The following is a 60,948-nucleotide window of genomic DNA, read 5'->3' on the forward strand; positions in this document are numbered from 1 at the left end:
ATTTGTATTTCATTTAATGTGATAGCAAATAAAGTTGTATCAGAGGGGAGAAGCATCTTCAGGAGACTTTTCTGGTGCTGCAGATGGCTTTTTGCAAATATTGTACTGGTGAAATCTCTGAAGGATGGAGTAAATAAGTGAGGGCCACAACCTCAATTTACAGCACACAAAATCAGAAATGGAAAGGGTTTTTGGGAAGACACTGATTTTGTGAGTCTTGCTGTGTGTCTGTGTCTCTGCCCTTGAAAATGAGTGTGTAAATCCCTGAGGATGTGCAGTGGTGCTTCCCTGTTGCAGTGAGGCAGAAAAATCATAAAGAAAACTGCATAAAATCAGGCCTGCTCTCCTAAAATCAGTGGCTGGCCTTGTCAAGCTGGCACTGTGCAGGTTCCCATGTGAAAAAATCTTGGTGTGAGCAGTTCATTAACATAACAATCTATTCCTGGGTAAAAAACAACTTTCACCTGTATAAACTGATTTTACACCATAGATAGAAAAATGAAAACTATCTCTCACAAACAACTTTTCTGCATGTACACTCTGAGAGTTTGAGTGACCAGTCAATTCAGAATAACAATTTGTTACTGACCAACAAAGTAATTGGCCAGAAAGCTCCTGACCAATTGGAGTCCCACACCAGGTCTGTAAAACTGGATAGAAAAGTTTTGTGAATAAAGAAGGGGCTTTTTCCACCATTGAAGAAAATGGAATCTGTGTGATTTATTCCCATATTGCCCTTCCTTTTCCCAGGGGTCAGAGGGTGGGGCTGATGGATTTTGGGGTTTCTCTGCAGTCACAGTGCAGGATTTTCACTTTTCAGCTTTCCAGGGGGCAATGCTGCACGTGTCCCTGACGAGGCCATGGTGACAGAGTGTGTCCAAGTGTGTCCACAGGGCTCAGGTGTTTCCATGGGTAACCCAGGGATCTCCTTCCAGCCTATGGAATATTTACATCACCTGTGATGTGTGTGGATCAATGTGTCCACAGGGCTCAGGTGTTTCCATGGGCAACCCAGTGATCTCTTTCCTGGAATATTTACATCACCTGTGATGTGTGTGGATCAGTGTGCCCATGTGCTCTGGTTAGGAGTGATTTATGGGATAGGAACTGGAGGCTGATCCAGTGAAATAATCTTGTTTTACATATTAATTGCTGTACTATTTGATGTTTCCTTCAAAGTAGAAGCCTTTATCAGCAGTTTAAGTTGAGTTTGGATGGATTAACAAAGATTAGAATGGAAGCTGGAAGGAAATATGAAGTGTAATACATTGTATAATGTTCATTCAGGACGAGAAAACACTTAAAAGATTAAGTAGCTGAATAACAATTAATTATATGATCTTTTTTAAATTAATAGAACTGTACTTTTTATCTTCAAAATACTCAATAAGCCAATGTCTGCATTACAGATGGGTTGTAGGAAGAGCTGCTGGATTTGAAATTTCAGCAGGAATTGCTGAAGTTCTCTGGAAGTGGCGTTCAGAGCGTGCCATTATTTGTGTGCCCCAGAGGAAGGAAGAAGGCTCAGTGCTGTGATTCTCTGGTGGAAGTGTTTGTTATGTTCTGCTCTGCTTCCCTCTCTTTGCCTGTGAATTCATCACCTGCAATTGAGGTGTAATTTATTCCGTGGTTGCTGTTTTCTCGTGGATGCCGAGGAGATGTGCGGGAGCAGGAAAATCCACTTGATGCCACCTGGCTGGGTCAGCTGTGCCACTCAACAGGGACAATGTGGGCAGTAACTTCCTTTCTTCTAAATGCAGGACTTGCTCTGTGTACAGACTTCTTCCCTTGACTACTGCTGTGCTCTCCTTAATGAAATATTTATTTGAAACCCCTTTCCCATTTGATTTTTTTGCTTGCATCCTAATGAGACGTGACAGGGGGATAGCAGACTGCTAAAGCATGGAGACCTGTAAATAAAGGAACTGTTCCATCTTATTAAAATTTTGAGGGGGAAAAACACCCAGAGAGACCTGTTTCATATGCTATTAGATTATTTCCTCACAGTCACAGGTATTTTGATGACACTGGTTCAGATTTAGTGGCTTTTTAATGTATCAAACTTAATTTTCTCGCTGCAGCTCTGTCAGTCATGAACTAAAGTTTTCTCCTTTGCTTTTTAATTATTCCATGGATTAATATCTTGAAATGGGCTCATTTCTATGCCTCAAATTAAGCTAGCTCTGTTTCAGCTTTTTTCTCAATTACTCCTTTAATTAAGACCCATTAACCCATGGCAGAGAATAAAATAAGAAAGTAGAAACAAAAATTAAAAAGCGGGGGAGAGAAACCCCTATTTGGCTTCCTTAATCATAAATTGCTTAAAATTCTTTCTGGAACAACCACTAGAAGGGAATTTATTAAGGAACTTGACAGCCTCTATGTAGTTTTGAGAAGAACATAAAGTTTTCAGACAATAGTCCCATCAGGGATCCCAGTTGTAAACAGTCTGGATGTACCCACTTAATTACATGAAAACCTGGCATGGTGCTCTGGGGAAGAATTAAAAACTGCTAAACCTGCATCCCACACTGGAAGTGGGATATTTCATCAAGTCAAAAGCTTCATTGCACCCTCTAGCCAGGCAAGTGAAATCCAGGCTGTTAAATATTTTATTGGGGCTGGAGTTCTCTCCAGCCATGTATCAGGGCATGGTAACGGCAGCAGGAGAATTTCTCTCACCCAGGGATGGGGGGACACTGCTGGACTCTGATTTTCCTGGGCACTTTGGGTGCTTTCCATGGGAAGTGGCCTCAAGGAGAGCCACGCTGGAGCTCTGAAGTGGCCCTGGCTGAAATGTGTGAAGACAGTCTGGGTGCTGCACAGGAAAGAACAACTGATAAATGTGCGTCATTTTTTATTCTTTTTAAGCTGCCAGGCACCATTAACTGCACTAATGTGGTCTGGGTGCTGCACAGGTAAATGTGCGTCATTTTTTATTCTTTTTAAGCTGCCAGGCACCATTAACTGCACTAATGTAAAAAAATGAGGGCATTGTAGTAACTCACTGGCATACAGACTGGTTTTGCTCAAGCCCAAGGACACAGCTTTAAAAAAAAAAAAAAATTGAGGAAAAAACTTGGGTTTTGCTTCAAAGCAAACTCACATAACTGAAAAATATAGGGTTCCTCCTATAGTGCTTGTGAAACCAGCTGTATTATTTATTTTTTAAAATTGTTTTGACCACTTTTAGCACTCTTTCAGTGCTTTGGCAAGCAAGCTTGGACACCATGTAAGTTTGTGCTGCATTTCAGGTCAACACAGCTCTTTATTGGCTATAAATAATTTGTGAGGTATTCAGTGGTTTATGATGCCTGCACTCAAGAGCCACCATAAAAGCTGTTATGCACACAGGATGTCAAAAATACATTTTTCATACTTTTGGGATCTCCTAGGCCTTTGCTCTTGCTTGAGATTTTAAAACACTTTCAAGTAGAATCTGAAGCTTCACAAGATTTCCTTGCTGTTATTCCCAAGGAAAAGGTCAGGTTAAAGGACTTTTAAATAAAAGCTGTATTAATTTAGGGACTGAGGAGATCTTGCTCAGTCACTGTGGTAGTTTTACGACCTTTAGGTGCAGCTGTTGTGAAGGCTGATGATTGAAGCCCTTCACCTTACAGATGTTTCCATGCTGTCCCTCAGTAAACTCTCCCAGCTGTGTTCAGAGTGCCCTGCCATGGATAAACCATCCCTGAGGTTTGAGAGCAGACACCAAAACAGAGCCAAACAGTGGGAATGAAGCGTGGCTATGAGAGGATTCTTTAGTGAAAGGACAATTCCTTGGTTTCCAGAACTGGAATCTCTGGCAGTCCTGCGTGCTGAGATGTTGTTGGAATTTGAAATACCTTCCCTCAAAATACATTGAATGCCAACTGAATTCCTTCAAAATACAATTCCCTTTGTAATACATTCCTTCAAAAATCCCCAGAAGATGTGATCAAACTCTTTGGTTCATAATCCATACTCCACACGTGCAGGGAATTTGGGGTTGGTTTTCAGGTATTTATTGCAGCTTTCTTTGTTAGAAACAAACAATATCTGAGCAGAAGATGATCACCTTGAAGTCATGAAAATTCCTGCAGACACCTGTGTGGGAATGGGCATTATTCAGTACCTTGGATGGGTTCTGTAATCCCTTGGAACAGTTTTCCTCTGCCCATGCAAATGACTGATATTTAATGATTTCACTGCTGTGGGTCACTGTGATTCTCCCACGTTCATTTACGCAGAGGAAATCAGCTCCTGATAAGCAGATTTGTATCTTTTGTAAGCAACCACGGCCTTGGCTGAATTGGGGGTTTCCTGCAAAAAGTGTCATTTTGATCTATGAATCTTCTCTGTAATGAGAGCAGAGAATAAAGGCACCACAAGAAGGAAACTAATGAAAACAAAATCCAGCTGTAATGAGAGCAGTAGGAAGAACAGGCTTTAGATAATTCTGCCTTCAAAAAGCTGACAGTTTAATTAAAATTCTTATTGGGAACGCTAGGTAATATAGCTTTGCATTTAATAGGAATATTTTGCAAAACAAGTGTGTGACTGTGTTTCAAAACATAAATTAATTGGTTGCTGGCTAGAAAAATGAGATGAGTGGGTGTTTGAGCCATCCTCCTGCACCATTTGGTGTCCTGCCGTGCTACAGGTGCTCCCTTTGCACCGCCAGTTTTGCAGAATTGAGCTATTTCAATGTTTTCTTACTTCTAATGAAGTCTAGGGCCTTATGTCATGAAAGGAAAGAAATAAAATATGAAAGAAAGGTAATTATTTTTTTCATTGCTTTTGACACAAATCATAGGTGTACATACTGTCTTAAATTGTAATCAAATTGGGGTGCATTCCAGGCAGGATTCATTTGGAATGAAAAACCTTTTTGAAAGGGAATGTTGATATTTTGCCTTGAAACCCCATGGACAGTAGAGTCCGAGCTTATCTTTGCAAAGTCCATGCAAAGCCTGGTGTCTGTCCTGCTTATCTCTTGCATGTCGTGGTGCTTCAGAATTCCTGCCAATCTTTATTTTCCACCACCACGAGTGGGTGAGAATTAATCCAGCTTTACAGCCAGGCTGAAAGAACAGAGGCAAAGTGATTTGCTCAAGGTCATTCAGAAGATTATTGGCAGAGCCAGGATTAAAACTTACTTTTTAAATCCTAAAAGATGAGCGTTTTTAAGAGGTCTGAAGTGTGGATGTGGGGGTATCTCTCATGAATTGCTGCAAAATTGAAACATTTTCTCTTGAGCTCCTCTTGTCCACAGCAAACCACGTGGGCACACAAGAGAAGAAATGGCATTTTTCATTCTCTTTTGGCTTTCCTCTTTAAATTGTGGTGCTTCAAATCAGCTGTTAGGGCCAAACTCTTCAAAGCTTCTTTTCTTACAGCCCCCTTGGAATTCATGTTTGCGTAAAAGGGGAAGGCAAAACCACGAGCCTGCCTCATAATTCATAGTTCTGCATGCTTTATTTTTAACCTTCCTATAAATTGCTGCTGGGAGAAGATTAAAGCGGATGTGGAAATCTGAGGGCTTTAAGAAATGGCTGTCTGGAAGTCTGCTTTGATAATTTCAGTTGGTTCTCTGCCAAATACCATTTGATTCTGCTGGTATCAATCAAATAGCATTTGATTGAGCTGCTCCCAGGAAAAAAAATCTAAGTAGTCCTAAAAATAAAAATAAAAAAAATCCACCCCCTGCAAAGGATGTGTGTCATTAGTGAGATGATTATTGGTGTTGAGCTGCAGGGGTTAAACCCCAGTGGTTCTCTGGGTGCTTCCTGCAGGGGTTGGTTTTTATTTGTCCAGCGAAAAACGGTGAAGATCAGGAAGCTAAACGAGGGGAAAGTGTTGATTAGCACTTGGTTCTGTTGGTTTGCCCCTGTTTTTCTGTGCAGGAACAAGAGTCTGTATTCTGTTTCAGAGTTCAAGCAAAACTCTTGATAAAAAAGAACATAAAAGCTAAAAAGAGATGATCTTTAAACAGCTGAGCCTGCCAAATGTCTGTGGAGTATCTGTGAGAGTATTAACAGAACAATAGTGCTTGGGCTGCTTTGTTTTAAAATTTTATTGCACTTATTTCATGCTAAAACCACATTTAAGGTTCCAACTTTAAAATGTTTTGTAATGAATCCTTATAGGTCCTTTTAAAAGCCCCAAACCAGGCTCCTTCTCACCCTCCAGTGTTCATTCCTGTCAACTCCATGAAGCATTTTTGCCCTTCCTTGCACAAAGAGCTCTGGAGCCCAGTTCCTTCATCATCATGCTGAAAGTTCCAATTTTCTGTTGTGTTACCAAGGGAATTGTTTGGTTTTCTGCTCTGCTGTGCCACAGATTTTCCCTTCTTAGGAAAACCAGAAGCAGCATAGATATTTCCAAGTATCACCAAGAAATCAAACGAGCAGTTGATAGCTCTTGTTGCTCAGGAATACCAGTGCTGTCAAAATTTTGAGAATATGTGGCTGTTTCCAGGAGTAGAAACTTGGTAGCATAAAGTGCCTTGAGATTGTTATTGCATGTTGGAGCAGAGTACAGCCCTGACACAAAAACATCTATTTATTCATGGCATCTGTAAATCACTGTCACCCTCAGGCTCTGCAGTAGCTCATGGAAAGTCCAGGATGAATAAATATTTCTGTGCAAGTGAAGAAAGAGCTGTATGAAATATCTGTTGGCTAATTCCTGGGATGGAATACTTAGGACTTTTGATAAAGAGAACTCCAGAAAGAGCTATTCATCATCAAACTGATCTTTTGGTTACAATTTTGTGTCTGTAGAAACTCTGCTAGTTTGCAAAAATAATAACATCAGCAACACTTGATTATGTCAATAACTTCCTGGGGATTCCACAACAATTTAATTAAAGGGGAGGTGATTTGAAGATTTGGAAAGAAAATACAGGAGTGCAGAGTGAGCTGGATCTGTAAATTTTTTGAACAATCAGCTTTTCCAAGTTGCTGAACTTGAGCAAACTGCACATCTGGCATCACATCTCTTTGTACAAGCGCTTGTCTGGTTCCTGATAAGTTATTAAAACCAAGCCTGAGGCTTGACCCTTGTCCAGCTGGGCTGGGATGGGGACAGAGCTGTGCCTCTGGAATTCTGGGTGGGACATTCTGGCTGAGTACTCGCAGACCATCACAGGCTGGAAGGAGTTCCAGAAATCACACAAATACGAACAGCATCTGTGACATTTAACCGTGGTAATGGGGATGGATGTGTTGACCCTGTAAGTCAAGTCCCAGTGAAAATCCCTCTGGATCAGACCTGACTTGCACCCTGCATGGCAGAACTTTGGAACTCTGCAGCTTGGATGAACCGAGCTTTAACGTTTCAGCCCCTCATGGTCTGCACAAATGGTTTCTTAGCAGAGGGTTTCTTTCCTGACAGGTCTGGAAACAAAACCAAATCGAGGAGCCAACAGTGAAGCTTAAACCTCAACAAGTCTTTAAGTGTGTTAGGTGTCTGGTTCCTACTTGGGACAGAAACACTCCTTAGGCTTAGGAAAATTTTGGACAAAATGTAAGAAAATGAGCTCAGTAAAACATGGAACTGCACTGAGAGCTGTATTTATTGGCCAGTGTGCTTGTGTCATATTTATTTAATTTATAGAACCCTAGAATCCCAGACTGGTTTGGGATGGAAGGGACATTAAAATTCATCCATTTCCACCCCCTGTCATGGCAGGGACACCTCCCACTGTCCCATGTTGCTCCAAGCCCCATCCAGCCTGGCCTTGGACACTGCCAGGGATGGTGAGTCCTAAAATTCCCTGGGCTTAAATATTTTCTCAAAGCCTTCATTTCCCCATCTCTGTAAGAGAAACACAACTTTTCTGTCCTTGTAACTCTGTGACATACATTAAAAAACTTTTCCTGGGTTCTTCCAAACTGTGATGGAGAATTTGACAAAAGAGAAAAGAAGAAAAGGTGAGAAAAAAAGGATTACTAAAAAGAAAAAACGTCCTTAAATCAGAGATCTGTCAATAGCATCATGCAAACTAAATTTAACAGCTAATTTACTGGTGACAGAAATATAATCCATATAATTTATGCATCTAATATAATCTGTCATTTGTGTTTAAGGAGGAGAGCAAGGCAGCATCTAATAAAATGTAGAAGAAAAATGAGTTTGTGAGGTGAGTGACAGAAATGTTCATTACCTCTGTTCTTTCCTGTGGTGTTCCTCTCTTTTAAAGCAGGAATCTTAAGAATTTGATCCTTATGAAGTAGAAAATTACTACTTGAAAGGACATTTTTTTTCTTCCCCTTTCTTGTCAAAACCTAAAATTGTTCCAGTTCAAAACCAATCAAAGAAGAAACAGAAGATTCTGACTTCATCCCTGTCAAAAGAGAGCAAAGAGGCCAAGGGCTCCTTCAGAGATGAAAGACCTGTGGAAGTTAATTTGAAATCTCCATCACTTATTCAGGCTGTGCATTAGGTGCACACAGGTGAGTGAGAGAGGTTTGGATGTCCTGCAGCCTGTGCTGGGTGAGAGGAACCCCAAAAGCTCTGAAAGAACCCTGAATATGTGATTCCATGACATTCTCCTAAAATGAGTTCATGTTGGGGCTGCATCTGGAATCACAAAGCAGCAGTGGAGAAACAGTGGGGTCTTGTATTTGAGGGGTTCCCAGATGAAGGAAGGAATGATGGATCTGACTCCATGTTCTTAGAAGGCTAATTTATTATTTTATGATCTATATCATATTAAAGAATACTAAACTATACTAAAGAATACAGAAAGGATACAGACAGAAGGCTAAAAGAGAATAATGAAAACTCATGACTCTCTCCAGAGTCTGACACAGCTTGGCCCTGATTGGCCAAAGAGCCAAAATAATTACATGAAACCAATGAAACAATCTCCAAACACATTCCACATGAGCACAACACAGGAGAAGCAAATGAGGTAAGAATTGTTTTCCTTTTTCTCTGAGGCTTCTCAGCTTCCCAGGAGAGAAATCCTGGCAAAGGGATTTTTCCAGAAAATATGACTGCCACAGTGGGGTATTGAAAAGCACTCCTAGGAAAAGCTGAGAGATTCTGGATGGATTTTCCCATTGCTTTTGAACGTGGCATGGGATGATTAATGATGTAAAAATCAGAAATGCAGCACCCCATGGCTGCAGCAGCACAAACTGAAGGGTTTTCACCCCAAGCCCAGGGCAGGTCAGAGATTTTGCTAATCAGAGATTACATCTGAGATTTTTCATTGGCTGCAGGGAAGTCAGAGGGCTGTGAAAATGCTGCTGGGCTCTCATGGGCCTGGCCAGTTCCCTGCTGCACTCTGCGAGATTTGTCATTGGCTGCAGAGCAGGGAAGTCAGAGGGCTGTGAAAATACTGCTGGGCTCTCATGGGCCTGGCCAGTTCCCTGCTGCACTCTGCTTTGGGGTTTTTGCTCTCTGTAGGTCCAGCAGCCCCACAAAGCTGCTTCCTCTGCGTCCTGTGCAATCTGAACCCTGTTAATGCCATGTCTGAGGGAAGGCACCACTCCTCCAGCTCAGAGCATCTTAAAACAGGATGAAATAAGAAGCTTCTCTGCACAATTGCATGAAAGCAACTTTCTGAAAAATATAAATCTGGTGTAAAATCCTTCTGGCTGTGATAGACATTAATTCCTGTAACAATGTTTGCTATTTATTGCATGTTGGCATTTGGGAGCTGAGAGAGATACTGCAGTACATTGCAGACAATGTGATATTTATGTGATGTGATAAACACATTTATCCATAGGCATTTCTCTATTAGATTAAGACAAACTGTTGATTTATAAAAGGAAAAATGTTGTGTTTGCAGAACAGACAATGGAGGAGACAACCTCTGACTTTTTGTTTATTTCTGTTGTAATCTTATGATATTATTCCTTTAAAGCAGAAGGCCAGCTCCCTTGCTAATTGTATTTGTGATATTTTGCAATAGCATGGAACAAATCCTGCATAATTTCTATAGGTTACTCTTCTAGAGACATGAAAACTCAGAACTTGTGTGGCAGTTTTTAAAACCAATACTTCTGGTTAAGTACTTTTAAAAAATTTAAATGCCTCAAACACTGAAATATTTAAGCTTGAACAAACACCAACTTTAATCAGGTTTATTTGAAATAAAAGGATGAAGCTGGAGATGCAGTGTTTCAGCAAAATTATGGCTGGATATTTCCCTTCAAGCAGTTTTATTTCAGATGTTACTTTGGGGAAAGAACTTATTGCTGTAGATTTGCACAATCCTGTTTTGCTACCCCCACAATCTGGTTTTCTGTAGGGCCATTTAAAATAAATTCCACTAAAATCATCACTTTTGAGTTGCTTTCCTGCCTATCTCATTGGCCATTTGTTATTATTAAATGGGTATTTTTTTATCCAACACGGTTTTTAGCATCCTCAGTGAGGTTTGGGGTTATTCAGTTACAAAAGCAGCAATTTTGGAGCTGGGAATCCAAACAGGGGCCTGGAGGAGCAGAAGAAAAAAGTAACAAGTGCAGTGCAATTATCAGTACCTGAAACCTTTCCAAGAACATTTTGTCACAAAATAAAAACGCAGTTATGCCAGAATAGAAACTTTCCACGAGTCCATACCCACTTTAGGAAACTGTAGTTATAGATAATTAATAATTAATGGTTCATTAACAGAAGAGATCTCCTGGAGGGAGGAATGGTGGTGGGAGAGATAAAGAAAAACTGCTCAATTAACAGAGATAACTGCCCCACCTCTAACAGATGGAAATAGAATATACACATCCCCATTTCCAGCCTAAGACAAGGGATGAGCAGGGAAGGGCTCTGGCTGGAAACTGGAGGGAGGGAAAGAGCCAGGGAAGCAGTGGTAAGTACATATTAGAATTTACATTCTGGGTGAACACTAAAGCACCCAAACGAGCAGAATCCAGCTTCACATTCTGCAGCACTCAAGGTAAATATATGCAAACTGCCACTTACAGCATTCACTTGTCTTTTGTTGACAATATAATCTCTTCTTTAATTGACAATCACAGTTACACTTAAAAACCCCGTTTGAGCTCACTTACCTCTCTGCAAATTTATCACTGTGATAAAAGCTATCAAAACAATAGCAACAGTTATGTAGGCCTCATATCTAATTATTTCCACAGATTTAAATTGCTTTCTCTAACTGAAAGTAGCAGGTTTATGCCTTTTTTCTTCCCCAAACAGCCCCAAATGTCCCCATAACAGTAGATTTCTACCACTTTGCTTTGTAAGCAGAATCAAAACATGGTAACACAGAATCCTGAAAGTTTCATTACAAAGTGAGATGTCTCGTTTTTCTAATGCTCTTTCTTTCCACATATTTATAGTTTCCTGCAAGGAAATGTAAGGAGGACATTCACATGCACTTTCCTTACTCTGGATTCATATGTGGTTTCATATTTTTCACTGTGGTTTCTTATTTTCTATCTAGGAAAACAGAAACAGAAGCATCAATACCTTGAAGAAGCAGAATTATTAGAGAGAGAATTTATAGCCCTGCATGGGTTTGCAGATGTCACTTTTCAGATCTGCTTTTAACTGACAATTTGAACTATAGGCTTAAATACGTAGTAGAGAACACTGAGTTTTTATTTATTAAGGGAGCAAGGCTCAAGAATCATCTTGACTCAACATTAAAGCTGATGTTCTTTAGACATTAAAGGATGGGCAAGTGGAATGGTTGCACTCAAACATAAATTATTATTAAATAATTAAATTATTAAATAATTATTAAATATAAATTATTATTAAAATAGAAATGATTACTAGTTTTTCCATGCGAGTATCGACCCAAATTCATGATGAATATAAATATAAATTATTATTAAAATAGAAATGATTACTAGTTTTAAAAAATTATGTATTTGTGGCTATAATTTTTATGAGTAAGGCACGTGAGCCTCTTCTCCCAGGTAACAAGAGACTGGAGGAGAGGAAACACCCTCAGGTTGTGCTAGGGAGGTTTGGTTTAGCTAACAGGAGAGATATTTTCATGGAAAGGATTGTCAAGCACTGGAATGGGCTGTGTGGGGATGTGGTGGAGTCAGCAGAGCTGGAAATGTCCAAAAACGTGTGGGGTGGCTCTTGGGGGCAGGGTTTAGTGGTGACCCTGCTGATGCTGCTGTTGGTGCTTGGGTTTGATGATCCTCTCCTGCCTCAGCAGCCCAGTGATTCTCTGGCTGTTATTTCAATTTTTTTGCATTATAATAAATTCTGTCCATGGCAGGTCAGACTGGACAGTGCTGAGGGACCAGGTAACTGCACCTTGAAAATATTTTTTGCCTTTCAACTAATTTCACAGTCTGGATCAGAGATTTCTTAATCACTGTCCACATTCAATTTACAATTAAATGTTTCACTTCCTGTATCAGCCCTGAGCTGCTGGGTCAAGGCTGAAAAGGCAATAGCAGTTACAAAAGTGAAAGCAGCTTTAATGGCCAATGGGTACGAGCAAATTTTTTGTGACTCACATAAAAATCAAAAAGATTGAGGCAATAGAATCCTTTTACATCTGAATTTGCAGTTGCAAGATCAGTGCTTAGCACATAGTGGGAGATGAGAGTCTTTCCATGTAATGGTGTTTCATTAGCTTGCCTATTTATTCAAATTATGCTTTTACTGTTATAGAACTGTTCTGTTTATGTTTACATTTTATAGTCCCATGTTTACTTAAGAGAATAACTTGAAACCATTCCACAGATGCAGCAGCACTGAAAACCTGCCACAATCCAGTGAGAAAGTGCTTCGTTAGTAAATGTCATTTAATCAAAACCATTCCGACTGTTAGGGAGAAAAACCCCACACACTTTTATGGAAATTGCATCAAATAAAGGATGTGCTGCTGTTTCTGGGCTGGGGTGCAGTTGGAGAGTCAGTGCTGGTGTTTTCAGTGGCCTTGATGGGTGGTTCAGTGTCTGCAAGTGGCTGCTGAGGCCCCTGAAAGGATGTTGTAGGGAATATTAATGTTATTATAAAAAATAATTTATAATATAATGACTATTAATTATAATAATATAACATATTATTATAAATTATATATCATTATATATAATATATAATAGTATCTAATATTATTCTCTGTTGTACATTATATATTATACATTGCTTTTCTCTGTGAAGAGAAATGTAGCTACAAGGAATGATTCCCAGTTTGTGGGAGCAGTGTGTCCAGGGTCATTCCAGGGCAAGCTGCTGTAATTCCATAAATTGTCTCCTTGGCTCAGTTCCTGCTGCTCAAAGGGGTTTTTCTCCAATCTCTGAGAGGTTTATGCAATGTTTTCTCTTTAAGGACCATGAGGGCTTTACCTGCTTCAGAGCAAGATGAGTAAAGATCATCATGCTTAATAAAATAATTATGAATTTAGTCATTTGTCTCTCAAGTCTGCCATGTTCTCATCCATAAGGAGGGGGAAATGTTAATTGATATTTCTCATTAATTGACAACATTTGTAGATAAATCCCAAAGTATGAATTTTGGCCAAATCCAGACATTTCTGTGTGATTGGTAACTGAGTTCAACAGGTCTTCATTTTACATTTTGGCTTATTGAGTCTTTTCAAAGAAAACTGAAAGTTAAAAAGCTCATTTTAAAAATCTACTTAAATTAAATACCATTCTTTCAGCTTCAGGGTTCATAAATGTTTTCAGTCAAACCAGTATCTATTAGAAAATATTTAAACAGACATTACAAAAGTAAGTATAGAAAGAATTAATTTGCAGCATTTTATCATAAAGGCATTTGCAAATTGCTTCCTACACCACTCGACTATTTATAGTTATTTGTTCTTTTTCCACTGGAGCAGACTAAAATTCTCCTTTGCAGCTTCTTCTTGCAGATATCTCCTGGAATGAATTGTGTTCCCCACGCAGCCCCCACGATCGATGCAAATATGCTTTGATTTCTTCACCAAACAATTACCCCTCAACAGCAGAGTTCATTGCCAGGTTAGTGCTTCTCCTGCTGCTGATTCAGAACTGGAGGGCTCATTTGTAACCACTTTCTTCTGGCATTATCATTCAGCAGCTGAGTGATGTGATGCCCCACTATCAGTTTATTTCCAAACACGGTGAAATGTTTGACTCCATCACCTGAACACAAGAATACTTTTCCCCAGTTCCTCATGAATGCAGCACTTCTTCTTTTGATGTGATTTGGGTTGTGAGGTCTCTTACAAGGAGTGGAAAGCTTTGCCACTTTTTGAGGAACTTGACTTAAATTCAGAAATGCTGGTGAGGATGTTATGAAAAATCAAATAGCACCAAGGTGTTTTTTGAGTTAAACTCTGAAGTGTCATTGCAAAAGGTGAATTTTGAGAAGAATGAACTGATTCAGCTAAAATACCCCTTCTCTGTATTTAAGACACATAATCACAGAATAAACGAGTGTTTGAAAAGACCTCCAAGGTCATCAAATCCAACATGTTCTTTGGAGGATATGCAAATAAATAAACAAAAAGCAAAACAGGGAAGTGTGCACAGTGAAAACAAGGGCTTGCTCATCAGCCTCTACATGTCTTCCACCAAGGATGAAAATATCTGTGTCATAGTGCAAGTGGCTGCTATTTTCTGTTTTATCAAATAAACTTCTGAGAGAGTTTTGAAAAGAAATATGCACAGTGTTTGGGGAGATAAAGTGCAGCTCACTGAACTTGGAGCACTTCAGAGACACCATTCAATGCCTAGCAAGGGGAATAAGAAAACTGTTTTCTTATCTCAGAGGAGGATCTTGGCTTTTTAAAGTGAAAAGTTGCCTTTTCCCCAAGTGAGGACTGACTTCTATCAGCCTCCAGCCTCACTGAGGCACAGTGAGCAGCTTTGGGGCTGCTCTCATCACAGATTTACTCCTCACATATTTCCCTTTGTTTCAAGATGTTTCTTCCATGCCATTTACAATTAATGTCTGGGCTGATCCCCAGACTAATGAATTACTTTAAATATAAAATATTTAGACAACATCCTGTAGACAACATCCCACCTGTATTTATTTGTTTTGGATTTCTTCCCTGGAGCAAGTTATCATTCAGTGGCTATTCCATCCCAAGTTATTTTCCCAGACAGGAACCAAGGTAGAGGCTTTCCCCTTGATATCCTTTATTTATTGTTTCACAGCTGAAAAGGGACAGGTTCTGCCACATTTTTTGAATGAAATAGAGATTGTTGCATTAAATCAATATCAAATCTGATAGTCAGCAGTCAGAGGAGTTCTTGGAAATTCAGTATGACAAAGGTTTGACTTAGCAATTTCTTGGGTTTTTTCGCCCCAGAATTATAATGGCAAAGACAAAATAAAGTTTTTGATCCTGGATCAGTTGCACATCAGTCACTTTTCCAAGCTGTTTGCTCACAGCACCTTTCCTGCCTCTCCTGACAGCAGCTGAAGGGCTCAGCTGCTGATTCCCTGTTCTGACCCAGGCACAGGGAGCCCTTTGTGCTGAACCCCTTTGTATTTATTTGGCAAAACTCGGAAATGTGACATACTAGATCACCCCTACAGACTCGTAGAGGCTGGGAAGTGCCCATTTACTCACTTTTATCTGCCCCTAAACCTCTCTGTGGTGGGCAGGGATAGGAGCTAACCTGCCCTGAGAAGACTCAAACTTGGCCAAGGCTCAGAGCTGGGCACAAATAAATAAATCAATGTCTGCACTCCACATCCGTGCTGGCTCAAGGCAGAACAGTCCAGCCTAAACATCCTCCCGGAGGGAGTTTGATCCTGGATGAGTCCAGGATAAAAACCTCCCTCCCTCACTGCTTGAGGAGCCAAAAAAATGAGTTTGTGAGAGGCAGCCCAGCTCCCGAGCCAGTGGCAGAGTCAGGCTGTGGCAGCTCTGCTGAAAGCACAGAAATCCTTCCCGAGGAAAACCCTCCCTGCTAATAGGGTGACCTGGGTCTGCAGCGTTTTTCTTTCCTCTTTGCGTGATTAGAAAGTTCAGAGGTAATTTCACAAGCTTGCTCAAGGTGGCTCAATGTCTGCTCACCCGCGGGGATTTAGTGTAATAATCAGATTAAACAAGTCCTGGGTTGAAAAATGATCAAGCATTTCCTGCATTTGGCTCCCCAGGGCTTTCCAGGGCTTTTACAATTTAAAATACCCTCACCATTTTATTTAGGAAAAGTAGAAACAACCTACAGATCTGTGCTGTTGTCCTAATAATTGCTTTATATTTTAAGTAGGCATTTTTCTGTAGTTAACCTTCTGCTATGCACATTAAAATTAAAGTGAAGTTCAGAGGAAAACTTTTGTAGTGATGGTGTCATCTCAGTTCTTTGAGCATTAATTTGCTGCATTACCTGGAGGAGCAGTGCTTATTTACAGGGTTTGCCTCTTGTGGGACACTTTTCTGAGGAGTATTGAATAATTTTCCTGGTAAAAGCAACAGCTGCAAAAAAAATCACCTCAGTGCCAATCACAGACGTGTTGTTGTTAATCTGTGGAGCATTAATTAATTCATTCATTAACTCTGAATTATTTCAGTTTTCATGCAACGATGTTGTTTGGTGATCTGAGCATAATCCTGGAAGCTGTGGTTTTCTGCAATACTGGAAATATCACTGTCAACAGCATTTTGGAAATCTGGTTTTCTGTGTTATTGCAGTGCTTTATAAATATTCTGTCTCCTGTGAAATGAAGGTCCTTCCTCAATACTCACTGTACTGACAACAAAATACTTGGGGCTTTTAGAAATGAAAGGTTTCTCACGTTTTTTGACTTGGTGTTGCATGAAAACCTTTAAAAGCTGAATTTGACAGAGGGACAGTAGAGTTGTAGTGAGCCAGAAAGGATTGGGATGGTTTGGGGCAGGGATCAGACACTGCTGAAATCAGAGACAAAACCTGCCCTGGCCTTGTGCTCCGCTTCAACATTCATAAAACCCAGGAGAAATAATTATGTCATGTGTTGTAAGAATAATTCCCTTTGCTATTAAAGTTGGCCTGGGTGATGGTTCAATGTGACAAACGTCTCCGAAGTGTTTCTGCTTATCTAAGGTGTAAATCAAAGAGCACTCAGGGTGGAATTTGGCTTTTCCTGTCCTGAGGATTTGTCTTTCTGGGAGTCAGGATCTCATCCCATCCCTGCAGAGGTAATAAGGAGGGAAAAGTCTTTTTTTTTAGTCCCCAGGGATGTACTTGTGTGGCTGATGGCTCTGTGGAGAGTTTACCTGCTCTGCTCTGGATTCTGTAACGAGTTTGGGAGCACTAATTACTTCAGACAGGGTTTTATTGTGTGGCAGGGTCAGGTTTAGCAATTTATGTCATTGATATTGTCCAACAGATCCTGCTGAAACAATTAATGATGGTGTATTAAAAAAGAAAATAAATTAATTCCTTCATTCTGCCAAGGAAGGTGTTTTCTGCTCCAGAGTAGGAACTGACCAAAGAGCTGTGAGTGGGATCAGTGGCAGGAAAATTCATTATCTGAAAGGTTCTTGGAACCTTTAGGAGGTTCCTCAGGAAGTAACCCCTCAGGAGTAACCCCTGTTTTTAAAGATGTGGCAGATACATCCTCTCAGACAGATGGAGAAATAAATTAATTCATGGGATTTAATCAAAAATGTAAGAGGTCAGTCAAAACAAGTTCTGGACCATACTTGACTTTTGGTATATGAAATATAAATTGACATTGGTTTGGGGGATGTGGTACAGAACAGTTCCCAATTTGCTGACTTTTCCCACCTTTAATAATCTTTGAGCACTTTTGGAGCAGGTATTTTGCATGAACTTAGCAACTGATTCAAAGTTAAACAAGAGGTGGTGCAGGTAGAGAGAAAAAAATTAAAATTTTATTAGGTTCAGCTGCATCAATCCTGATATATTTCCCACTTCATCTTTCTTTCAACTGGAATTAAAAAATGCAGCTGTTCTTGACTAATTTTATTATTTTATAACTCGCTTCAAAAATTTATATAAACTTCAGATGCTCAGCATTTTTTGCATATGTTGACCCAAGACTGGTCAATTTAAATTGCAACAAGGTCAGACCTACTCCCCATAATTCTCATCATGAAATGCCTCATAAAATCTGAAAAGCCATGCATGGGAAGTGCAGAGGGAACAGGATCTTCTTCAGCTGTTGGAAAAGCAATAAAAGTGTAGCAGTATTTTTCTGTGAAGGGGCAATAATGAAACCTTTCCAGCCAATAGTCTGACTTGATTTTAAAGATTTTAAAGAACATTTAAGTTGCTTTATAGTAAAGGCATTTTCTGCCTGTATTATAAACATAACACAGAATAAGGACCCAGCCTGGATAAATAATGTGGGGATAAATCTGATATTTCTGTACAATAATCTCTGCCAGGCTTGGATTTCCACAGCTCAGGGCCTGTGACAGGGAAGAAGGATTGGGATTGAAAGCAAAAATATATTGTGGGTAAACAAATGCTGCCCAAAGTGGGGTTTGCAGGATAACAGCAGCTTTGGTTTCATCAACACCTTTGCACTTGAGTGGCTTCGCAGGCAGTGCTGGAATCATCTTGAACTGATTTTCTGGATTTTTTTTTTCAACTTGATTTTCTGCCTGCAGTTAAAACTGTGGTCTAAAAATGAACATGAAAACTTTTTAATTTTTTTTGTGAAAATTGTTCTGAAATTTTATTAAGTATCATGGCAAGAGAGTTTTGTTGTGAGTTTTATTAATGCATTACCTGTGTCCAAATGACTAAATGCCATCTCCGCTGACAGCCTGCATGAATTTGGGTCTTCCTGAATTGGTGCTGGTTTAATTGAGATCATTTGGGACCTCCATTGCTCCCCAAGGATAAAGCAGACAAAGCTCTAAGAATATTTGTTGCTCTATGATGCCCTGCAGTTGCCACAGCACAAAACAAACCCACACCAACCCACAAAATATGAATAATTTCACACCTGTTCCAGGGCTGGCTGTGTAGCTCTTACTTTTGTGCTTGTCTGTAGGTTGGAATTGCATTTTCTTTTATGTGAAGCATGGGGAGGTACCAATAACTTATTTATATTTGCATAGATCTTGGTCTGACAAAGCACATAAGTCCCATATTGATCAGCAGGATTTAAGAGTGTGTTGTCCCTCCTGCTGAGAATTTTTACTGCTCAGTGGCAGCGGGGACAACTCTCTTTTGTAAGCTGTTAAATAGGAACGTTTGTGTGAGGAAATTTCTCTCCTATTTCTCCAACACTCAGAATTATTTACATTTCATAGTTCCATGGGTTGCTCCTGTGTAAGGGAAATGGGATTATTTTGCTTTGCTCAAAGGTTGAACAGATTATGGTCGAGTTTTGGAGTCTTGGACAAAGCCTGAAACTCAAGTGGGAAGGGTAGAAATCACACATTAGAGTGGCGTGTTGTAAAATGGGTTTAAAAATGGATCCATTTTAAGGAAAAAAAAAAAAAAAAAAAAAAGGATGAAAGGTGAATAGACATAATGGCATTACTGTAAAAGCAGTCAGAGTGTGGCTGAGCGAGGGAAGCCAGGGCAAAAATTCCACAGTTTCAGCAGAAAGTACTCCCTAATTTAACATACTGATTATTACAAAGATATACACACACAGCTGTAGGATTTAGAAATACCAAATGCTGCTGATATCTCCTAGATATCACCCATCTTCCAAGCAGAAAATTGGGGCAGCAAACTGCCTTGTCTTGAACAATTATAGAGCTTTCTGAGGGTGCTGAAATGAAAGCAATCACAGGCTGTGATGCCTCCTGGCACTCCCTCCTGGCTGAGTTGTACCTCTTTGTGCTGCCTGCTTTCATTTTAAGCTAAAAAGGTGTCAGTAATAGCAGAAAAAATAATAATAGCAGGAAAGTAGCATGCTGTAACCTCTTAAATCTGTGTGCAACTCCCTGCTCCCATCCAAAGGACATTATTCACAGTGGGACCTGTCTAAGGATATTATTCACATTATTCCCAGTGGGATTTCAGCTCCTGGTGCTGTTTGGGGTTTTTAAGGGAGGTTTCTCAGCTGCTGCTCTCCTCTGGACTGGGCTGGAATGCCCCTTGGAGACCTCCTGGACCAGTATTGCCCTGGATGGTTCTAAAGAGGATGAGAACAAAAATTCACACACCTCACTCCTCTCCCACCTCTGCCCAGCCAGCTTTACATTTTCCCTTTAAATTTAGCATCGGTCTTGCACCACTCACTTCCCATTTTTCAAGCTGTTGTGAAATTTGCAGCCTTTCAATAATCTTTGTATTAATTTCCTCACGCTGAAAATAAGTAATTACTCACATTTTTCAAAGTGTGATCCAAATTAAGAGGCTACACTGCATCTTCCCTTGCTGGTTATTTCAGGAGAGCTAATCTACAGCATGGGTGACCTTTTCCAAATTTGGACCCATCTGGCATTTTCAAATGGAATTGAGTATTGATCCCCACACTGTTAATTTATTGTTTAATTAAGAAATCATCGTGCTGTGATGTGGTTTGATGGCACATCCTTTTCCACATCAGCCAATTAACGTGGAGAGCCATCACAAAACTATCACTTTTTATTATTTTCTTTTAATGGAGCTTCCCAGAAATGGAGGTCTCCTCTCGTGGACTAATGGTTCGGAATGCATTTCAGCATTAATGACCTGCAAGAGTTGCTGTGGGAAGTAAATTCTCAGTTTTTTATTGTTTGGGGAGGACCAAGGTGCTGCTTCCTGCCCCTGATGGAGTCTCTGGAGCTCCTCTGTGCAGTCCAGGCCACCAACACCTCTGTGAAATAAATAAAGAAGTGTTGTCAAGGACCAGTCAGAGCTGGGTTTGCTGTGCTGCCTTTGCTTATCAGGGAGGAAAAACAACATTTCTGCCACGAGGCAGCACCATCAGGACTTCAAGGGTCAAGTTCCCTTCCTGTGGGTGAAAAAGATTTACAACAGGCTTGTGATGTTGCTACACCAAAGTATTTCTATTTTGTGCATCTGAAAGTGTGCCTAAGCAAACTTGAGTTTCATGTGTTTTCTGCAGAATATTTGTGTCTCAAAAGGCGCCTCTCACAAGAGTTTATTGTGTTTTTAGGATTTTTGAGTTTTAGATGTTTGAACCGAGGTCTTACTGAAGTGTTGTCTTCTGCCTCCTCAGCCCCCTGCTTAATGTTCCATCCCCAATCTCCTGTGAATGAACACTGAAACTGAAATTCCTGGTTGGGATACATGAGCCAAGCACTTCTCTTACAGGCAGGTCTTTGGGGTATATTAGAGTTATCTAAAATATTCTTGCTTGAGCAGGCACACCCAGGTGTGTTCAAGGAGCAAATCTGATCATGGAAACTTAAATTATAAACTAACAGCTTTAAAGCAAACATTTATTTTTAAAAGGCTGCAAAAGCAATGCAGGGAGAGGAGTGGGAGGGATTTTTTTTTCTCTTCCTCCTCTTTAAAATTTTGCCCAAAAGAATCAACATTTTTCCTGTGTAACTTTTTAATTTCACAGTTATGAAATCAACAGCTCTTCTGTAGATTGCATTTCTTTTTCATTAGTTTTGAGGCAAAAATGAATAATATTTATATATTTATCAAATAATTTCTGACCACAATGAAAAGTTATCCATAATATTTTGATTTATTTAAAGTAGATATATTTTTAATTACCAAATAATTTAGTAGAAATAATATGAGCACATTTAGCACCAAAGCATCCAGAAATAAATCACAGTGGTGTTAAATTTAATTTGACCTAAACTTCAAACAGAAGTCATGATCAGGTAATAACTTCAGCTTAGTTATTCAAGTCATCTCTGCAATTCCAAGTCCACTCTGAAATAAATAACCTGTCAAAACAACACATTGTTAGCAGCTCAGCCTTCAAGGAGTTACATGACCAGCAGCTCCCAAATCCTGCCACTTTTGAAATGAGGAACAAACTACATCAGTTCAAGGAGCATTATGAGAAAACCTGGCATCACCCTGGTGAAGAAATGAAACCTTGGTGGGTTTTGGGGTTTTTTTTTTGCAGGTAAAGGTTTGTGCAAAATTAAAACTCTTTGAATTCAACCAATGAGAATCCAATGAAAGCAAATTATCTTGGATCTTCTGAGAAGAGCCTGCAGTTTGGTGTTATTTAATATCTAACTGTAATTTGGAATAAAAGAGAAGGGAATCTGAAATAATCCCTCTCAATTGTATTTTTCAGAGAGTTTCATCTATTGGAAGAAAGAAAACAACAGACTTTTACTTCTGAATGTGATAATGTTCTTTCCTCAGAATGCAAGTCCCTCAGTGATGCAGAACTGTGACAAAAGTGCACAGGGAAAGGATTGAAAACCTGCTGGGAAACCAAAATTATGATCTAAAGCCCACTGAAATGGAAAAATGGGATTCTTCCCATTGACATCACTGGCTTTTAGATCAGGCCCTTGATTTATTACCAGCAAAAAGATCTTAAAATTTCAGATGCAGTGTCAAAAGCAGGTTTCCTTTTAATACCCCATAAAGCACGGAGGGTTAGAAAGCTGCAGAATGACCAGGTAAAGTAGAAAAGCAAATGCTTTTTTAGCAGGTCACAGGAAGGTCACTTGTTCTACAGTTAAGAAATAAGCCCTCAATTGAGAGTGACAGCAAGACTCCTGCTCCTGCAGCCCAGGGAAGGTGCTGGCTGTCAGGGCAAACTGCTTTCCAAAGGGCTTTCACCACTCCCAGGGCTGTGACATAAATTTAAGCAAGGGGAGAAGCTGGACAGGTGAGAAGGACTGAGAAGAGCTTGGTTTTAGGGAGCAGAAGTCCTTAGCAGCAGTGCTGGATGTGCCTGGGGTGCCCAGGGTGGGTTGGACAGGATTTTTGGCAGGTGCTGGGGGGAGGCTGCAAGTTCCCTGCTTGCCCTGGAGAGAACAGCAGGGAAGAGTCCCCAGGTGGGGACAGCTCCTGGCACACGAGTTTCCTGCTCCCTGGGAGCACTCTGAGCTGGATTAATTGGAATTTCTGGTGTTGGAATTGCCCGGTGGAGGCTCAGAGGTGCTGCTGAGTGTTTTCCCCCTCTCCACCTGCACATCCCTGTCCCCCTGAGCAGCGCCACTGTTGGAACCCAGGACATCCCTCTGGGTGCCCTGGATGGCTCAAGCCCCTGGCAGGAAGCCAAAGAACATTTGGGATTTCGATTTTAACCCATGGAGCAAATTACCAACCTTGCATGAAGAGTTACAAGTCACAAAAGTTTAAGTAGAATGATAATGAATTTAGCCAAGGGTGAAAAGTGGAATTTTGGGGATTTTTGGTATAGGGATCCAGGAGGCAAAATGGAGGGACTTGGGTGTTGTTCTGTCCTTCTGCTTCCTAGCCTCCATCTTCTGTGTGATGTTGGCACTTTTGGTTTGGTTTAGGGTAGAAGCAGACAGTCTAACATAGGTGATAGGTATTGGAAAATAAAGGTAAATAAAGTACACGTAGTTTTTAGTATAAAATGTTGACACCAGCCCAGGGGCGGGCAGTGTGCCTCGGACAGACCTGCTAGACAGAACTCTGTGGGTCAGGAAAAGAATGTTTTAGATAAGAGAAAATAAACAACCTTGTGAACCAGAGCCAAGGAATTCTGACTCCTTCAACCATTGGGCTGGGAAAAAAGAGACTCTCGGGGTCATCCAGACAGCAGGAAACCCAAGACACCACTGCTGAGGGAGTTCTGTTCCTCTGCTCACGTGGGCAAACCCAGCAACAGCACAAGCACCATCCCACTATTCTAGCCCTGAATCCTCCAGTTTATTGCTGTCTGTGCTCCTGCTCTGGCAGGAGATGAGCCTGAGCCTCCAGTCCTGCCTGGTTTACTTCCCACTGCACATGACATCATTAAAGTGGGCATCTAAATAAAGCAGATCAGATTAATTCAGCATAAAGAGCCCCACAACCATGCCAGGTACTGAAATATTAGTGTAAATATTGCTGGGTTTTCAGCACATGGACCTGAGTGTGATATTCACGTTCTCTGAAAAAATCCCTTCGCCCAGGATTTTTTCTGGGAAGCTGAGAAACCTCAGAGAAAAGAAAAACAATTCTTATCTCATTTGCTTCTCCTGTGTTGTGCTCATGTGGAATGTGTTTGGGGATTGTTTACCCACAGGTGATTGTTCCATTGGATTCTGCCGGGAGTTGTTTTCACTCTTTGGCCAACCAATGCCAAGCTGTGTCAGACTCTGGAGAGAGTCATGAGATTTCATTATTATCTTTTTTAGCATTCTGTAAGTGTCCTTTCTGTATGCTTTAGTATAGTTTAGTATTCTTTAATATAATATAATATTATAAAGTAATAAATTAGCCTTCTGAGGACATGGAGTCAGCTGCATCACTCCTGCCTTGGTTGGGGCTTCCCAGCAAACACAATACCTGAGTGATGCAGATGTACCACAGTGTGCATTCAGAAAGCACTGAGATCACAAAAACTCACTTTTCATAACCATCTGACTGTGATTAATTGTAATAATACAACTTATTAATTAAACTTGGGAAGCAGCATAATGGGAACTAGCATTCTCAATTCACTTGAATGAGTTTCAGCATTTATTCTGCAGCTCTTTTAATGAGATGCTGAAATCATCTGCGTATCAATCTATTCGTTACCAAATGAGACAAATGCAACAATCCTAAGTATTCATGAAAATATCTTCATTAGAAAAATCATATCATTAACCTGGAGTGTTCTCTAAATGAAGCACCTCAAATGTTACATATTTTCTTTCATAATTGCAATTTGAGAATATTAGTTTCTCATTCTCCCTGATTATATTTAAAGTAAAACCAGCATTCAGCATGATTTGAAATCTTTTGCACAAAAGAATAATCTTCAGGGAAATTCAAGCAATGGGGGGTGTTGTTCCCTGTTGGTTTTGCTTTATTTGCTGTTAATGTCCATTATCAAAGAGTGCATTTCAGCAAGAACTGATGTGGTTGTGGGTCCCATCTTTGTGCTGGTGCCCACGTGAAAGGTTTTTCAGTGAATGACACTTCACTGCCTTCCCCCCATCTCCAAACACTTCAGGCAAAATGTACAAATCATCTCCAGGATGAAATTTGCCAAGAAATGTCACACACTGACTCAAAGTCTGGGTCAGCTTGCTTTGTTTTTGAGGAAAAACCCTTTGTTCTAGCTGAAAACTTTGAATGTTTCCCACTGAAGGGGAGCTGCAACTTTACCTAAAATTTTGCACAGCACATCCTTGCCCCTCTCTTCCTTTCCAGCCAGCAGTGACACCACACAAAGTGCCTGCAGAGCTCTTGGTGTGGAGCATTTCTGGGGCTGGAAGGAGCAATCCTCACCAGCTGGGATATCCATGGGTTTTCTGGTGACAAAGAATTTCCCAGAAATGCTAAAACTGCTGCATGGTCTGGTTTCCTCCTCCCTGCAGCCCGTTCTGTCTCTCTGGGCTGTGTGCACTTCCCCTCCTGCTCTTGTTTTCCCTCTGACATGGCACAGGATCCCCAGGGCTCTCTCATGATGTGACCCTGAGTTTTCAAACACATCAGAGCCCATGCAAGGGTTTGGGTTGGCTTAAATATCACCCTTTTTTTTTTTCTTTTTTTTTTTTTTCCTTAAGGAAAGGAAGGGATCAAGTGGCAAAGCTGTGCAGGGATCTGTCCCGGTTCGTCATCATTAAAATTTGTTAAATTCAGTGCACAGAATCCCTGACTTATTTTGAGGGCAAGGAGATAACCCTGAAAAAAAAATGATACTAAAAAGGGAACTAAAAGAGACCCCACACAAAAAAGGTGGGGGGAAAAAAATCCCCAACAAACTGCCTGAAGATATTTTCATTAGCTACTGCGAGTAGGTGCTGGCATTCCAAGGACACCTGCTGTAAGAAAAGCTGATGTGAGTGGTACATGTTTATTTTTACCTCGAGATGAGAGGATAAAAGGGAATGGAGCATTAAAATGGGGAAACATGACAGGCACAGTGCTCAAAACCTGACAACTTGTAGGGAGTCTGACAGAGAAGCAGCACTGATGATGTTCCTGGGAGCTTCATTCATCAGAGGGTGGGTGGGGATTTGTCTGGCAAAACTTGTAGGAATGCAGAAACACTTTAGATCTCATTTGAAGATCTCTGAATATTTGAATATAACACTCTGGCTTTTCCCACCCCTATTAATACAGAGGGATTTCACTGACTCTTAATGAGGTGTTAGGGTATGAGTGTGTTGTGTATTAATAGCATGCTTGTTTCTAGAAGGCTGCAGAATTTTTGCAATAAGAATGGGGTTTAAAACATCAATCCCTGTTTATTTATAAGGGTGCAGCACACAAGGAGTTAATGGAAGGAAAATTTTCATTTCCTAGAGGGAGCTGTGAACATGACTTCAAACAAATCTGTGCCCAGCTGTAACAAGCGCCTGAATATTTCTACTGTACCTGCTGGATGACTGTGATCTCTGTTTAAACAAAAGATTCCTTCTTTTTGATCCCTCTATTTATCCTCCTTTCAATGAAGGATTTTCAGCTCATTTAATTAGAAGCTGCTCTCTAAGAAATTATTGGGACACCACAGCTTAACATTATAACTTTGAGCAATGATAACAAACTCCCTCAAGGAAATTGACTGAAAGGCACTTCTTAAAATACGTGTTATCAACAATCATTATCATCAACAGGTGAAATTCTCATGTTCTGGTGTCATTTTTTTATCTAATACAACAAGTTATCTCTTTCCTTTTGGTTTAGTAAGGAACCAAGATTTATGAATTCACCGTCTCTTTGTTCCTCTAACAACTTTGGGTTTATTAGCTATTTTCAGTGAAACTTGATAAAGATACAGAGGCATCAAAGATATTCTCTGTTAACACTTCTGCAGAAGGAGGCAGGGAGAAGAAAACAAGCCTGGTCTGGTGGGAGGTGTCCCTGCCCATGGCAGGGGGTTGGAGTGAGATGATTTTTAAGGTCCCTTCCCACCCAAACCGTGCTGGGATTGATTCTGTGCTGTCTTTTGTCATCAGGCATCAGCCAATCTGCACCAGGCAGGGGAGGTGACAGATTTATGGAGGCTCATGAAGGAGCAGCTCCTGTGGATAACAAGACAAAGAGCATTTTTAAGCAGATATGACATATTTCTACTGCTGTTACCTCTACAGAGGAATCCCACACTATCTTGCTAAGTTGGTGTCTGCTATTGCTCTGTGTTTTGAACTTGTCACTGGAATATTCCAATTTCCTCACTTTGGTCATTCCCGCCTTTCCCTGAATTTGAAACTGTCCTTTGTGGAACTCCTGCATGAGGTCAGGGGAAATTTGCTTCTGATTTTGGTGAGAAAAAAGACCTGAGGACAGTGAGAATTTATAGAATTCCAATTCTGTCGTGCATCAGGGCTGTGTGGAGCCCAGCCCACCAAGGGAATGTAGAAAGACAAAGCAAGAGATGACTGAAGAGCAAATCCTGTTCAGGTATTGCAGCTCCACAGGAAGCAGGATTTAAGTCTGACAATTTAATTTAGACAATTAAATCCAAACCTTGTGAAGTCTGAATGTACTTACAGAAGGTTACTGCTCATCCTGAGACAAAGCTTTTGTGCAAACTGCAGAAGGTGCAGACTTCCTGGGAACATTCCTGTTGAAAGACCTGGAATCCTTGGGGATGTTGGCATCCCAAACCCCTGAGTCCTTCAGCTTTACAGGGTGAGAAATCCAGGAGCAATTCACCAGCTTATGTCAACCTGAGGAAGGGAGGAGAAAATAAGATTTTCCAGCTGCCATTCACTCTTGTGGGGTAGATCAGCTGCTTCCCAGGAACATCCTCAGAGCAAGCCAGCCATCATTTTCCCTTCATGTCCAGGCTGGGAGTCTGCTCCAGTACAATCCACAGGCACAGACCACGCTGCCTTGTTTTATCCCCTTGGTAGAGCACACAGAGCTTTGCTGTCTCGCTGCCTCTGAAGGGATTTCTCTGCTGGCCACAAAGAAATGACTTTGCAAGCAGTGGTTTTATCTCCACCCCACTGCCTCTCGTTTTCTTTGGCTCCAGGATTTCTCCTGCGTTTATTCTGTGAGGTTTTTCCTACCATGCTCTGCTGGCTTGGACACTTTTCCCATTCCAAATACTGAGCCTGCAAAACAAAACAAAAAAAAATTAACAGAAAAAAAAAAAAGGCTGCAAGCTGCTGATTTGACATTGTGAAATTTGTTGTGTTTGATGGGTTTTCTGCAAGAGGGGGTTGTTGAAGGCTTTCTGTCTCTTGGTTTTCCTGAAACATTGTGGAGTTCAAATACTGCTGAAGCAACGTTTTCAATCAGAGAGAAGATTTTGATTTTCAGGCCTATAGATGGAGCATTCTGAGTAGCCTTAATCACACACATAAAGGTTTTTAGTGTTTCTTTTGTGTGGTATTTTATGTGTCAACCACCATAGTCAGACCCATTTCTGAGATTGGAGATGGATCTCATTGCAGAGTTGAGATGAGAAATTTCCATCTTTATGGAAGATGCAACGAGACCTGGAATATAAGAAAATGGGGCATTTTATTAAATGATGCATTAATGAGGCTTTATATTTTCAGCATAGTACCTGTTTATCCTGCCAGCACTGGAGTCCATGGGTGTAACATTCCCATATTGAATATATGGCTTGTTCCTGCTCTGATTATTCTGGTGTAAATGCACCACTGCAGGTAGATTTTTTTTATTGTAGAACAGCCATCTGTGTTTTTAAAGCCTTAATGAGGCTCTGAAAAGCCAAGCAGCATCAACTGCTTACAATAGCCCAATTTTGATAACTTTAGAATCAGAGCATTCAAAAATAATCTCCAGCAATGAGTGAAAGTAGATTGTGTGGTGTGATGGGAGCTTTGTGTGCTGATTGGCTCTGTGTGCTCTCCTCAAGCATCTTTTTCCCTCTGCTTGCCAGATTTAGGTATTAGATAAAAGATTTTAAAATGGTGCCCTAGGCTCCACTTTGGTGGTCTTAATTATTTACTGCCTCCTTGCACACAGCCTTCCCCACTTAAGTAATTGCACTAACAAATTGCAGTATTAAAACGTCTGTCTAAACAATTTGTAGGTGCAGCCTGATATTTAGATGCTTAAAGTGCTGCTCTGAAATCTACAGTTTATTGTGCATGCGAAATTACACTTGAAAAAGAGGAGTGTTCCTGAAAAATCAGGGTCATTTGTGAATATATATCCAGTGGTTGGAACCAGGGTAATTAGCATAATTATAGAAGAGTGCTGTGCTGGAACCCAGGGTAACTTCATTGGGGTCTGTGATACCTGTCAGGTGGAATAAGATGCATTATAGCCTTTGCCTCTTAAAAATACACCTGTAAGTGATGACTTGTGCTGTTCCTGCCTCTTTCCTGGGATTCAGTGTTGGCTGCAGAAATTAACTCTGCACTGTGCACTGCTATTTCCTCTGATTGTTTCACTTCTGGGAAGCACTTGAGGTACAAACCCAGCTGAGGGAATTGAAGGGCCTTGCCTGGGGTGACATGCACAGGCAGGGAACATGGATTTTTATTTTACCTCAATTACTCCTTTGGAAAAACAGGTCTTTATCCTGTGTCTGTGTATGAGAATAAATCACACAGACTCCATTTTCTTCATGGTGGAAAAAGCCCATTCTTTATTCACAAAACTCCTTTTTATGCAGTTTTACAGATCTGGTGTGGGACTCCAGTTGGTCAGGAGCTTTCTTGCCAATTACTTTATTGCTCAGTAATAAATTGTTATTCTGTATTGACTGGTCACTCAAATCCCCAGTGTGGATGTGCAGGAAAAGTTGCTTGTGAGAGATAGTTTTCATTTTTCTGTCTAAGGTGTAAAACCAGTTTATACAGGTGAAAGTTGTCTTTTACTCAGGAATAGATTGTTATGTTAATGAACTGCTCACACCAGGATTGCTTTCACACGGCAACCTGCACAGTGCCAGCTTGACAAGGCCAGCCACTGATTTTAGGAGAGCAGGCCTGACTTTATGAAGCTTTTCTTTATGATTTTTCTACCTCACTGCAACACCTTTGTCGAGGTGTCATGTTCAGCGCTGCAGGAAGGTGTGAACTCTTTGCTGGATGCTCTAAAAGGGAAGGGTGGGATCTTTCAACTGACTTCACTGTCCTCAGGTGTCTTTTTTAAGCTGGGTGTGGCAAATAGAAGAGAGCCCTGCAGGTGATGATTCCATGCCCAGGGAGTGCCTGATGTTCCCTGGGAGCCCCCCTGCACCTCTGGGGGCAGTGGGGATGGGTGGCTTAGCCCCACGCCCAGCTCAGCTCAGCAGAGCAGAAGAATTCACTCTCACCCTGAAGACACAAGCTCTCCACTCTGTGCAAAGTCAGTGGTAAAAAAGAGCTCCCAGGAAATTAATCAAGCCAGAATTTCAGGCAGAATTCAGCTCCCCTGAGCTTCCCAGTAACTCAGTTTCACCACACGTGCTGAGAATGCGTAGGAGCCTCCTCAGAGGTGTCCACTGAGGGAAAATCAGAGCCCCCGGTGCCTCTCTTTTCTTAAAGGCAGCTAAAACTCACTGCAGGTTCAAATGGTGACAAAAGGACAGAGCTGGGGCTGCTGGAAGGATGTGCCCCTGCTGGAACTGCTGTCCTGCATCCTGCTGGAAGGATGGGCTCCTTTTGGGAGATGCTGTCCTGCTGGAAGGATGGGCTCCTTTTGGGAGATTGCATCCTGCTGGAAGGATGGGCTCCTTCTGCTGGAGAAACCTTGGCAGGTGGGATGGAAGCTCAAATGGGAACATCTTCCTGTGCCTGGCTGAAAGTCCTCTACTGCAGAGATTTCACCATGATAAAAAGGAGCAGAAATACAGCAGGAAGGAACGAGAACTGGTATTTTGGGGAAGAGGGGGGATAATCGTAGCAGAAATTGTGGAGATGTATATTTAAATTGAAGTATCTTGATACAGATCTGTGAGTAAGTGAGGGGATGGTATAGAAAAGGGGTGAAAACCTAGCAAGAGCTGTTTTTTTCATCTGATTTGGTATTCTCAACAGTGGCAGCTGATGTTTGAAAGCATTTGCATTGCATCTGTCCTTAATGTTCACGAGGAGATAACAGAGGCAGAGGGATCTGATCAAAGCACAGCCCTGTGCCTCTTATTCTGAAAGCAGCAAAATATTCCAGGAAAAAAAAAAAAAAAAAAAAAAAAAAAAAAAAGAAAGAAAGCTCAGGCAGGTGTATAGAAGCAAATTCACAGCAGATATGTGATGGCTCAGAGGAGATAGTGCAGAGGAAAACGGGAAAATGGGAGCTCTGGCTTTCAGCTTTCTGGTCAGGTTGGATATTTCCACTCTCTTTCCACTTAGTTAGAAGTGTTTGTCCATCTCTTGCAGGTGAGAGATGCCTGTAAACAAATCAGTGAGGGGAAAGGAAGAGGGGACATGTCCCTGCATTTAGAGTGGGACATCACCAGCACAGGCTGGGTGTGTTTACAGCCCTTTAGGGAAGCAAAGATGACAGGCAGGTGATAGTGATCTGTGATTCCTTTTCCCAGCAAGTCCATCTTGTACCCCTGAACAACTTCTCAAGGATTTCTGGGTAAAGAAATGGAGGAAAGACCAGTTCAGTTCTAAATTGACATCTTAAGAGTCTAAACTATATTGATGTTTTCAGTACAGATGGGGGTTTCACACTGGATATTTCCTGTATGGTTTCTCTTTCAGGATAAATACCAAATTGCCCACCAAAGTTCAAAGATGAAGCAGTTTGATGTTTTGGCCTCATGAGTTTGGTAACAGATTTAATTTGTTTATCCCCAACACCGTGGATAAAAGGCAAAATTTAAAGAATAATTCAGAGAATTCAAAGTCAGTGAAACTAAAACTTATTAATGAGGCAATTGTCCTTGCTTTGGCAAAAACTTGCTTTGTCTGTGGAAGGGACTCTTGTTTTCTGAGCTTGTCAGGAGCTGCAGGGCTGAGTGAAAGGAGATGACACCACCCCAGGCACTTAAATGTTTTCTTTCCAGGCTGCTGAAGCTGAGAAAGATTAGACTGGTGCCAAGAATGAAGCACAGTATGGAGAGCCAAGGGGCATCACTTCATTTCCCAGCCCTGAGACAATTTTGTCCAGCTGTCTCAGGCAAATCACTGAATGCCTGTGTCTGTTTTCCCCTCTGCAGGTTTGCAGGAGTGCTTTTCCACCTTCTTGTGGTGCTTGGATTTCTGGAGATCTTAACAGGACCAGGGTAAAGTATACCATCTAGAAAACTTATTTTAATTAACGTCACTTCATCAATAAGGGCCATGAGGAAATATCATGGCCTCAGGAGATTTCTGGTGCTTTATTCCTCAGAATATTCCAACTGTGCTTTATTCCTCAGAACCTGTTGACAAATTTTAGATGGAAAGGTGCAACTTGACTGAAATCAAGGGAGCTTTCCCAAGAACTGATTTAGTCAAATTGTTTAAAAATGAGATACTTTGGGAGTGGTGACTGAGAGATTAGGGAATATCGTGAAAATCAGATCCAAGGCACACAGCACAGGGCTCCTGAAATGATATTTCACCTGAGAGTGGAGGGGAGACCTCCACCTGATTACCTGAGGGCTGAAAGCCTGAGCTTGGTTGGCATCAACAGGAATTTGAGTTCAAAGGATCCCTGCCCTGAGGGTGGTGTAGAATTGTGCTGTGGTGAAAAATCGAATCTACAACATCTGCTGTCTTTTTCTACCTTTTTGCTTTGTCCCAAGATTCCTGAATCTAAAAATGCCTCCTCGGGAGGGGGAGCAGGAGAAACAACCAATGTTTCCAAACAAGCCACTTCTGGTTCTGCCTCACCTTTTGAAATGGTGTCAGCATGGTTTCTTGTCACAGACATATTTTATGAAAAGTCCTTTTCCCAGGATCTTTTCTCCTGAGAAGCTGGGAAACTCCAGCTTCTCCACGTTTTGCTGCTTTGGAATGTGATTTGGAGCGTTGTTTACCCAGCATGTGAAATTGTTTTTGCTTGGTGACCAACGACAGCCACCTGTGTCGAGGCTGTGAGCAGTCACAAGATTTTGTTATTCATTCCATTCCTTTCCTTTCCTGCTTTCTGATGGATCCTTTCTCTCTATTCTTTTAGTGTAGTTTTAGTACAGCATTTTAATATAATATATATCATAATATATTAAATCAGCCTTCTAAAAGATGGAGCCAAGATTCTCATCTCTTCCCTCGTCCTGGCACCTCAAACACAACCATAGTTTCTGTCCCTCCCTGTCTGTCTCCAAGCAGGGAGCTCAGGAGTGTGTGCTGCAGGTGGAATTCCCTCTGGCAAAGCCAGCCAAGCTCCCAGGGATGTTTAACAAGGCTCTGGAGCCCAGGGGCTGTGGAGCTGGCCGCTGTGACAGCAATTTCTGAGCTGTGAGTAGAGCTCTGTGCTGACGGTATCGATCCCAAAGCACCAGCAGGGCTGCTGCTCATTGGCATTCTCGTTGGCAGCGTGTCATGGGAGCTCCATCCATGGCAAAAGTGAGATGTATTAACAGCAGACTTGTCAGGGGTGTCTGCACTGCCATCCAGCTCGGCAGGCTCCACTGGGATCAGCACTGCCCGGTGTCCTGGGCATTTCGGGCTGTCCTTGAGCTGGCTTGTACTCTAATCTGCATGGAATCATCCCAAATGTTTCCTTGCTTGCCTGGAAGAGCAGTCACAGCTCTTCCAACCTTGTCAAAGAGGTTTTACAGAGACTTCTGTGAGGCAGGGAGAAGTTTGAGAAGAGGATCCGTGTTCACCCCTGGAAGAATTTCCTACCAAGGTCATTGAGACAGAAACCAAGAAAGAAAGGATAAAGTTGAGGTGTTGGGGCTGGGCTGACTCAATGATCTTTAAGGTCTCTTCCAACCTGGCCATTCTGTGAATTCTGTGAATAAATAAGAGAAACCTGCCTGTACAAAGAGCACTTTGTCTTTCCTGACCAATGAGTAAAGTGTAAACTCATGAGTTTTGTAAGAATGCATAAAAAGCATGCATGCTAGAATAAAAGCAGGTTTGAAGCCTTCTGGAAATGGAGTGTGTAGCTTTGTATTGTGGCCATCTCAGCTCTGACACCACCAGCCATTTCTGGCCATCCATTTCCCAGCTCACACCTGCGAGGGCTCCAGCCTTGTTCCCACAAGGAAATGGGGACAGAACCTTTGGGTTGGGGTCAGCTGCAGCTCCTGGGCTGGCACTGCCTGCCTTGGCAAAGTAGGGCAGGGCTCTGGCTGCTCTGCTGCCAGCAAAGGCAGGAAATTAAATGAAATTAAATAAATTAATTCCAAAGTCTTTTTGAACACCTTGTGGGGCTGGCACTCTCCCTCGTCTCCCTGCAATAAGGAAAGTCTTTAACTTTCTTAATTGCTTCCATTTTTTTTCTCCTTGATGGTGACATTTCTTCCCCAGGTGGCTCCAATGGTGGTTCATTTATCATTTTTTTTCCTTTCCCAAGCCCATGTGACTTTGTTTTCCTTAATTTTATTTAATTGATTATAACTAATTGACTCTGGCTTCAGGGAATTGAGGTTTCTGAGCCTGATCTTAATTTATTTTTGGTGAAGTCTTTTTCTTCCAATCTGGGCCTGAGCTACAAAGTTATAATTTTAATAAGAAAAAGGTGCTGAATGGGGAGATGCCTTACCCCAGGCTCAGTCTGTGGCCTTGGAAAATACTGGAAACTTACCTTAATATCCATTAACTCTTCTGTCTGCTTTTAATGTCACCACGCCTTGGATGCAAGCACAGCCAGGTCTGTGAATCAGGCTTTGAGATTTTATCTACATAAACATTTCTTTTTCCTTTCCTTTCCTTTCTGGAGCATGCATATGTTGTATTGAAATCTAGGAACAAGGCACAGTCACTTACTCCAAGGCTTCATCTCCACAGCACAATAGCAGTTTTGCTCTTTTGAAAGGGAAGGAAAACATATTTCCTTGGCAGTGAAAAGAATTTCAGTTCAATCTCCAGCATGTGGATAATTATATTTATTTTCTTGTGTAAAATACTTGCAGATTCTCGAGAGAAAATATTGTGTATTTAAGAGATGCATTTAAAAACACTGTGTTTTTTTTGCATTATGATGATACCAGAGCATCCCAGGAGGATTTTGTGGTGACAGAGAATTTCTGGATGTGCTCTTCATGTTTGGATGCTTCCCCTCCACCCACAACCTCTGCCACATCTTCTGCTCTGGGTTTTAGATGACTCCAAGTCATCCTTTGATTCTGAACAGATCTTGATGGGACTAAAAAAGCAAAGCTCTTTATTATTTTTGCTTCTTATTTATCTTGATGGAGCTGCCAGCAAAGCTATTTCTTATTTTTGCCATGTTGTGGTTTGTGTGCATGAACCCAAAGGGGTGAGGGGCATTTCTCAGTGGCACAGCCCCCTTTCCATCCCATGCCTCCCTCTCTGCTGCTGGTGATCATCACAGGATCCTCTGCAGGTTAAGAACAAACTGTGCTACACGTGAAAGCCAAGGGAATCTTCATTTTGTTGTATTTTATTTTATTGTATTTTATTTTATTTTGTCTTGGTCCAGACGTTGTGCTTTGCCCAAGAGCACCATCTTCTGGCTCTCCATTTCTGGGAGCTGAGCTGAATTCTGCTGCAGGGGAAGGTGGTGAGGGGAAGTGAAAGCTGCTAAAGCTGTGCCTGGTGGGACATTTGCTGCCATTTCCTATTTTAAAACTCCAAAGCTCTCTCTGAACCATCTTCACTTGCTTTTCTTCAGAATTCCTTGCAATTCTTGGCTGACTTTGGACACTTCTCTGCATGGTGCTGCTATTCCTGATGTCCTTGCAGTGAGTTCCCACTTCTGGCTCTTATGTGGTTGCTCTGGCTTGGTTTTATTCCTCAGAGCTGCTTTCTGACCACTAAAATCAGGGTATCGTGACCAGAAACACCTCAAGAAGAAATTCTCTTAAGAGCTCATTTTGATCCCATATGTTATTATATCACTGATGTAAGATTTGTGAGAGATTTTTGGATGGAATTGATGCTGGTTCAGGCCAAGAGAAACATTATTAAAAGCCTGTCTTTAAAACTGAATGGATATAAGGATTATTTCCAGAATAATCTCTTTTGAATCAATGTCTCTTTTACAGCAAAACCAGGTGGGAACCAGGTGTGAAAAGGGCCCAATTAACAATCAGGACAGAATAAAATTTAAATTCATTTCAGCTCATAGATGCACTCTTTTCCCAGGAAATAATTAAAACTTTTTTTTTCTCTTGTTCCATCACAAAGTGAAAAATAAAGCCACAACTGGAAGGCAGTTCATCACCAAACTCCAATCACTTGTTTGGTGTCTGGGGGAGAAGAGGAGCAGGGATCTATCAGATATCTCCCAGCCTTGTGTTCTAACTAATAACCCAACAATTCCCTGCGGGATGGAGATGCTTTGCACTGTTTTGCTGTTTCATGACTCATTGAAACCAGGGGAGATTTCCCTTCCTGGGAGAAACTTTGGGATTGCAAGGGTGGTTAAGCACGGAAGAGATTTCCTTGGGGGTGGTGAAGTCTTTTCCCTCAGAGGCTTTGAGAAGAGATGAGAGAAACATCTGCCAAGGGCAGCTTGTGAAGCTGAGGCTGCCCGGGGCAGGGAGAGGGACTGGGTGACCCTTGAGGCTCCTGGCAGCCCCGTTTTGGAGATTAACCCTCAGAGGGAGCACACACACCTTGTGCTGCCCTGGGCTGGGCCAGGAACACCATCTGGGCTGCTTGAGCAAAGCCAGCAGAGCCTTTGATTATGGCAGAGATTGGGATTTGATTGGAAGGACATGTCCGTGTGTGGATGTGCTGCATGAGTTGCAAATCTGTTATTTACAGCAGACACAGGGCCTTTCTTAATTTCTTTTCTTTTTCTTAATTTCTTTATTTTCTTTTCTTCATTTTCTTTTCTTCATTTTCTTGCTTTTTGAGCCAATCCAGTCTGGTCCCTGTGTGACAGGATCTGGCAGCTCCGTGCTGATCCCAGACCTGTGTGAAAGCCACGAGCAGAAGTTTAAAATTGTGATGTTTTGGTTCATTTTAGCAAATATCCTCTTGAGACACTGAAGCTGCAGGATAAATTTTCCTGCAAAACCTCCTAATATGCTTCAGTTCACTCATCCCCTACTCAACATTTCCACATGTAAGTGTGGAAAAAAAGATAATTCCAGCTGGCAACATTTGGGTCTGAAGGTTGAGCATCCACCAGCAGGATCCGGGCTGAGATCAGTGGAAGAGCTCACCTCAGTTTCATAATGGTGGAAATATATCTCAGTTTAAAGAGACAGCAGTGGCTTAGTTAAATTCATGTTTGGATCCTGAACATCCCAGAAGCCCTGGAGATATTTGGAAATAGATTTAGCCTACACCAGACCCCTGAAGTGTGTGAATATTGAGGGGGGTTTGACCCCCTTTTGTTTCACCATCTTGAAATACCTTTCCCTATTAATTTTTCTTCAGGGTGCCAAGGATTTTGAGAGATATGGAGTTACTGGTAAAAGAGAGGTAAAACAAGGATTTTTGTCTGGATGTCACACAGCCTGGAGGCCTCAGGAAATTAAATTATGGCAGGGAGTAGCTTGTCTGTCTTGCCTTGGAGGCAGGGTGAAGGACCATGGGTGACCTCTGTCCTTACAGATCTGCTGCTTCTCTCAGCATCATTTCCAACTGTGCAATTCTATGGCAAAAGTACACGTGTTCCTCGTGATGAGGGTGTTTACAAGAGCAGCATTTGTGATGTTTTTAAACCTGAGATTATTTAGTCTTCTAATTTTAGAGCTGTTCCATTCTCTCTTCCATGCAAACCTGGTGTTAGCAATTGTAAATTGGCTCCAGCTTCAACTCAGAGAATTTAAAACAGTATGAAACTGATTTTTTAAAGTAAGGAATTATTCTTTTCCTCTCTGTTGCCTTTCATGCAGACATATTCTGCACTATGGGCAGTAAGCACATCAGAGATTAAAGCTCCTCAAAAGGTCCCAGCTTCCACCTGGAGGAAATTTGGGGAAATACAAAAGGGAACACATGAAGTAATGGTTTTGTCAGGAAAATTAATCCACAAACACCAGAGGTTTATGTCCAAAAAGGAGACAGAGGAGTCCTTTGACTTTATTCAAATAAAGGGAGAGGCCATGGGGCATTCCCCTGGGGTCTCTCCAATTTTTGGAGGGCTCAGCCTCCTTTTTATCCCAATTTCCCACATTTCCCTTTCTCTTTCCCCACTGGCTGAGGTACTTGAGTGGTACAGACTTCCCAGAACACCTGATACCAAACATTCCCCTCTAATGTATAACCCTCCTTTTCATTTTTAATTCTTACAGAATGCTGGGGTTTTTCCTCCCCATTGTTTCTTTCAATATCCAGTTCCACTTCTCAGCAAACCTACAATTTATTTGTAAAAGCAAATATCTTTTTCCATTCACCAATCAGTGGAATCCTTCCCATTGTTTCTTTTACCTCCCAGTGCTGGTTTTACCTCCCAGCAGACCCACAGCTTGTTTGGAAAGACAAATCCCCCATTCCTCTCAGTTTCAGCCAGCAGGCTCATAAAGTGGGGCAGTGTTGGTGTGACTGACAGCCTGCACTGGGTTTGGTGGGAGTGGGGAGCTCTGGCCATCAATAAAAGTCAACAGTGCAGCTCTGGGCTGTGTCCCTGTGGAGCAGGGAGGAATTCCATGTGGGAGCTGCTGTGTTGTATTTGCTGGAACCCCCGTGGCAGGAAGGAATGATGGATCTGACTCCATGTTCTTAGAAGGCTGATTTATTATTTTATGATTACATTATATTAAAGAATGCTATACTAAACTATTCTAAAGAATACAGAAAGGATACAGACAGAATGCTAAAAAAGTAGTGAAAACTCATGACTCTCTCCAGAGTCTGACACAGCTTGGCCCCAGTTGGCCAAAGAGTGAGAACAACTCACAGCAGAATGCAATGAAACAATCACCTGTGGGTAAACAATCTCCAAACCCATTCCAATGAGCACAACACAGGAGAAGCAAATGAGATAAGAATTGTTTTCCTTTTTCTCTGAGGCTTCTCAGCTTCCCAGGGGAAAAATCCTGGGCGAAGGGATTTTCCAGAGAATGTGAGTGCTACACTGCTGCTGTCAGCATTCTCCTGCTGCACGTCTGTGCAGGAGCTGGGGACTCAGACACAGGTTAAAGGCTCGCTGCAGAATGTCAGATCTCTGCTCTGTGTTTGTCCTTCTGCCAAAACATTTCGTGCTGGGGAAAGCTCTCAGCTCCTAGTGCTGCAGAAATGTGTCTTCTGTAGTACAGCTGCTCTGGGAGATTCCTCTTCCTCTTGTTTTCTCACCAGTCTCTCTCAGATCTTGTTTTTAATGAGGTTTCCTGCTCCAGAGAGCTACCACAGAAGGCCATTGGTCTGAACCTCTTCACTCCAGAAGAATGCATGAATAATTCAAGCCCATTAGCATTCATCCACCTCCCACTGAGGCTGTTGCCCAAACCAACTTACTCCTATCCTTTTAACTACTTATTCCTCCCTAACTACCTTTTTTTTCTCCTCTTCTTTTTCTCTTTTTCACTCTACCTCCCTCTCTTACTGGAAACACCACTTCTGCTCCACCTGCCTGTTCCATCGGGCTCCACAAGGAATGCTGGCTGCTGCTCTGGGGACCTTGTGGGACTGAGCCACCAACAGAGCCAGGTTACTGCTCAGCAGGCCAGCTCTGAGCCCTGCTTTAAGCTCAGAAGTGATTTTGGCAAGGGGGATTTCTCAGCAGTGTTGTCCCTGCCTCTGCATTGTAAACCCCACAGCAGCAGGACAGCGGGAGCAGCTCAGGGAGCTTCCCCTCAGAAAGCACTGAAAACACATAAAACAAATACTGCTGGTCAAGCCTTCTGGCTGGTTAGCCCCCTCTGCTGTGGGACAAGAACATGTTGTCATCCTGAGCAGGGAAGCTCTGAACTTAAGAGAAGCTGGTAATGGGAGACATTTCTCTGTTTCTGGTCAATTTCTGAAGAGTTCATTGTCAATTATTGCTTTGCTCTGGCAAACCATTTATTTTTTAGCAGTCTGCAGTGCTGAGAACATGCAAAAGCCATTTCTGACTTTCTGGTGAGGATGTTTCCATTTCTGACACATCAGTGGAGAACCTTTGGCTCTGTTTCTTGCCTTCACCAGCCCCTGTGCCCCTCACTCCACAGCAAACCTGCCTGCCCACACTTTTTCCTTTTTCTCCCTTTTCACCTTCCTGTCTCATGGTTTTCATTTTCCTGAAACAAACCCTGCAAAGATAAAGCAGGCAGGAACAGCAGCTTTTGCCTGGGTGGGTCAGGGGAAAGCAGAGCTTTGCCATGGCTGTGGCACAGGGCTGGCAGTGCTGCCAGCTCTCCTGACTTTGGCAGTGACTTCCTGAGTGACTTTATCCTGCAGGGACCCCAATTAGCAGCACTTCAGTCCAAGGGGATTAGCTCCACTGCTAAATTCCTGTCATGTACCCTCTGAAAGGCCAGCCCCAGCCTGTCCTTGCTGGATTGGGTATGAATGGGCACAGGAAAGGTGAACTATTCTGTATTCTATTACTTATCCCCTTGGGCAGTGCAGTCTTCCCCTGTAAAGTTGAACTTTAAATATGATAGTTATTAAGGCCTGTCCAGGTTTGAGATTTAGCTCATATAAATTCTGACAGGAACAAATGACTCTAAATTGTGACCAAATCTTTCTTTCTCCCCATTCCCTTGCCCTTCCAGGTCTGCTGCTCAAAGAGGAAAGTGAATCAGAACACCTCGGGAAGATAAACAGCTGCTTTAAAACAAAGTTATCCAGATCTCTCCCTAATAGAAAAATTTACTGCAACGTGCCATGCTGCAGCTGAAAGCAAGATGTTTGTGACAGATCCTTTTCTACTTGAAATTGGCTTTTAAAGCAGGTAGCAAGTGGAGGGGAGTGGAGCATGGCAAGCTGCACGCAGAGCTCAGGGGGACATGCCGGAATTCAGTTTCCTGGGTCAAAGCTCCATCAGATAACACAAAAAATGTTGATGGAAAAGCAGGCAGACCAAGGCAGATCAGTGAAACGTGGTGGGAAGCAGCTGGGTCTGGGAATTAGGACACCAGTCAGGAGGGACTGTGGGAATTATTTCTGCTTGTGCTGTTGAAGGACAGAGCATTCCCCACTTGCTCTGCCCCAGCTTTTTCTTTTCCCCGTTCATGCCAAAGAACAGCAGCTCTGGGCACTGCAAAATGGGATTAGTGTAAGGTCTGGCTTGGCTCAGAGAACTGCAGTGGCCATTGAGAACAAGGGCAGGGCTGGCAGTGTGATTTTTGGGGTGGCAGGGGCAGGGCTGGCAGTGAGAATTTTGGGGTGGGAGGGTCAGACACCAGCCCAGCCCATGCCAGCCCTGCTCCTGGCAGCAGGCAGCAGGGCCAGGCTCAGTGGCCAGGCTGGGGCTCTCAGCAGCCCCAGCTTTGCCCCTGCCTGGCCCTGCAGAGCTCATTCAGCTCAATTAAATGAGCTCAGAGAGATCTCTTCTGTTCCATAGCTGCAGCTTTCTTACATTTTCCAGGGCTGTTTTCAAGGGCTGTGCGTTCAGCTCTGATCTCACCGGGCATCTGCAGGCACGCTCAGGAAAGAACTCAACACAATTTCAGCAAGGTTGAAACCACAAAGTGTCCTTTGACTCAAGATGATGGTGCTCTGCCAGGCTGCCCAGGTCTGCTCCAAGCAATGAGCCCTGTAAAAACCCTGGGTGATGCTGCAGAGGGGAGAGAATAAAACCAGCCCATGCTGCACCAAGTGATAAAACCTCCTGCACATGGTTACACTGCTATCGTTTGCCCTTATAGTGCCTTTCACAGAGGATCTGGAGACATTTTCCAGGCGTTAGTTAATTAATCTCCATAACATCCCTGTGAATTAGGTGACTTATCTACTATTTTACAGACATGTGAGCTGAGGCGAGTGGAGGTTAAGTGTCTTCCCCGAAGTTAAACAGTGAATTAGAGGGAAATGCTGAGAGGGAAATGAAGGGCCAGAGCTCTGTCTAACAGCCCTGCTCTCTCACCAGCACCGTGGAAAGCTGCCTTCCCTCTACACCCTGTCCTGCTGGACAGGAAAGTGGTGAAGTTCAAATATTTCTTGCAAAACATCAGCTCATTAGCAAGTGTTTTACCTGTAATTTCAACTCCTGACATGGACTCGTGGGTATCAAGTGGTAGATGTGCTGTGCAAAACAGTGATTTCTTATTTAAGGCCAATTAAATCTTGCTCACGAGGGAATAAAACTGAGTTTAAAGACACCAACTGCATGTGTGTATTCTGACATGAAAGCATTAACACCTCAAACTGAAATGTATATATATTTTTTGAAAGGCTTCCACGTTTGCCAGTATAGGCTCTCTTGTTCCTGAGAGAAATTGATTTCCTACAAATGTTCAGCAGGATTTTTTTATTATACTTCCCCCCACTCCATCAGAAGAAGGAATTACTGATTTGCTTCATATCTCAGCAGACATTCTGGAAGTCTGAGAACACATGGTTTAGATTTGCAACTCCTGACAAGCTGGGGAAAGGAAATAAGTATTCAATACCTGTCCCACAGGGTATTGCCTGTCCAGATCAATAAATGCAACAGGAAGGGCAGCACTCTGGTACAGAGTTGCAGTTAGAGTTGCCACCTGCTTTTTGGCAAGTCCTACATTTACTGGCATAAAGCCCACTCATCTTTGAAATGCTCCAGCTGCTGCTGCTCCATTCTATTTTAATAAGGTGTTTAAAAAGCCCCAGCTGTTTCTGAAGAAGCAGCTCAAAGGAGGTGATCAATCTGACAGGCACAACGTGAGCGTGGGCCTCACAAACACTCCATTGTGGCTCTGGTGATTAATATTGACACGCTGGATTTGGCAGCTCTGATGGAAGCAATCTACTGCCAGATGGTGGGAGAATGGAGAGGGACTGGAAGGGAAGGCAGAGGGATCCTCCACCTGCAAATCCACCCTCAGTGGCACCCAGGGAGGGTGGAGAGGCACATCCAGCTCCTGCATCCCAACTTTTGTCCATGGCAAAGCCAGGAGAGGTCATCAGTTCCGCCCCCACTAGGGAGAAAAGCATCCATGGCCTCGCTCCAACCCACAACAAATTACCTTTGTTCTCCCAATTAATTTAGCCTTCTGCTCAGTGTGTGGCACGTGTGTAATTAGCTCCAGAAAGGCAGAAATGTTATTTCAAAAAACTGTTTGAAATGTCCCAAAGAGGCATTGCAGCAGGCTTTACCCAGTGCTCCTCTATCTCCATTCCCACTCTAATTACCAACGAGCCTCCTTCTTTAATACTGTTTTATGGAGCTCTTATTTTCTTCCCTGTTGCTATTAGAAAGTTGCTGATGTGGAAAAAAAAAAAAGGGGGGGGAAAGTGGCATGAGAAGAATCATGGCAGACTGAGCTCACTTTGAAAAATCCCTATTCAAAACTGAAGTGGAGGCTTGGGTTTTGTTTTTGTTGGTTGTTTGTTTTTTTTTAGCATGAAACCCCAAAACCCTGAGGGACAGGGGTGAATTCTCAGCAGAAGAACATTGACTCTGCCATTCTTTCCTGGCTTTGCTTGGAAAAATAGGAGCAGCATGATGGGTGGAACATCATCTCCCTTGATCACTTGTTCTGTCAGGAGACAGTGCGGGTATAAAAGTACAAGATAAATTTGATTTTCACTGTAATCAGAAATTGTACTCCTCCCGTGTTTGTCAGACAAAGTTTGAAATTCTAGTGGATATAGGAAGGCAGAAGGCTGTTATCATCCAGAAGTGAGATAACAGTGTGATCTGTGGCTTTCCTCTATGCATTCCCTGTCTTACCACCCCTGGAGTTATGGGTCTTTAATATTCCAAGCTGTCACCTGAGCTGGGAGGAGGAGATCAGCCACACACCCATCCATCCCACCCCACTCATGTGCCAGCCCTCCAGAATAAAGGATTTATTCCCTCACACCCTTCTGATTCTGCCTCGTGGAAGTGAGTTGGTTTTGATTTGTGCTGGGATAATAAAATACAAGAGGATTTTTAATTTTTTTTTTTTTCAGAGGAACAAAAAGATGATACAGGTTCTTGATTTGCTTGGAAAGAATCTTGAAGCTGTCCTTGCTGAAAGAAGCATTCTCTGTCTATTTTTGTAGGACAAAGGGGGCCAGAAATGCTGCTCCCATTTTGGTCACCAACACAACCTCATTGCTGAGCTTCTGACTAATACTTAAATCACCAAATTTGCAGTAAGCAAAATCCCTTCTATTGTTGTCTTTATCCACAGCTGATGTTCAGCCTAGTCCTGGCTTGGAGCTCTGCTGTAAAGGATCCCGTTCTGCTCACTTTTAACACCAGGGGGAATTTGGCTGCAGTCTGACCCCAAAATGCAGCACAGGGCATATCCACAGGGCTGCTTCCAGTGAAATGTGTCTGTCTGCCTCTTCTAGACCGAGGCCAGAGGGTCACTGCCCTCAGCAAAGACAGCTGGGAAAAGGGAAGGACACCACGAGGAGACTGGCTGGAAACAGAAGGGTCGTGTCTTCATTTGTTTAATTATATAATTAAACAAAGTGCAAGGAGAATGTGAGAGGTGTCACTTCACCCAGAGAGGGTCACCTCTGACGCAGCCAGAGAGCAGCCAGCACAGCCTGGAGGACAGTTCACTGCTGGCACTGACAGGAGCAGGGGGTCAGGACATGAATGAACGACACCACAGCCCAATTCCCACTTCTCAGGAATCTGGGGAGGCAGATTGTCCATGCCCAGCCTACAGCTGGGCTGTGGAGCCTGGAAGCCACCCTGGCTCCTGCCATCTGCTGAGGCCATCAGAGACCTGACTCCAGGGGAGCTGAGCACCTAATGGGCACCAGGAGCAGATCTGAGCACCAGGAGCAGGGATCTGAGCATCTCATGAGCACCAGGAGCAGGGATCTGAGCAACTAATGAACATCAGGAGCAGGGATCTGAGCATCCCATGAGCACAAGGAGCAGGGATCTGAGCACCAGGAGTGGATCTGAGCACCAGGAGCAGGGGTCTGAACACCAAGAGCAGGGATCTGAGCATCCCATGAGCACCAGGAGCAGGGATCTGAGCACCTAATGAGCATCAGGAGCAGATCTGAGCACCTGATGAGCATCAGGAGCAGATCTGAGCACTAGGAGCAGGGGTCTGAACACCAAGAGCAGGGATCTGAGCATCCCATGAGCACCAGGAGCAGGGATTTCAGCACCAGGAGCAGGGATCTGAGCATTCCATGAGCACCAGGAGCAGGGATCTGAGCACCAGGAGTGGATCTGAGCATCAGGAGCAGGGATCTGAGCATTCCATGAGCACCAGGAGCAGGGATCTCGGCTGTGCTTCAATTCCAGAGCTCCCTCAGCGCCGAGCTGCCTTCATTGCAGAGGGGACAGTGCCATCTACAGCCCCGACTCAGCCTGGCCGCGGGATTGTCTCAGAAACGAGAGAGGATCGGGTGCATTTATGGATTCACCCTGGTGCTGACAGCCCTTTCTGACCCTCCTGTGGGCTCTGGTGCTGAGCACACTGCCAGGAAATCATGGACAACAGCACAACAGCCACACAGGCAATTTAGGAGCCGCATTATCCCAGCCACTCTCCTCCGTGGTTTGGTGTCATTTTGAAGACTCTTTGACAGGGCTCATAGAAAATGCCAGATTTTTATCCAAATCACTGTTCTGCAGGTGTACAGCTCTTGGACTCTGAGTGATTTGCGAGTGATTCTTGCAGATATTGTGGCTGTAAAACTTCCCAGTTACAAACACACACAGATCACAGCTGTTCTGAGAGAGGAAGGGAACCCAGAATCTACTTGGTGGGCCAAAATCCCACAGCAAATGCAGATTGATTCTAAACTCAAACAAACACTGAGGCTTTCTATAGCTAATTAATGAAATAGTGCTGTCCTGGGTGTTTTTAAAGGCTGTACACACCTGTCATCCAAAGGAGAAATGGGTGAGATTTGCTCTGTTTGTGTAACCTGGGAGGTTTCTGAGAGTTTTTTTTTCATGGGAGAGGAAGTTTGGCTCTGTTTTGTTCCAAAATTCAGGGTTAGGTTGGGTCTGGCCCATGTGATCCATTCAGGAGAGAATCAATTCCAGCAGCTACACCTGAAAAGTGGCAAAACCAAGGCAATGGCTAAAGGAAATTTGTGTACTTTAAGTTTTCTCCCAAAAATCTGGACTAATTTCATTCTGAAGCTTCAGCTCTAGTAAGCTCCTGGAATAGAAATGTAGCACCAGTCTGCTCAGGAAAAAGAAAACCAAACATATTTCTGCTCCTGAACCTATAGAAATATCTCCTGTGTTAGCAAGGTTTTTGCCACTCAGTTGAAAATTCAGTTCTAGGCAGTGGAGCACAGTGGGAATCAAATCAGATCACACCACAATAGGAGGAGGATTTAATGTGGACATGAGTAAGATGGACTGATGTTTTAATAGCAAGAGATATTTGGGTGAAGATTAAAGGATTTTTAGTCGTGGATCCAAATTCTTTGGTTAAATAAAATTTCTAGCGACACTTGTATAACAATTCTGGGGAATTACACTCTGTGTGTTTAAAGTTTAACCTGCAGGATCCCCTACAAAGTACAAGAGCCATTTTTATCATAAAAAAGTTGACCTGCTTGAGCTCTTCTCACTGTTTCTGGTTTTTGACCTTGGCATGCAGCATCCAAAGCCCAAAGAATCACAGGATAAGCATCATCCTTGAGGATGGTTGGGCTGGAGTGCTCCAGGATCACAAACCCACTGGGATTTCTAGGACTGAGTATCTGTGAGAGTTAAACCAAACCTGTCAGACCTCACAGCAGAGTTATTCTCTGGAGCACACTGAGGGGCAGCTGACTTCTCCAGGTACTTTCTAGGGATTTTTCCTATTATTTTAAAGATAGAATTAGAGCAAACAAAGCAAACTCACCCTGCTGTGGTGAATTTGTGCCTACCAATTGCCCCCATAACAAATCCAATCAGTTTTTGAGTCGGCTGGCGTTGTGTGGCCACAGCTTTTCCCATCTTTAAAGGAAATCCCACATTTCTGCTGTGCTTTTAGTGCTTGTTCACCCATCACCTTGGAGCTGCAGATACTGTTTGCAGTACCCTGGGGTGCAGCATTTATCATCCCAGCCCTTGCAGCGAGGCCGTGTGCCCTGAACCCTCCCTCCCTCCAAGAGCTGAAACTCTCTGTTTATCTCCAAACAACAATTTTTCTACTCAGGCTCAGTTAATGCATGCTAACCTTAGTGTAAACATTTTTATTATTTTTTTCTCCTAGATAAACTCCCTCAGGAAAACTTTCTGCTTGATTTTTGAGGAGTTGCTCAGCTGTAATCGTGCAGAATTCTCAGGGTTTCAAGCCTCCTGCAGAGGTGTTCTGCCTGCTGATGACAGGCACTCAAGCTGCTCGTTTTGCTTGGGCAAGGCCACTTGAAGGACAGCTCTCTGCTTTTGCCATCCCTCCCCATCCTGCGCACGAGAAACTGCAGAACTTTTGCAAAATGTCACAGTCCCTGTGCTCAGCAAAGCTTCCTTGGAAAATACCTGGATTTTGCTCTCAAACCCACTTGTTTCTGTGGGTTTTGAGAGGCTGCTGTAGGGAGATATTTCCATCCATTTCTGAGACAAGCTGCAAATCAGTAAGAAAAAGACTAAGTGACAACAAAAATGAAAGCTTTCTGCCTTAAGAGTGAAGATTCATTATGTAAACCCCAGGAAGTCTTTCAGAGCGAATTTGGAGTTCGCAGTGAAAATAACTGCTCACTTAGTTCCTGCCTCCAAATTATCTGCTGCTTTTCACAGGAATCAGCCTTATGGAGCAGGGTTTGTGAGGCAGCCCTGCTGCAGACACAGAAAAGGGTGTTGTTGTGCCACTGTGGAGCTCACACATCACTTGTGCCTTGTCCTGTAAATCCCAGTGCAGTGCCAGTCCCTGTGCCACCTGAAAGGGGCACTGCCCCGTGGGTGCTGGCACTGAACTCACCTTCATGTTTGTTCCAAGGGGGAGAGATTTGTGTCTAATCCAGCTGGGAGAGAGCAGGGATTCACTGCCCCCATCTCCCTGGGCCTCACCTGTGGCAGGAATGAGGGATTTGTCTTTCCAAACAAGCTGTGGGTCTGCTGGGAGGTAAAACCAGCACTGGGAGGTAAAAGAAACAATGGGAAGCATTCCACTGATTGGAAAAATATATTTGCTTTTACAAATAAAACTGTAGGTTTGCTGAGAAGTGGAATTGGGTATTGAAAAATGAAAGAAACAATGGGGAGGAAAAACCCCAACATTCTGTAAGAATTAAAAATGAAAAGGAGGGTTATACATTAGAGGGGAATGTTTGGTATCAGGTGTTCTGGGAAGTCTGTACCTCTCAAGTACCTCAGCCAATGGGGAAAGAGAAAGGGAAATGTGGGAAATTGGGATAAAAAGGAGGCTGAGCCCTCCAAAAATTGGAGAGACCCCAGGGGAATGCCCCATGGCCTCTCCCTTTATTTGAATAAAGTCAAAGGACTCCTCTGTCTCCTTTTTGGACATAAACCTCTGGCGTTTGTGGATTAATTTTCCTGACACGTGTGGTGATCACAAATCCTCTGAACTGAGAGAGCCACAGCTCTCCCAGGATCTTCCTGAGAAGCTGTGAGAAAGCTCAGAGAAAGAATGAAAACAATTCTTATCTCAATCTCTGCAGCTGGCAGGCAATCTCTGTTTGTCAAAGATGCTCACAAGAAGGAGTTGTCCCTTCTTGACCAACAGGTGAGAGAAGATCCCTAAAGGCCAACCAGGTCTCAGGCCCACCATTGTTTCTACAACAAATGTGGATTTCTGATAAAAAAGTGCCTTTTCATGCTTTCTGATGATGGAGTCTCTGTATCACCTTTGTCCCTGATACCCCTTTGGTGATACTCACAGAAATATCCCTGTGAGGGAATTTGGGAAGGACAGGAACAGCTCCCCCTGCAAACAGGGGTGTGCTGCATCCCTCTGCTAGGCAAGGGCTGGGTCTGGGATGCTTGGGAATACAGATTTCAGTCTTAGACTGTGCTTATACACAAAGTGTCTGGGACAGGAAAAGGTAATGAATCACTTTATGGGCTTATTATTTTTAATAAATTTTAATTTATTTACCTACTAATTATTTAATTTTTTAAATTTTTTAACTTTTAAACTTAAAAGTAAATATATTAATTTAATTTAAATTTCAATTAAAATATAATTTTAAAAATTTAATTAATTAATTAATTAATTTGAATTAATTAAATAAATAAATAAATTTTTTGTAACTTTTTCAATTAAAATTTAATATTAAAAAAATTTTGAAGGGTCTGATGCCAGGGTTTCTGTCAGCAGCACACAGGCTGCTGGGGACAGATCAGCTTGAAGAGATTTCATTGATGCCTGACAACTTTTAACAGTCGTGACACCTCCATCCTCCCTGCAGAGCTCTGCATTCATCTGCTGCTGATGTTAAATAATCATTTTTTTCCAGGTATGAAACAGGGGGTTCCAGTGGGTAAAAGCAGCAGGAGAAGCCAGCGAGGTGAGAACATTTGGGGATTAAACATGGCTGAGAGAGATTTCAAATTCTAATCATGACTTTTTTCTGAAGTATTTGTTCTGCCCTATCAGCTAATACAGCAATGGTGCATGCATTAACATCCTGAAATTGAAACAGAGATCAAGGGTATAGGGTATAAATTGCTTTTGGAGCATAACATTAAATAATCAAACCACGCTGGAGCAGCCTCTGTGACAAGATGACTTACATTTTTGGTGCTGCTTTTTAAATGTGATTATGCATTTTAATTGTTTAACTTCAGCCTGTGGAGTAGTTTCAAAGATGTTTTAAAATAACTTATGGCATGAAAAGGCTCCTGGATTTTAAATATGCCTCGGGTTCAATAAATTTGTTTTTTGTTTTGTGTGATGTGTGAAGCAGTGACTTTGTTCAGCGCTTTCAAGGGGGTGGAGCAGGATTTTCTTAAACACTCTGGACTGACAAGGCTACAAATGTGTAAAGACAGTAGAAATTTCCATTCAGTTTGTTGTTTTGTTACTCTGGCAGAACACAGGGCTCCATAAATTTCATGTTTGGAAGAACAAGAATCTTCAAGGCCAGGCTGGATGGGGCTTGGAGCACCCTGGGATAGTGGAAGGTGTCCCTGCCCATGGCAGGGTTGGGATGAGCTTTAAGGTCCCTTCAACCCAAACCATCCTGGGATTCTGTGACTGTGACTCTGGGAAGAGCTCTGGGACACAAAGGGACTGTGGATAAACAGGAAAAGGTGACGGGTTTGTCTTCCCCACTCCTTCAGCCATTCACCTCATCCTCCCCTGCAGGAACCAGAGACAGGGAGCTGCTCCTCAAAAGAAAACACTTCTGTAAGAGAAACAAGTGAAATCAGAGAGTTTCATTCACTGGGAAATTCACATTCTCAGAGATGAAGGATTTGGTCTGAGGAGGAAAAGGCAAAACTGGAGGAGCTGTGCAGGTGGAACACCTGGAGCTGGAGATGGCAGGAGAGCAGGCAGGTGCTGTGCACAGGAATATTCTCATCCCAACAGCCCAGTTGGGATGAGAATATTCCTGTGCCACAGATGGCATTTGGGCCATTTGTGACACCACGAGTGACAGAGCACAGAGGGTGAGATCCTTCCTTTGGACACAAAAGGGTCAGCCACACTTGCCACATGCACACCCGCAGGTCTGGGGAAATTAATTAACTCCATCACTTCTCCAGCTGTTAATTCCTACAGGATTGGATCTCTCGAGCAAGGATTGCACAGCTCTGTAAACTGCAGGAACTTTTATATCTGTATCTAACTACAAGAACTTCATAAACAAAAATGTCAGCTCTGTAGCAAAACAATGTAAAAGAGCACATTCTATAATTACATGCACATTTTTCAGAGAGTCAATTCCTGGTTAACCTTTCTGATTTCAGAATGTTTATAAGAGGTAAAGTATCTATTCTCATGCTTTATTTTCCTAATTTAATTTCATTAACTCGGCATCAGAGTGAGGAAAAGCTATCTCAGCAAGAATTAGGTCTTTTCAAAACAGTGAGCCTTAAAGCCCAGGAGGTGATTTGTGCATGCTCTTCATTTTCTGAATTGTAATCCATCCTCAGTGCAATCCCCAGGTCCAGCAGCATGTGGCTCCTTGCAGCCCCAACCTCTGACCCCACATTAAAGGCAAGTGAGTAATTCATCTGAGCAGCGCTGCTCCTCGCAGTGGCTGTGCCACTAGAAGGCACTCTCTGCTAGAAAGTCGGGAAAAGAGAAGCTTTTCGTTAAATAATTCCATGTGGACACCTCCAGGATAACTGCAGACTCAGGTGTAACATCAGGGAAATGCTGGACAGAGGCTCTGGCTGTGGTTACAGCTGTTTGCCAGCCAAATTATAGAACAGACATTATTTCCCTTGAGAGGGCAGTGCCAAATGTATTTACAGTGTGAAGGACTGAATTCCACGAGCTTTGAGGTCTGGAGGAAGGGCCAGGGAGTGACTCCAGCACTTGCCCAGGGTTTGGAGGACAGGCAGGTGACATCTGATTTCCACAGGAACCTCTGGCAAGCCAATTCCCTGTGGCCCAGCCACCTGAGAATGATGCCTCAGGTTTTGGCTTTTCTATTTTTCACATTCTGTGCTAGAGTTCCTTTGAATAAATCCCTGCTTTATTCTTTAGCTCTGCCCAGCCTCTGCTGTAGCTCAGCCTTCCCAAGGTATCAGGGAAGGGATCCAAGGGGACTCCCCTGGGGGTGTTGAGAGAGTAAATCTAGAGGAGGACAGGAAACATCAGCTGGCACAAAGGCTCCCTGCCAAATCCAGAGTGCCAGAGGGGCAGGATGGAGTCCAACAATGCCCCTGTCCCACGGCAGGCAGTGACACTTGCCTGGCCCTGAGGGACCTGGGCTCACCCTGTGGCAAGGGACGCTCCAAAGCTGGCTCTGCCCGGGGTGAGTGTCACAGGTCAGTGTGTCACTGGCTCTCTCCAGCTTCATTAGTGCCTGCACCAGATGCTGTGGGCTGAAAGCTGCAGTCTTATTTACTATACATTGTCTTTAGGGCAGAGATTAAATGAAAAATCCTCTTAAGGATATCACAGTTCTGGATTGTTTATCAGTAGGCAGAAGTGTTTAAAACATGCATTTATTAGAATGCTGTTCCTCTGTCCAGAGTTACATTCCTGCTATAAAGACAGAAATTAGGAAACCAGAAGAGGTGAAACAGCAATGTCAAATTTATTTGTGCTACCCAGTGCAAGATACACCGGCCACAGAGGTGCTGTGATATTTGACTTATTTCTCAGTTCTCAGGTCTTAATTCAAAACCAGCCTGCTGTTAAAGATTGCCTGCACAATCTGTGGCTGAAGACTTGCATTAGGTCACTCCTAATTTCTGTCACAGAAAAACACTGATTCTGTTTGCTGTTCCTAATGCAGATCTTTGAAAGAGCCTTGTTTTATGTTGGAAATGCAAAATGTGGCTGGGGTGTGTGTTCTACTTCCATCTGTCAGAGGTGGGGCAGTTATCTCTGTTCGTGGGGCAGTCTTTTCTTTATCTCTCCCACACCCAACCCTCCCTCCAGATCTCTTCTGTTCACGGCCAGTGAGTGTCCCTGCATGGCTGACAAAATTCCATCATCCCATGGGGAGATGCTCCGCCCAGGGGAGGAGCCAAGCATTCCTCCCTGGATACAATCTGATCTGGAACAGCACAGCAGCCTTTGCCCCCTGCATTCCCAGAGGAGCAGCTTTCTCCTGCCCTGCATTCCCAGAGGAAGAGCAGGCCCATCTCCAGCAGCCCTGGAGCTTCAGAGGAAAACTCCCCCCTTGTGCAGGATCCCTGCTCCAGCAGAAGCACAGCTGGCACTGCAGGAGGGCTGAGCCCCCATGGGATGGGACTGTGCCACCATCCTGACACACAGGGGGTCAGGGCATGTTCTGATTCTGGCAGGGCTATTCTGTATTACTGCATTTTTATTTTTTCCTATTAAAGAACTGTTATTTCTACTCCCATATCTTTGCCTGAGAGTCCTTTCATTTCAAATTTACAACAGTTTGGAGGGAGGGGTTTGACATTCTCCATTTCAGGGGAGGCTCCTGCCTTCCTCAGCCTACACTGGTTTTTCAAACCAAGGCAAGCATCCACAGCTGAAGTGGGGCTCTGAAGGGTCAGAGAGGAAGAGAAGCAGGGCTGGGAGAGGATGGTAATGGAAATCCAGAGCAGGTGCAGGGAAGAGCAGCTAAAATCAGTGAAGTGTTACATTTATGAGGGAAAAATATCCTGCTGAACAATGACTGGAATCTCTCCAGTGACTGGAAAAATACAGCTGCTTCTTAAAGCTGAAATAATTTTCCTGGAAGTTATTCTGCCAGAATAAACCTGAGGAAAGCAGGGCTACTGCTGCTGCACAGGGTACAGGCAAATTCAGCAATGGCCATGGAGGAACACAGCCAGATGAGGACTTATAATATCATACATCACATATAATAAGAGAATGTACACATATAAACATCATACAAAATTATTATCCACTTTAATATGCTTTCCCATATTCTAGTTAATAATTTATTATAATTAATTATGATTTATTATTATTATTTCTAATTAATATTTTTCCCATGTTCTAATTAGAATTAATTATAATGATTTATTATTGTTTGATTTATTATTATTATTTCTAATTAATATTTTTCCCATGTTCTAATTAGCTGCTAAAGTCCAGATCTGACAGGGCATGGATCATCACCTTTTTACTATACAGGACACTCCTGGATTTTAAGACTTTCCTGTGAGCAGCAGCTGTGCCAAAGTCTTTTTATAACTCACAACTAAATATAATCTCCCATACAATTATATATTTATGCTAGATTGTGCTGTAACACACACAACCTGGCTATTTGTTACCACATAACCGTTTATTAGATTTTTTTTTGAAATGACATTACAAAGGACCTAAGGCTGGTATTACAAGTACATATTGATACATTTCTCATGTTCACAAAATTCCCCCTTTATTATGAGCTTTTATTACAGTGAGTTTGGAAAAATGACCTGTCATATTGCCTTCACAGCACCCAAGTGCTAATTTGGTGGCATTTAAGGAGCAGCTGCAGTGGTGCACCTGTAGCTGCTGCCTGCCACTAGTGCTTGCTGAAATTTGAAGCTGGAGGAGCATTGCAATGATTGTCAGGAATAGCTGACATTGGTCATTTTCCTTCACAAGTGACACAGTACAGACTCTCCCAAACACACCTTCCATGGCCAAAATGTAACAAATACATCCTCCAGGCCTGAAGATATGGGTATGATTAGAAAAGCAAACCAAAAAAATCAAATATTTTGAAGTTGTTATTCTGAGAGAAGCAAGGCTTTAAAAATCTACCTGGCTTCTCTCCTTTTTTGTTCCTCATGCATCACTGCTTTGCTAGCAAACTCGTGTCCAAGGAGGCAGTGATTCCCACTGAAAACCCCACACAGACATTCCACAACCCCATCCCTGCTCTGTCCATCAATCCAGTTATGGATCAAAGGCAATGCCAGAGGAGATGTTAAAAACCTTCAGTCCCACGGTGAGATTGCTCAGTTAACAGCTCCAGGTGTCACAGCTGGGGGTGGCAGTGGCTGCTCAGTCTCCCATGGTCAATCTGCATCTCCTTGATGCTCCAGGAACACCCAGCTCAGGTAACACCAGCAGTAGCAGAGATGGTTTTGATGTTCAGTGCCTCTTGTTTCCAAAAATCACCTTTATTACATGTATGAAAGACAACACAATCCTCAACTAGTGAGTGCCCGACGCTCAGAGCTACAATTAATGCAATTAATTAAGTTTCAATCTTGTGCTTCACTCCACAAACTCACGTAGGACAAGGCAAGGTTCCCGTTTGGAGGGAGTCACTAAATGCTGAGCTATCAAACATGAAACATCTACAAAAGTACAGGAAAGAGAAAAAAGTGACTCCACAAAAAAATACACCCAGGAGTTGAGATCCATAAGATCTGTGTTTTAATAACACAACCAAGATCCTCGTTACAAGAATTCAAAAAGTGAAATTACAGTACACAAAATCAAAATAGAAACTACCCTACCCCAACTATACAATGTACATTAGGAATGCAAGCTCTGTAACAATATAAAAATGCTTTCACACACTGGAGTTGCAAAAAGCCATTCTTTAATTCCAAGGATTTGTAGAAAAAAAGAAAAAAGTAATCTTCCATGATTTATCTTGAGTTGCTGGCAACCTGTTGGGGGAAAAATAATAAGAAAGGAGATTACTGAGAATTAAGAGAATCATGCTCATCAGAGATTTTCATTTGTGGGCTTCAGACTAATGGAAACGACACTGAGGGCAACAAAGCCAGTAATAATTTGTGTTTTTAACAAGGTAGCACAGAAACAGATACCTTAACAAGAACATATCTGTTCCAAACACAGGCCCACTGTAATAGAAGGGCAAGTTGGCAATCAGAAAGGCTGTGAGAATATATGATATATAATATTTACTGGAAGGTGAATTGCATTCCTCCAGGGAGCACTGCCCTGGGACATGGATTGCCTCATGCCTGAGCGCCCTCCCACACAGCCAGCTGTGAAGGAGTCACTGCTGCCTGCAAGCTCCCAGATGGCACACAGGAGGAATTTACAGCTGAGGGACAGCTACTCCACCTGGGCAGTGTGCTCCAAAGCCTGACTGCCTTTTCCATGGAGAAATCCCTCCTGATGTCCACCCTGAGCCTGCCCTGGCCCAGCCTGAGGCCGTTCCCTCTCTTGCTGTTGTTCCCTGGGAGCAGAGCCCAATCCCCCGGCTGTCCCCTCCTAGCAGAGTTGTGCAGAGCCACAAGGGCCCCCCTGAGCTCCTTTTCTCCAGGCTGAGCCCCCTCAGCAGCTCCTGGTGCTCCATTCCCCACCCTGGCCATGCTCTCTCTCTCCAGCACAATCTCCCAGACTATCCCCCAAAACAAGGAACAGCTCCCTCTGTGCTACAGTCAGTAATTCCAAATGCCAGGAGGGCCCCCCCGAGCTCCTTTTCTTCAACCTGAGCCCCTTCAGCAGCTCCTAGTGCTCTATTCCCCTCCCTGGCCATGCTCTCTCTCTCCAGCACAATCACCTCCCTATGCAATCCCCTCTGCACGACTCCCAGAGCAGCTCCCAAACCAGGAACAGCTCCCTCTGTGTTACAGCCAGCAATTCCAAACGCCCAGGAGTCTGTTCCAAGGCCATTTACCTTAACCCTTGTTGGAAGCCGGGGTCTTGTTCTCCCCCTCGAGCTCCTCCACGCCCGCCTGCATCATGAGGTCGGCGATGTTGCGCTCCAGGTCGTCGATGCGGCAGCTCATGTCATCGACTGCCGGGGGGTCAAGGACAGCACGGGGCCCTGGCAGCCCCAGCAGGGCCCCCTCAGCCCCCCCTGCCAAATGCCTCCTGCCCAGGCTGCTCCGAGCCCGGCCAGCCCGGCCCCGGGCACTGCCAGGGGCAGCCACGGCTGTGCCAGGCTCTGAGCACACTCACAGGGACAATTCCCAACTCCCGATATCCCATCTCACCCTGCTCTCTTCACAGGGACAATTCCCAATATCCCATCTCACCCTGCTCTCTTCACAGGGACAATTCTGAATTCCCAATATCCCATCTTACCCTGCTCTTTTCACAGGGACAATTCTGAATTCACAATATCCCATCTCACCCTGCTCTCTTCCCAGGGACAATTCCTCATTCCCAATATCCCATCTCACCCTGTTCTCTTCACAGGGACAATTCTGAATTCCCCATGTCCCATCTCACCCTGCTCTCTCCACAGGGACAATTCCCAGTATCCCATTTCACCCTGCTCTCTTCACAGGGGCAATTCCCAATATCCCATCTTCCCCTGCTCTTTTCACAGGGACAATTCTGAATTCCCCATGTCCCATCTCACCCTGCTCTCTCCACAGGGACAATTCCCAGTATCCCATTTCACCCTGCTCTCTTCACAGGGGCAATTCCCAATATCCCATCTTCCCCTGCTCTTTTCACAGGGACAATTCTGAATTCCCCATGTCCCATCTCACCCTGCTCTCTCCACAGGGACAATTCCCAGTATCCCATTTCACCCTGCTCTCTTCACAGGGGCAATTCCCAATATCCCATCTCACCCTGTTCTCTTCACAGGGACAATTCCTCATTCCCAATATCCCATCTCACCCTGCTCTCTTCATTCTGAGCCCATTCCCCCCCTCCTGGCACTCCAGGCTCACATAACCAGTCCCATTCCCTCTTTCCTCTGGGCTCCCTCCAGGCCACCATTAAACCACCCTGAAATTTGTCTTTTCCAGATGAACAATCCCAGCCTTTCCTCCAGCAGAGCTGCTCCATCCTCTGCTCACCCTGGAGCCGCCTCTGGGCTCTCTGCAGCAGCTCCAGGTCCTTCCTTTCCCAGCCCAGCACTGAAGTGATCACACTCCCCTACAAGTGGGTAACACTGCCTTGGTTTAATTGTTTTTATCCTTTCAGCTTTGAGCAGACACTTATGGCCACTTCAAATTTATCTTACAAACCCCACTGGCCAACAGACACTTGTAATCCTGCCCCCATCTGAGTTTAGAAAAGGATATTTCTTCCAATTATTTGGTCAGACATGGTTTGAAACTTGTCCTGCATTTGCTGGAGCAATGTCTGCACCTAAAAGAAAGGGATAAAGAAGAAATGGTTTGTTTCCTTCAGAGCTGTCACCCGATCTCATGTCATAACCACACTGTTCTTTCACTGCTGACCTCAAACCCCTGCAGTATGGTTACACCTAGAGGTAAAAATGCTACTTAAATAGATGTATAACCAGGAGAACTGATGCTTACAGAAAACATTTGTGAGATCTACAAACCGCCTGTGCCCCCCAACCACCACCAAACCCAGGCCAGCAGCCTCCATGGGGCTGTCAATCACACGGGGAATTTTGGGGGTGTCATTCCCGGACCAAACCCAGGCCAGCAGCCTCCATGGGGCTGTCAATCACACGGGGAATTTTGGGGTGTCATTCCCAGACCAAACCCAGGCCAGCAGCCTCCATGGGGCTGTCAATCACACAGGGAATTTTGGGGTGTCATTCCCAGATCAAACCCAGGCCAGCAGCCTCCATGGGGCTGTCAATCACACGGGGAATTTTGGGGTGTCATTCCCAGACCAACCCCAGGCCAGCAGCCTCCATGGGGCTGTCAATCACACGGGGAATTTTGGGGGGTCATTCCCAGACCAACCCCAGGCTAGCAGCCTCCATGGGGCTGGCAATCACAGGGGGAATTTTGGGGTGTCATTCCCAGACCAACCCCAGGCCAGCAGCTCCACGGCCCCGTTAATCACACGGGGAATTCTGTGGGGTCACGGATCTCTTTGGGATGAGGGCCCCCTCTCCTTCCACCCCCTGCCACGGCCAGCGACACCTCCCACGGAGCAGTCTGCTCCAAGCCCCATCCAGAAGAGGGTTTTCCCTCCTCTCCCGGCTCTCCCAGCCCCTGCAGCCCGGCCCGGGCCTCACCACGGCCGTCAGGTCCTGGACGCTCTTGGGGTCGGTCTCGGCCATGGTCGCTCCGCTGGCGGCTCCACTTCCGGGCCGCGCCCCTCCGCTTCCGCCAGCTCTCGCGAGAGCGCTCGCCCCGCGGCATTGTGGGAAATGTAGTCCCTCGCCCATCCCGCGGTAGTACACAGACCGGCACAACAATTAAAGCTTTTCACTGTTTCTACATTTCGGTTGAAAATTGCGTTGTTCTTTTATTAATTAGCCTTCTGTCTTCTTTTGGTTATTGGTGTATGAGCGTGGTGCTAAATCAGTCTGTGTAAAGAGCTTCTCTGCTCTCAGGATTATACATTTTTGTTTGAATGACAGGTGTTGTCTCTGTTTAATATATCTCCATGTTCCCGAAGTCTTCATTTCTTCACACAAAGCAAAATGAATTATTTATTTCCCAGGTTTTTTTATTATTATTATTTAATGCACGATATTAAAATGTTCCTTTATTGTATTTCTTGCTTTCTTCTGGATGAGCAGTTAAGCTTAGGTAGGTCTTATCTCTTGAGTGCTAACAATCTACACAGAAATAGATGAAAATTTAAAGGATGACATTTCATGAATATCTCTTACAGAACCCATTGGCATTTCTGCTCCTTTGAATAGACAAAGCCAGGTGATTTGATTATAAATACTTCATGTGTGGAGGAGAGTAGGTAATTATTCTCAGTGCCTGCTCCATTAAGATTTTTTCCCCCTCTGTTATTGAGTTAAAAGAAGTTTGGCAAATCAGTCAGGAGTTTCCAGCTCCGTTCCAGTTTCTCAGACTGAAACGAAGGCCGGTTGAAATATTTTTCCTCATGGAAATTTGAAACGTGTCCTTCCAGTTCCAGCTCTGTAAAGCAGGAGAGATGGACAGAGGAGTTTGGAGATGGACAGAGGAGCCATCTGGAAAACAAACAGTGTGGGAGCCAGCAGGGAAACCTAGCCAGGAAAAGGGACAATGACACGGCTGTGCAGCCACTGGGAATAAAGGCCAGCTCCAAAATGTGCAAATGTGTGTCCCTGGAGCAGTGACAGCCCATTCCTGCCCAGCTGGAGCTGCTGTTCAGCTCCCCTGACCCTGCTCAGATCCATGCTGGCTCTGCTGCAGAGCCCACCCCCAAGATTTCCCCAGGGAATTCAAAAGCAGAGCAGCCCTGGCATTGGATTTGCTGAGATAAAGGCTCTCAGTGCAGGGAAATCAATTCATGCCTGTGAAAAAATGACCGAATTTCTTTTGCTTGTGTTCCCAAGCAAGCATTTCCTACAGAAATCTGTGTCTCCAGCTCCTCATCCAGGATTCAGGGGGTTCTTTTATCCCTGACACAGAAACTGCTGTGGGCCTGTTCCCTGGCCAGGTATGGAGAAGAACTGGTTTTATCTCCCTGACCTCTTTTCCCCTTTTATCAGTGAGTAGATGATGATGAAAAGAACTTGTTCTTTCTCTGTGTTATGAATAAAAAGATGTTTGGAGCATGTGATGAGTGAGAGTTGCACCTGGAAGAGAACATAACTTGGGCCTTAAACACTGCCGGGTTTTAGGCTGCATTGATAGTACATGATTATTTCCACTTCTGGGACACTGCCGTGCTTTGGCAGTGCTTATCTGTGCAGCTAAATGCACAAAAATATACAATATCAAGCCATCAAAGTGTGGGCAGCTCTGTGCCAAGCAGGATATTGGAAGGATCCCACAGCCCTCTGAGATGAAACACCCAGCATGTTTCAGAAGAAATTAAATTAAATTGTAACCCTAATTGCATGGCAGGAAAATTCAACTTATCATTCTGGTTACTGTAGCTTAGAAAGGTTTTTAGTGTCTCTGAAGCTGCAGAATGAATCCATTGGAAGCTCAGGCTGTGTGGAAGCCCAGGGCACTTGGAATATTTCTCTCTCTGCTCTGGGCTGCCCTGACCCCCAGGGGAGCACTGACCCTGACCCTCACTCATGGAGAAAGTTTCCCAGACTTCAAGATAGGCCAGAAACCACAAAAATGTGAAATAGGTTATAGAGAGTAGTGTGGGTGGATCACTTGGGTGAGAAATTTAGATTCTGGGATTTTTAGTGTGTTGTGGATGGAAGCAAGATGGAGGGCACAGGGTGTTGGTAATTGGGCAGAAAAGTCCTCATTGTTCTTTGGGATCAGTTATTGGGTTAAAAGGGAAATAATTTGGGTGTCCTTCCTTAATTGGATAGTTTAGTCTTAAAAGACCTTGTAACAAGAGATTGTTGGCCATTTTGTGCCTTCTAATGAAAGGCTGCTGAACTCATGGTTGTGAGACTGTTTCACTGATAAGAAATAATAAACACCTGAGTCCAAATGTGAACTACTGTCTCAGGTGCCCTCAATCCAGACCCAGAGAAACCCACAACTGGGACCCCTGCAAGGGACACTGCAAGGGACACTGAGGTCATCTTTCATTTCCCTGCTCTGGGGCTACACAGGCTGACAAATTTCAAGCTGTCTATTCTGTCAAAAAGTTGTGTGTGCATGCATGAGTGCCAAGGGAAGAGTTCAGGTTAATATATTATCAGTTTCCTGCTTTCAAAAGTCAAAACACATCCCTTGGCCAGGGTCGGTAACACACAAATAAGACAGCGTGGCAACTGAGGAATCCCACTGGGAAAATGAACTGGA

General features: G+C 43.3%; 1 protein-coding gene across 1 annotated transcript; it reads right to left on the reverse strand.

Moving 5' to 3' along the window:
* Positions 1-53,690: 53,690 nt before the first annotated feature.
* HSBP1 (heat shock factor binding protein 1) lies at positions 53,691-58,386 on the reverse strand. Its single transcript, XM_041400833.1, has 4 exons — positions 58,299-58,386; positions 57,382-57,448; positions 56,016-56,135; positions 53,691-55,032 (listed from the first exon to the last, which is right to left on the reverse strand). Exons 1-3 carry the CDS (start codon positions 58,341-58,343, stop codon positions 56,017-56,019), a joined length of 231 nt encoding a protein of 76 aa, XP_041256767.1. The 5' UTR covers positions 58,344-58,386; the 3' UTR covers positions 53,691-55,032; position 56,016.
* Positions 58,387-60,948: the final 2,562 nt, after the last annotated feature.

The sequence above is a fragment of the Onychostruthus taczanowskii genome, unplaced genomic scaffold, assembly GCF_017590055.1.
Source record: "Onychostruthus taczanowskii isolate IOZ18803 unplaced genomic scaffold, ASM1759005v1 scaffold18, whole genome shotgun sequence".
NCBI lineage: Eukaryota > Metazoa > Chordata > Aves > Passeriformes > Passeridae > Onychostruthus > Onychostruthus taczanowskii.

Coding starts and splice junctions, on each gene's coding strand:
- HSBP1 (XM_041400833.1), bottom strand. CDS start 58,343: ATGGCCGAGACCGACCCCAAGAGCGTCCAGGACCTGACGGCCGTG. Junction 57,449..58,298: donor TCCAGGACCTGACGGCCGTG/GTGAGGCCCGGG, acceptor CCTTTCTTTTAG/GTGCAGACATTGCTCCAGCA. Junction 56,136..57,381: donor TGACCAAATAATTGGAAGAA/ATATCCTTTTCT, acceptor ACCCCCCGGCAG/TCGATGACATGAGCTGCCGC.